Source organism: Lactuca saligna, chromosome 6 (assembly GCF_052625555.1).
Source record: "Lactuca saligna cultivar CGN05327 chromosome 6, ASM5262555v1, whole genome shotgun sequence".
Classification (NCBI taxonomy): domain Eukaryota; kingdom Viridiplantae; phylum Streptophyta; class Magnoliopsida; order Asterales; family Asteraceae; genus Lactuca; species Lactuca saligna.
In genome coordinates, this window is record NC_136422.1 from 63348871 (window position 1) to 63420959 (window position 72089).

Here is a 72089-nt window from a genome sequence, read left to right on the forward strand (position 1 = left end):
ATAGTGAATGTGAAACTAGGATTAATTAGAAAATAGGTAAATTAACATGTGAGTTGGTGTGATAAACCATCGAGAAGAGGTTAAGTGAATTATTAATTTAAATAACCATTACAAGTCTTATCCCATCCGAGTACTTACTTGACTTTACTTAACCCGAATAAATAAACTAAGAAACTTATTAGTTTAATCACTTGATCACTACTTGATTGATTCGTTTTCTAAGGATTAGTAATAGCGAACGTGAACCTAATCACCTTAATCGGTAGCCAATGAAAAGTTAATCTGATACATTTGTCATAAAATCAACCATAGGATCAAATGATTTGAACCTAAATAGAAGTCCTCTTTATTACTGAATTTAGTTGCGTTTCAATTGTTTAGCTGTTAGTTTTAGCTAAGTTTCTAGTCTTGCAAAAACTAGAGAAAAACCTTTTACTTTTATTACTTGCTTAGTTAATTCTAGTTATTAGTTTAATTTCCGTTCCTTGAGTTCGATACACTTCTTGCTAATTTATACCACCAATTGACAGGTCCACTGCCTTTTGTGTGTCCAATTCATAATTAAAAAGTAGGATAAAACTAGTTAGTCTCACACACATCAGTTAGAGATAAATGGTTGTTTATGAATATTTCTTCCGAAGACTATGCAAGGCATAACTTTATTTACAAAAGGCGTAGATCATTTAAAGCTCGTGTTGAAGTTGACCAACTATGTAGGGCGTAACAACTACACATGGCATATCAGGATTATGTGGGGCGTAAAAGCCTAATTTATAATTGTTAATGTTACCATAAATGGTCCTGTTAAATGTAATAGACATCACAAACGAGACGCTATCTCGTCAGGAGTTTGGCCAAGGCCCGATATTGGCCAAGGCAGTCTAGCAACGGGGCGGCAGTTTGTTTCCCTCCAGGAGGGATGAATATCCCCAACAATCTTCTCATTCACTCACGACCAATCAGGACATGACAGAAAGTTTAGGTGACGCCCAGAATTGACGTCACCAGGCAGTTAGTTATTGTGGGCGTGATCCTCCCAGTTAGAGGAGGCCACGTTTCATGCTCATTGGACGAGGTCCCACGATCCGTTAGAAGCAGGTATAAAAGTATCTCTTTCGCCTCAAGGAAGGGATCCATCTTCTCTCTCACAAACTTTACCCTAAAATTACATCTCTCAGAAAACTAACTTGATCGTCGGAGTGATATCCTAGGAGAATACCCGGTCGTCCTTTAATGATTCTTCTCTGTGTTGTGTACTAACGAAAACTCTCAAGGAAGATCCATCATCTGGCATCCACACCCCTGTTCATATGTCACAACATTTGGTGCCATCTGTACATATCCTCAGAGTGATACAACCAATAGATGATGCTAGTTCCCTACATAAGGGGGATCTAAGCCTAACAATATATGGGGTGGAAGTAGAAGCTCTTTTCAAAACGCACGAACCACTCCAGGTGCTAATGACATAAATCCCACCAATTACGATAAGAACAACAGAACCAGGGCTCCAAAGCAGTTTTTGGCAATTCTCATCGGATACATCACCTCAGATGGCGATATCACATCCCAATCTATTGCAGACGAATCCATATGACGACACTGAGGTATTCACTATCTTTAACTCCTGTAATAGAAACGCACCTCACCCTGCAGAAACAAGATCAAGGCACTCTAGAGAAACCTACTCAACATCAGTTTCTCAAGAAGCGATCCCATACCATCAAACTGGGATCCACAAGACCTACTCCTCATATCCGGATTCATTCGTAACACGAAGGTCCATTGAATATACATTAACAATGGTAGTTGCTCTGATATACTCTATGAGCACTGTTTCTGACAGCTACCTGACACGTCGAAGGAAGGGCTCCAATCCTCATCTAGTAGACCATTAGTAGGATTCACTGGTCATAGCTCGTGGTCGCTAGGAACTATTCGACTGCCCTTAACGTTGTTCAACCACGACAAAAGGAACCGAATCACAAGGACAGATGAATTATATGTGATCCGATACCCAGCACAACACAACATTCTGCTTGGACGATAAACAATCACTTTACTGCATCTCGTACCATCGATGATACATGGCATCATTAAATTCAGTACACGCCAGGGATCGACGGCGGTCCTCTCCACAAACACCAGAGCACAACATTTCCACCAAATCATAGTTGCTCCAGAACTCGTGCTTGTGCCAAAGATGTCTAAGGAGGGATGTTCCACCGAGCAACACCAGATAAACATGGAGTATCTAGAGCAGCTCGTGTGAATCGACGCCCACTTAACAAACAAAACCAAGGCACAACTGGTGGCGCTCCTGAGGCAATACTCCATCGTCTTCTCCTGGAAGCCAATAGATCTGACAGGTCATAGAACACAACCTCAACATCGAATTGGGGAGCAACCTTGTAAAGCAAAAAAAAAAGTGAGGACAAGCAGCAGACCGCAGTAGGGCTATTAACGCAGAAGTGGTCAATCTGGTGAGTGTTGGCATACTCAGGGAAGTAATGTTCCCAAGATGGATAGAAAACCTGGTCATGGTAAAGAGAACCAATGGGGTATGGTGAATGTGCATAGATTATTCAGTTTTCAATAACGCCTGCCCAAAGGATTGTTATCCTCTCCCGGAGATCAATCAGAAAGTCCAATCGCTTGAAGGCTTCCGATTCAAATGTTTCCTCGACGTGTTTGGGCTATCACCAGGTGAAGATGAAGCAAAACAACCTTCCATACCAAAAAGATCACCTTTTGCTATCAGAAAATGCCATTTGGGCTGAAAAAACGCAGGTGCTACTTACCAGAGGCTGATGGACAAGGTATTCGCCGACCAAATTGGACGGAATATCGAAGTCTACATCGACGATATGGTAATTAAAATCCGCAATGAAGAGATGTTTCTCCAAGACGTGGAAGAAACCTTCAAAACGCTAGTCAATTACATCTAGCTATGTGTATTATTGGAGTCGAGGAAGGGAAATTCCTTGGCTATTAGGTGACCAGGGAAAGGATCCTACCCAATCCCACCAAAATACAAGAGTTCCTTGAGTCGAAAACTCCTCACAACCTTAAAGGAGTACAGGAGATCAATGGTATGTTAGCGACTATTGGAAGGTTCATTGCCAAATCCGCGGAGAAGTCGCTTCCTCTGTACTCAACACTCAAAGGATGCTTAGACAAAAAGCAATTCAAATGGACAGAGGAAGTGGACATGGCCTTGAAAAACTTGAAAGATGCACTACAACAACTCCCGATTCTCACCTGCCCACTTCCAGGGATGATGCTATAGATGTACTTAACAATGTCTGAGGAGGCTATCTCCTCTATGTTAGCGGTGGAAAGGGAAGACAAGCAAATCCCCATTCATTTTGTCAGTAGGGCCCTGCAAGGGCCAGAAGTAAATTACCTGGACTTGGAAAAACAGTTCATTGCCCTGGTTTATGTAGTGAGACGTTTACGGAGGTATTTCCAAGCCCACAAGGTGGATGTTCTGACCAGTTACCCAATAAAACAAATGCTGCTAAGGCCGAATGTTTATGTAGTGAGAAGCAAATCCCCATTCATTTTTCTTTATAAAAATATTTTTAGAAACATATTTTCTTTAGAAAAATATTTATAGAAACTTATTTTCATTCAAAAGATTACCAATTACTTAGTTTGAGTTCAAACATACCCGAGAGTATGCCCGAATCCCTCAAACCAAGGCTCTGGTACCAACTCGTAACAACCCAAAAACAGTACTAAAAATTTTCATTTAAAAACCATTAATTTCATTCATTGATTGTATCAAAATACATTATTCATTATACTATTCCAAAACATTAGAGTATTAATACATCAAGTGAGGAAATCATATAGGGAAGATATTGTACGATCACGCTGGGACCTTCCCTTTTGAACTGGAAGTACCTAAAACCATAAATATAAACTGTAAGCATAAAGCTTAGTGAGCTTACCAAATTACCACATACAACATACATATATAATATAACAGCACGTGGCTGTGCAAGGTCCGTATCAACCCAAAATAATAGCACATAGTTGTGTCGGGTCCGAATCAACCCCCGAGTCCATAATGACTCTGAGCCCATATAACTCAATACATAAATCATATAAGTACATAAGATAGAATCATACTACAACATATAATTCTACTCATATAATACAGTGGGTCGGCCTTGGTGCCTTCGGCCCACTTAAGGTGGTAAGAAGACTCACCTCACAGATAGACGAAAAGCTAAAATGACACATTGCTCTAACACCCACATTACCGGTCACCTTTATGAATAACAGTAACCAAACATAAATTACCATTTAAATACCTAAAATACCCTTAGGTCAAACCTTAGTCAAAATCTAGGTCAAATTCAATTGAGTCAATTAGGTTGACTCAGTTAGTATGCGGGGCGTACTCTTTGTGTACACGTGGCGTTCTTCATAGTTGACCGAGGATCGGGGAGCTAACCTCGTACGCGCAACATACGCATCTGCTCACCACTCATCTCATTAAGTGCTTAATTCTTTAAGCACTTGCGTCCAAATTTCAGATCTAGGCAACAAAAGATATTCTTAACCATAAAGTTTCCAACTTTATGGTTTAGCATGGCTATTAAGACCTTAATTCCATTAACCTTAGTCTCTTAACCCATTAAGACTATCTAGCAATTGCATGGAGAGAAACTAGTGACCAAAAACCCAACTTTATGACTTAACACCACTCAAAACCTTTGAAAGGACAACTCAAATGCCTTGGAGTACCTTCTACCCACAAAGACCAAGTTTGGGATGAAAAAGGGAAATTTTTTGAGCTAACACTATATCCATAAGATTTCTACACCAAGGTTGAAGCTTTTTACCTCCACAAGGTGCACAAGGGGGACAAGATGTTGGATCCAAAGCCCTGAATGAAACACAACCTGTAACATCCCAAAAAAAAACGACCCAAATTTTTTTGTTGAATAATTACTAAAACATCATAATAAAATCATAAGGTAAACTCGTACGTCAATATCTCACAAACAAAAGTAAAGTGTTATGAGTAAACTGAAGCAAGAATATATCAGTCACATCTATGAGAATCAAAACAACTCCCAGGACAACTGAAGTTGTGGTGTGTGTGTGCGATGCCATCAACCCGAGCTCTTCCCTTTGCTTGCAGAAGTACCTGAAACCAAAACTGAAACTGTAAGCACGAAGCTTAGTGAGCTCCCCCAAACTACCACATACCATATAATACATATAATCACATACTGGGCCTTGCCCACTGCATCGGACCGAAGTCCGGAAACTGCATCGGACCAAAGTCCGGAACTAACCAGGGCCTTGCCCTCTGCATCGGATCGGGATCCGGAACTACTGAGGCCTTGCCTCCTGCATCGGACCAAAGTCCGAAACTACTGCATCGGACCGAAGTCCGGAACTGACTGCATCGGATAGAAGTCCGGAACATACTAAACTTAGCATCACATAAGCATATCAACTAACATGACTACATAGATAGCATACTACATCAGGATGTAACCCGGAACACATAACACAAAATACTGTCTGAGCCACGAAGGCATCAAACATACTAGAATCTGCATCGAACCGAAGTCCGGATACTACTGCTAGCTAAACCGGCCGGCATTGTGGCCTTAGACCCGTTCCTACTGAAAGGAAACTCACCTCGTGATCTGGTTGCTGAGTGTGTGGCTCCGGGAACTATCTGCTGCTGCTCCGGTATCTCCCCGGCTACATATCCACAATTACACTCAATCAAATTATTAATAACTGTATTGGGGTAAATGACTCCTTTACCCCTGGCTAAAGTCAACTCTCCTGGTCAAAGTCAACTTTACAGTTGACCTGACTCGCCGAGTTGGGCCGCCAACTCGCCGAGTCCCTACTCTCATTTCTCAACCCTACTCGCTGCTACTCGTCGAGTATGGCATCAACTCGACGGGTTCCCTTTCGAACCTAAAACTTCAGGCAATCTGCATCAGACTCGCCGAGCCGTATGAACAACTCGACGAGTTGTTCTTCGAGCTAAGAAGATTGCCTTGGACTCGCCGAGTTGTATGAACAACTCGCCAAGTCCTCCATTACTGAGTCTAACCACAACTCGCTGAGTCCACTCCATCACTCACTGGTCCCACTCGGCATCACTCAAAAAGGGAAAAATTGGGGACTCGCGGCTCGACTCGCCAAGTCGTTCTTCCGACTCGCCGAGTCGCTTGCATGCAGCAACTCAAAACTTGATTCTGCTTGAATCCAGTGCATAAAACTTATAGATCTGGACTCCCTTAACTCGATTAGCATGTAAAGATTCTATCTTTACGTGCCCATATGCATTCATGAAGATAAAATGGCTCAAAAAGCATAATAAAGGCTAGATCTAGGGTTTCCATGCAAAGTACCTTCATAAAGGCAATAGATCTGGGCTCTGAAACTTCTAAATGAATATATCTAAGGATATCTCGACTTATTAGGGCATCCATACAATCATAAGGCTTGGGAAAAGCATCAAATAGATCTAGGAGAGTCCTAATGGAGGTTTAAAGCATAAAACAAGAGGGAATCCGAAGAATACCTCAAAGAACTCTGATTTGCCCTTGGATCTTTGCACTACTCCTCTTCTCCTTGCTCTTTTCTTCTTCTCCTTCTTCAAGCCTTCACAAATCAAAACAAGAACACTTAGTTCACTCAAGGATGGATTAGGGTTTTCTCACAGCATTCTGAGGGTGAAGGAGGGGAGAATGGGGCTATAAGGTGGATTAAATAGTGAGCAAACCCGGAGATTTAGGGTTTCAACCTAGCAGGTTGACTCGCCGAGTCCCGAATATGGACTCGCCGAGTCGCCGATCTATACGCTGATCAACAACGCGACCATACTCGACGAGTCGGGACATAGACTCGCCGAGTTCCTCTACGAACTTCAAAAATAAATACTAAAAACCACATACCAGAGACGGGTCGTTACAACTCTCCCCCACTTGACTCAGACTTCGTCCTCGAAGTCTGCTACTGCATCTGCAAATAACCCGGGATAATGTTCTCTCATCTCATCTTCAGCCTCCCACGTCCACTCAGACCCCTTCCAGTGCTCCCACTGCACCTTTACTAGCTGAATTACCTTTTTCGTCAAGGTCTTTGCCTTCCGATCCAGAATCGCGACCGTCCTCTCAATATAATTCAAGCTGCTATCCACCTGGATATCCTTTAAAGGAACAACTGCTGACTCGTCCACCAAACACTTCCTTAACTGAGACACATGGAAAGTGTCGTGGATCTGGCTAAGCTCTGCCGGAAGATCTAACCGATAAGCAACCCGACCCACCCAGGCCAAAACCCTGAAAGGACCAATAAACCTGGGACCCAACTTGCCCCTCTTCCGGAACCTGATAACACCCTTCCAAGGTGAGACCTTCAGAAGAACCATGTCACCCACCCGGAACTCCAAGTCTGAACGCCTCCTATCGGCGTAACTCTTCTGCCGACTTTGCGCAGTCTGCAGTCTACTACGGACCTGCTGGATCAACTCGGTCGTCTTGAGAACCACCTCTGTGTTCCCAATGACTCGCTGACCCACCTCGCCCCAACAAATCGGGGTCCTGCACTTCCTCCCATAAAGCATCTCAAAGGGAGGTCAATCAATGCTCGCATGATAACTATTGTTATACGAAAATTCCGCTAACGAAAGATACGTATCTCAACTGCCACCAAAATCCAAAACGCATGCCCTAAGCATGTCCTCGAGAGTCTGAATCGTCCTCTCACTCTGCCCGTCCGTCTGAGGGTGGAAAGCAGTGCTGAAGTGGAGACGAGTACCCATCTCGTCATGGAACCGCTTCCAGAATCTGGAGGTAAAACGGACATCTCGATTTGACACCACCGATACCGGCACTCCATGGCGTGCCACAATCTCACGCACATAGATATCGGCTAACCTTTCTGCCGATATACTCTCCTGGATCGGGATAAAATGGGCACTCTTCATCAACCGATCCACTACTACCCATATCGAATCTACTCCTCGTGCGGTCCTGGGAAGCTTGGTGATAAAATCCATAGTGATGTCCTCCCATTTCCACACGGGAATGTCTAACGGCTGCATCTTGCTGTGAGGCCTCTGATGTTCTGCCTTGACCTTCCTGCAGGTCAGACACCTCTCCACATACCAAGCAACATCCCGCTTCATGCAGGGCCACCAATAATTGGGTCGAAGATCTCTATACATCTTTGTTGCCCCTGGATGGATAGAAAATCGAGACTAATGAGCCTCGTCCATCAACACCTGCCGTACTCCGCCTCCGTACGGTACCCACACTCTCCCATGAAGGGTCAACAACCCCCGACTATCATAATCGAATGCAGCTGCTCGGCCTACAATCCTCTCACATTTCTGCTTCTCTTCCTTGAGGCCCTCAACCTGAGCCTCCCTGATCCGTTCCAACAACAGAGTAATCACTGTCATTCTCAAACACAAATCTCTGATAGGGGCTGTTGACACCTTCCGACTCAAGGCATCGGCCACTACGTTGTCCTTCCCTGGATGATAAAAGATTTCACAATCATAATCCTTCAGCACATCCAACCATCTCCTCTGCCTCATGTTTAGACTCGGTTGATCCATAAGGTATCTCAAACTCTTGTGATCCGTGTAGATGGTACAACGGACCCGATAAAGATAATGTCTCCAAATCTTGAGGGCAAACACCACTGCCCCCAGCTCCAAGTCGTGCGTAGGATAGTTAGCCTCGTGAGGCTTCAACTGTCTTGAGGCGTAAGCTATCACATGCCCCCGCTGCATCAACACTGCCCCCATACCTGTGATTGAGGCATCACAGTAGACTACAAAATCCTCTATCCCCTCGGGCACGGAAAGAATCGGAGCCTCGCATAACCTTTGCCTGAGGGTCTCGAATGCCGTCTACTGCTCAGGCCCCCAACGAAACACCACCGACTTCCTAGTCAGTCGGGTGAGCGGTACTGCAATCTTGGAGAAATCCTGAATGAACCTCCGGTAATACCCTGCCAACCCCAGGAAACTCCGAATCTCGGATGGAGACCTTGGGACTTCCCACTGCATCACGACCTCTATCTTGGCCGGATCTACCAATATACCCTTCTGGTTGATGAGGTGACCAAGGAATTGCACCTCACGCAACCAAAACTCGCACTTGGAGAACTTCGCGAAAAGCCTCTCCCTTCTCAACACTTCTAGCACCTCCCTCAGGTGCTCCTCATGCTACTCCCGAGTCTTGGAGTACACCAAGATATCATCTATGAATACTATCACAGACCGATCCAACATCGGTCTGCATACGCGATTCATGAGGTCCATGAATGCGGCTAGAGCATTAGTGAGCCCAAAAGGCATCACTACAAACTTATAATGACCATATCGGGTCCTGAAAGCAGTCTTCTGCACATCTTCGCCTCTAACTCGCATCTGGTGATATCTGGAGCGTAAATCGATCTTGGAGAACCAAGACGCTCCTTGAAGCTGATCAAACAAATCATCTATCCTCGGGAGGGGGTAACGGTTCTTCACCGTTACCTTATTCAGCTCCCGGTAGTCGATGCACATACGGTGCGACCCATCCTTCTTCTTCACAAATAAGATTGGTGCCCCCAGGGTGAACTACTCGGCCGTATAAAACCCTTGTCTAGCAACTTCTGCAACTGCGTAGACAACTCCTGCATCTCAGGGGGAGCTAACCGATACGGTGCCTTGGCTATCGAAGCCGCACCAGGAATTAGGTCGATCCCAAACTCGACCTGTCTCTCGGGAGGTATTCCTGGTAAATCCTCCGGGAATACATCCGGAAAGTCTCGAACTACTGGAACATCATCCACTGTCGACTTGCCCTCCTCCCGGGCATCCATAACGTAGGCTACATAGCCTGCGCAACCCTGCTGAAAATAGCGTCTCGCCCTCGCGGCTGAACAAAGAACTGGTCCACGCTGTGGCCTCTCGCCCTGAATCACTAACTCTCCTCCACTGGGAGTGCGAACCCTCACTAGCTGTAACTCGCAATCAATCACGGCCCCGTTGGGACTCAACCAATCCATGCCCACTATAACCTTATTTCCTCGCAGGGGAATAGGGACCAAATCCACCAAAAACTGCTCGTCGAACAACTGAAGAGAACATCCTCGATGTACTCTGGCGACCCTCACGGTCCTATCATATGCTATCTCGACCTCTAGTGGACAATCCAGCTCCCCAGGAGCTCTACTAAATCTCTTGCTAAGCGCTAGCGGTACAAACGATCGGGTAGCCCCCGAATCAAATAATACTGTAGCAGAGATGCCGTTCACAGAGAACGACCCTATACAAAACATAACCATAAGCAATACTCAATAATAATAACAATAATATAAAGATGAAGGGAAAAATACATACCCGTCACCACATCAGGAGTCGCTCGCGCCTCCTCTGCTGTCATCTGAAAAGCTCGGCTCCTAGCCACTGGTGTCTCTGCTCGGCCCTGACGGCCATCTGTAATCCTCAAAGTAGCAGGGGCAGGTGCAACCACCTTCCCTGCTGCAGCTAAACTTGGACACTGGGACTTTTTATGTCCCCTCTGATTGCACTGAAAGCAAATCAGATCTGATGCTGCAACAGCAGTAGCAGGGGCCGTACAATCCCTGCTTAAATGCCCAGTCCGACCGCACTTGTAGCAGCCGGAACTCCCTGCCTTGCACGTCCCCTCGTGCAATCTCCCACACTTGCCACATCGACCGTGGCTCTGCTGACTCCTGGACCTGTGATCAGATACCTTGGGCTTTTTGCCCGAACCTCCTGAACCCGAAACCGCCTCCGGTTTCCTCTTCTTCTCCATCTCTAGATCAATCTCCCTCTCCCGAGCTCTAGCAATCATGTCATCCAGCGTTTTACAGCTGGACCGGCTCACAAACATGCGGATATCACTCCGTAACATCTCATGATAACGGGCCTTCTTCATCTCCTCATCGGCTGCATACTGAGGAACAAGAAGAGCCCTCTCCCTGAACTTGGCGGTGATCTCCGCCACGGTCTCTGTAGTCTGGGTGAGGTCCTGAAACTCTCGGGCTAACTGTTGTACCTCAATAACTGGTGCAAACTCTGCCCTGAACCTAGTAGAGAAATCAGCCCAGGTCATGGCATCTAACGCTGCATCATCTCCAATGGTATGACCGACCTCCTCCCACCAATCCCGTGCCCTGTCCTTCAGAAGACAAGACGTCAATCTAACCTTGTCCCCCTCGGGACACCTGCTAGTGCGGAATGCGTTGGCCACATCCACCAACCATCTTGTGCTCGCTATGGGGTCCCGCACCCCATGGTAGTCTGGAGCTCCACATGCCCTGAAATCCCTGAACGTAAGTGTGCGCGACCCCATCATGGCCGCCATCTCGGCTCGAAAAGTGCCCAATCTCTCATCCATCAGCTCTAGAATACCCTCCTTGATCGAACCGAAGATCACAGGAGTCTGCTCCAGTATGATGCGGGTAACCTCAGAAGAAAGAAACTCTCTGGTCTGCTCATCCATCTACCCGGCCTCCGGGCCAGATCCTGGTCCTGATCCCCCTCGGGCATCTGAACTGCCGACTGCTGGTCTCGAACGCAAAACTACCATTCTGAAACATATCATAACAACATCAGAAAACTGAAATATCTCAAGGGATCATGATACTACTACTAGCTTCCTGGTCTTGTCTCGGCCTTCCTTGATTCGAGTACGGATCCTCTGCTTTCAGTAGTACGGGCCCATACTACCTTCCACATCTATCCATACTTTCCTCAAGAACTGCCTTGACTCCACCAAGTCACTTCTACTACTGCTGATCTCTGCTACTCTCATCCTAGGCTTGCCCTAGGGAAATCTTGACTCTGCTCAAAACAATCCTCAGCTGCTGAAGGCCTCCTTGTAATGCTAATTAGCCATCACCTGAATACCATCACATGTGATGAGGCTCGGATAATCCTTCGAGTAAAAGGCTCGTCCCTACAACGGTTAGACTCAAACGAGAGCTGCGCAATAGGGCCAAATCCAACACTCTGAGATTATTCAACCCTGATCACTTGTGACGTGACGTATTCACCTAATGGCTAACTCTCATTACTAAGAGTTCTACAAAGCACGAAGCAAGCAGCATTCGGACACTGGAAATTACCCAAGCAATCCTACTCTCATAACGAGAAACCGATCTAGCATACAATGCTAAGCTCGCGCTACCAGACATAGGCATAACCTAAACAGGCTATCCTACTGCTGTCTACTCGTTACTAGCATGCAATTCTCATAAAGCTAAACACATATAGCAGGTACATAAGGCATCCTCCTAGATCCTTAGTCCTATACTAGCATGCTGTTCTACTGAAACTGGAACAATTATTCATAATTATAAAAGTTGTATGGGTAATTTGGGAGTACTTACTTGAGCTCGGCTGATCGCATGCACCACACCCTTATCTTGTTTAAAATTCTTTTCTTTCTAAGTGCCTTTTCAAAATTTCATTCGAAAACATTTTTTTCTTTTTGAAAATATTTTTATCTTTCCCTTAGTTTGAGTTCAGATACACCCGAGGGTGTATCCGAATCCCTCAAACCAAGGCTCTGATACCAACTTGTAACATCCCAAAAAAAACGACCCAAAATTTTTTGTTGAATAATTACTAAAACATCATAATAAAATCATAAGGTAAACTCGTACGTCAATATCTCACAAACAAAAGTAAAGTGTTATGAGTAAACTGAATCAAGAATATATCAGTCACATCTATGAGAATCAAAACAACTCCCAGGACAACTGAAGTTGTGGTGTGTATGTGCGATGCCATCAACCCGAGCTCTTCCCTTTGCTTGCGGAAGTACCTGAAACAAAAACTGACACTGTAAGCACGAAGCTTAGTGAGCTCCCCTAAACTACCACATACCATATAATACATATAATCACATACTGGGCCTTGCCCACTGCATCGGACCGAAGTCCGGAAATTGCATCGGACCAAAGTCCGGAACTAACCAGGGCCTTGCCCTCTGCATCGGATCGGGATCCGGAACTACTGAGGCCTTGCCTCCTGCATCGGACCAAAGTCCGGAACTACTGCATCGGACCGAAGTCCGGAACTGACTGCATCGGACAGAAGTCCGGAACATACTAAACATAGCATCACATAAGCATATCAACTAACATGAGTACATAGATAGCATACTACATCGGGATGTAACCCGGAACACATAACACAAAATACTGTCTGAGCCACGAAGGCATCAAACATACTAGAATCTGCATCGAACCGAAGTCCGGATACTACTGCTAGCTAAACGGGACGGCATTGTGGCCTTAGACCCGTTCCTACTGAAAGGAAACTCACCTCGTGATCTGGCTGCTGAGTGTGTGGCTCCGGGAACTATCTGCTGCTGCTCCAGTATCTCCCCGGCTACAAATCCACAATTACACTCAATCAAATTATTAATAACTATATTGGGGTAAATGACTCCTTTACCCCTGGCTAAAGTCAACTCTCCTGGTCAAAGTCAACTTTACAGTTGACCTGACTCGCCGAGTTGGGCCGCCAACTCGCCGAGTCCCTACTTTCATTTCTCAACCCTACTTGCTGCTACTTGTCGAGTATGGCATCAACTCGACGGGTTCCCTTTCGAACCTAAAACTTCAGGCAATCTGCATCAGACTCGTCGAGCCGTATGAACAACTCGACGAGTTGTTCTTCGAGCTAAGAAGATTGCCTTGGACTCGCCGAGTTGTATGAACAACTCGCCGAGTCCCTCCATTACTGAGTCTAACCATAACTCGCTGAGTCCACTCCATCACTCACTGGTCCCACTCGGCATCACTCAAAAATGGAAAAATCGGGGACTCGCGGCTCGACTCGCCGAGTCGCTTGCATGCAGCAACTCAAAACTTGATTCTGCTTGAATCCAGTGCATAAAACTTATAGATCTGGACTCCCTTAACTTGATTAGCACGTAAAGATTCTATCTTTACGTGCCCATATGCATTCATGAAGATAAAATGGCTCAAAAAGCATAATAAAGGCTAGATCTAGGGTTTCCATGCAAAGTATCTTCATAAAGGCAATAGATCTGGGCTCTGAAACTTCTAAATGAATAGATCTAAGGATATCTCGACTTATTAGGGCATCCATACAATCATAAGGCTTGGGAAAAGCATCAACTAGATCTAGGAGAGTCCTAATGGAGGTTTAAAGCATAAAACAAGAGGGAATCCGAAGAATACCTCAAAGAACTCTGATTTGCCCTTGGATCTTTGCACTACTCCTCTTCTCCCTGCTCCTTTCTTCTTCTCCTTCTTCAAGCCTTCACAAATCAACACAAGAACACTTAGTTCACTCAAGGATGGATTAGGGTTTTCTCATAGCGTTCTGAGGGTGAAGGAGGCGAGAATGGGGCTATAAGGTGGATTAAATAGTGAGCAAACCCGGAGATTTAGGGTTTCAACCTGGCAGGCCGACTCGCCGAGTCCCGAATATGGACTCGCCGAGTCACCGATCTATACGCTGATCAACAACGCGACCCTACTCGACGAGTCGGGACATAGACTCGCCGAGTTCCTCTACGAACTTCAAAAATAAATACTAAAAACCACATACCAGAGACGGGTCGTTACACCACCATCTCAATGCTCTTCCTTCTACTCCAAAAGCTCCAAATAGGACCAAAAATGGCTCAACAAGCTTCACAATGCACAAACACTCTTTAGGGTTTCGAAATGGAGAAAGAGGCTGAAGATAAGAAGGTATATGTGGCTATAAATGTGTTTAAATAGGGTCCAAATTCTAAAATTTAGGGTTTACACCCTGGTTGCGTACGCCCAACGTATCAGCGTACGCACAACATACTAATGCAATCTGGTATACGCCCTGCATACGAAGGTATACTCCCTGCGTACTCCAACTAACTCCAAAAATTACAAAATTGCCACCGGGGATAAACTTGAACAATAAAGCCACAACTCATGGATTAAAACGAATACTTGAATAATAGGTGTTAAATGTTTTAAGTAGATATGTAGTTAATCCGAGAAAGCAACATTGGGAAGCAGTCAAGTGGATACTTTGATACCCGAAGGCTAGTTCAAAACTATGTTTATGCTACGGGAGAGAAAAAACAATTGTGAAAGGTTATGCAGATGCTAAGATGACACGAGATCTTGATAATAGGAAATCTACAATTCTACATCAAGTTACTTTTTCACTTTGGCAAGGGGAGCTATCTCGTGGCAATCCAAGTTACAAAAGTATGTAGCGCTGTCAACAACAGAAGCTGAGTACATTGATGTCGTTGAAGCTTGGATGGAGTTTATATGGATAAAATGATTTCTTCAAGAATTAGGTTTTCCACAAGATGAGTACATCATTCATTGCAATAGTTAGAGTGTTATGGACTTGATCAAGAACTCAATGTACCATTCTTGCACAAAACACATTGATATCTGTTATTACCGGCTCAGAGAAGCAATCGACGGACAAGAATTGAAATTGTTAAAGATTAACACCAATGACAAACCTGTAGATATGTTGACCAAGGTAGTGACACAAGAGAAACATTGTTGGATGGAGACTGGAGGGGGGATTTGTTGACTTTGTGCCTCCATCTAGAAGCCTACCATTTTTATGAAATCATTTTCTTCCTAGGATGGCAAAATTTTCTTCATACTCTATGATGAACACATTACATGGATAATAGGGAAATGGTGGTTGTCACAAGTATAAATAAAGGTTTCATGTTCAGTTGTAAAGCATCCCAAAACTCATAGAGTTGAAGTATAACATTTAGAGTGTGAGTGTTAGTGAAAGTGGATTGGTTATTTGTAATAGTTAAGTGTGAGGGTTGCTCATTCTATTGTAATTCTATTTTTGTGTTTAATAGAAAAGTTTTCCAACCCCAACAAAAAATATTTAAAATTGTAAACTTATTTAAAATAATTATTACATTTAAAATATAAACAAATAACAAAAATAAATTAATTATGCATAAACTCAAACTTTTTTCAGAACAAAACAGAAACTCAAATTAAAAAACCACACGTAACATAACTTTAACATCAAATTTGGTGTCAGACAAATAATGTAACACCAAGTTAGGTGTTATATTATTTATAATACTGAATTTGATAGCAGAAAATTGTGTTGAGTTAGAGTTACATCACAAGAAAGTTTATTCTAAAAAAGGTATTAACGTAAAAAAATATGATCTTGGGTTAGATATGTCTTTATATGAGCTCGTTTATCAGGAAATGAGAAACATATTTGCGTATTCACTAGCTTTTTTCACAATTATAATGGTTGTTTTGTGATAAAAATTGACTATCTAGGTATATCGGCCCCAAATATGACCACTTTAATAGATAGCTATAATATTTAAATACTAAACAACATATAAAGTGTAAAATGTGACAAGAGTTTAAAAAAGAAAGGACAAGAAGTAAAAAAGCATAATAGCATAAATGTTGATTTCGCCTCCTAAAATGGGAAAATATTGAAACTTTCTGTAAAAAAATAAACAGCACCATATTCGGAATATAGTTTAAAAGTTTGCACATTTTTTGTGAAAACTCCCTAAAGACCAAACCCCCGCTTCTCATGCCAGTTTTCCAATTCAGTTGTGCATCCCTCTCATTTCGTTGATCCACAAATTCTGCAAACACCTTCCTATTTCCTACTCTTGACAATTCCCCAACTTCCATTTGCTCTTGAATTCACATAAATTCATCACCACACTCTTCATCCGATCAATTGATCGGAATACTGTTCTTCATCGGAGACAAAAATGGAATACATCACCACTGCTCAGACCCAACCAGAAGTAGGTTGGAAGAGGCCCAGAACGAAGATCGTCTGCACTTTGGGACCCGCTTCAAGGTCGATTCCAATGGTTGAAAAGCTTCTCAAGGCAGGTATGAATGTCGCTCGCTTCAATTTCTCTCATGGATCTTACGAGTACCATCAGGAAACCCTCGAGAATCTCCGTAAGGCCATGGAGAACACCGGTATTCAATGTGCAGTCATGCTCGATACCAAAGTACGTTTCCTTCTTCACTACCTATCAATATCATCGCTCTTTCTATCTCTATACATGAATGTGATGCAGATCACGTATATATGTTATCTGTTTTGATCAATTAACATTTTCGTTTTGTTAACGTCATACGAGACGGAAGAAATGAATCGTATCCATTTTGATTGAATTTTGGTATAACTAAGCATAGAAACTGTTGATTTTGTTTCCGATGGATAAATTAGGGTCCAGAAATTCGAACCGGGTTTCTGAAAGATGGGAAGCCGATCCAAGTGACGCAAGGTCAAGAGATCACAATCTCCACCGATTACTCGATTGTAGGTGACGAGAATATGATATGCATGAGTTACAAAAAGTTGGCTCATGATTTGAAACCAGGAGGCACGATTCTCTGTTCAGATGGCACCATTACGTTTACTGTTCTTTCCTGTGATACTGAAAAGGGATTGGTTCGTTGTCGCTGTGAGAACACCTGGACTCTTGGTGAGAGAAAGAATGTTAATCTTCCAGGTGTCATTGTTGATCTCCCAACTTTGACAGAAAAAGACAAGGAAGATCTTCTCAAATGGGGTGTTCCTAATAACATTAATCTGATTGCTTTATCTTTCGTCCGCAAAGGCTCAGATCTTGTTGAGGTTCGCAAAGTGCTTGGTGAACATGCTAAAAACATCGTCCTTATGTCAAAGGTACGTTTTCTTTATTCCATCTCTCACTAATTTCATATCATATATCTGATTTACATTTGTTCATAATCATGAAAACTATGATTTATATTTTTTAGGTTGAGAATCAAGAAGGCGTTTCCAATTTCGATGAAATCCTAGCCAACACCGATGCATTCATGGTGGCTCGTGGTGACCTCGGAATGGAGATCCCAATCGAGAAAATATTCTTGGCACAAAAAACCATGATTTACAAATGCAACGTAAAAGGAAAGCCTGTGGTAACCGCGACTCAAATGCTCGAGTCCATGATCAAATCCCCAAGGCCGACTCGAGCAGAGGCCACAGACGTGGCCAACGCGGTCCTCGACGGCACAGACTGTGTCATGCTGAGCGGTGAAACCGCCGCCGGGGCCTACCCCGACATAGCGGTTGCCACCATGGCTAAGATTTGCATGGAAGCTGAAAACACAATCGATTACCCGCTCCTTTTCAAAAAGATCACTGCAACCGCACCCGTACCTATGAGCCCGCTTGAAAGCCTGGCATCCTCCGCGGTTCAAACCGCCAACGCATCACATGCTAGAATGATTTTGGTGTTGACTAGAGGCGGCACCACCGCGAAGCTGGTGTCCAAGTACCGGCCTCAGATTCCTATTCTATCGGTGGTGGTTCCAGAGGGGAAGTCTGATTCAGGTGGTGGAGTGTCGCCTAGCGATGAAGCTCCAGTGAGACATAGTTTTATTTTCCGGGGTTTGGTTCCGGTTTTGTGTCCCCCGGGGTCCGCTAAAGCTTCTAATATGGAATCAACTGAAGAAGCATTGGAGTTTGGATTGCAACATGCTAAGAGTAAAGGCCTTTGCAAGGAGGGAGATGCGGTTGTTGCTTTACACCGAGTTGGAACTGCATCCGTCATCAAGATTATCTATGTCAAGTGAAAGTGAAAGTGATTCCTCTCACGCGCATCTCCATCGTTATTTCCAAATCGTTTTCTTCAAGTAATAAATCATTTCGTGCTTGTTTTTCACCGAGTCAACTCGGTTCAATCATGTTTTGTTGCTAATTGCTATGTGCTTAGTATAATCAAAACTAATTTTTGCATTAAATTTGTGTTGATATATAATGGAATAATGAATGGTTCATTCTATTACTTTGCTTTTTTTTTTTTTTTGATATCTATCTATGGCACATGATTGAAATGTATTTTAAGAAGCTAAGCTCCAGAGGTAATGTTGGAAAAAAATTTTGAAGAAGGCGTGAACAATCCTTCATAATTAGGTTTACATAAAAGAAGACAGAAACACGATATACTCCTCTGTCAATATTAAACAATATAATATCCGATCTCTGTACACGTTTCTGTAACGACGGCGTATACACAACATGAAGGAAAACTTACAGCTGAGCTGCGGGTTCATTGATTATCATCATCCCTCCGACCACCTCCGCTCTCCGGCGGACCCGACCCTGAGTCCGACGACCCTGTGTCCATTATCAAACGAGGGTTTGTGATTTGAGTGCCTGAAGTTGATGTTGATGAGAAAAGGCTGTTGAAAGGCCAAGGGAGAGTTACAGAAAGTCGCCGGGAGGAACCGGAACCGTCTTCTCCGGCGATCTCAGATTCTCCGGCGATCACGTTGGTGTTGACAGTGATAGCACGGGAAGCTTCCCGGTCTCGTTCGAGTTTGGATTCATCGGAAGGTAACTGATACCTGCAAACTGGACATGAACTGTGAAGGTCTAGCCATGGCAGGATACAGTCGCCGTGAAACCTGTGTTTACATGGCATCTCTTTTGCTTCATCTCCGATCTGGAAATCTTCCAAACAAACTGAACATTGAACGGAATCTTCCTGGATTTTCACTATCGGCATGGCCTCCACTGCTTCTTTTTTGGCCGGTGGTGTTCCGTACCGGTTTGGATCATTCTCCGCGAGATGCTGGAGGAGTAATTCCAGTCCGGGGCCCACAAAGTAATCGCCTAGGGATCCGATTGGGTGGTTCTGTGGGCCGCCGACGCCGGAGGAGTCAAATGAATTTGCACCACCGCCACCACCCTGGACAATGATTGTGTTACTAAACGGATTAATCAAAATAACACGATCTCGATCTCTGTTACTTTCTCCGCCCTCCCTATCAGCGCTATTCTCCGATTGCGTTATCATTCCGGCGCGAATCCCTTGAAGGAGTTGAACGATAGCGGCGGAGCTTCGCCGCCGCCTTCTCATAATAGACTCCAACTCCCTGTCCAATTCCGACTCTCCGCCTTCACGGTGGTAACGACGGTAGCGTTCTTCGGACTCGTTATGATCTTCATTCTCATCGTTTTCCTCGTTGTTATCAATTTGTCTGAACCTGCGTCGCCGGCGAGGGTTACTCATCATTCCAAGCAAAATTGGAGCCCACAATGACATAGCACGGTCAGATTCCGAATCTCCGGCGAGTTGGTGTTGGTGGTTGTGATCATCAGCCCTTACGCTATCATGTTCCTCCACGAATCCGCCGTTACATGACGAACATTTGATCGTCTCAGCCTCCCTGAACGTTTCAACCAGTCTGTTGCATACATGACACCAGTATCTCGTTGACTCACTTCCTTCTTCCATCTAAAAAAATATAAAAACTCAATTAGAACAAATCATATACAGATCTAACAAGATCATTAAACCCTATTCATCTCCATCATAGTCCTACTCAATGCCTAAATCACATAGATTCCAACTCTTCGAAATCAAATGACGATCATAACAAGAACAAAAACACGAAAATAAAAGAAAATTTAGTCAAACCTTAAATAACAAGATTAGTAGAGATCAAAATTTTCGTCAACAAGATGAAATTGGCGAACGCAAAAGCATTTTTCGATCGTAGATTCTTAAAATAAATTTCATCCTTCCTGGAATTCATTTGAAACGAAATTTAGTTGTTGAAAGAAGGAAAAACCCCAGAAACGGGTTTTAAAAAAATGAGAAGAATCTGCAAACAAATTAACCTGGAATCCTCCCAAGAACCGAAGTGGGGAATTGAAAAAATAAAGTGGAGAATTTGTAAAATTATTTGTGGGGTTGTTCTTGGGATGTCCTTTTCTCAAACAAAATTTCCCCTCTTTCTCTTTTGTGAAATTGAGGGGTTTGTGTTTGGTGGAAGGAAGTGGGAATTGGAATTTTGTAGCTCCGATGGGGGGTTTTCTCTGATGGAGTAAAAATGATTTGAAAATGGGTGGGGGAGAAAAGTAGAAATCTCACCATCGATATCGATTTATTTCTGGAATCACATGTTCATGTTATGTCAACACCAAAATATTTGTGACACATCAATTAAAACAATATTTAATTTATACAAAAATTATATATATATATATATATATATATATATATATATATATATATATATATATATATATATATATATATATATATATATATATATACTCTTATAATAAAACAGTACTAAAAACACCACCTGGCAGTCCCTTAACCACTCCACCTTACCTTTCCCGCTCATATATTATAAGTGAAGTTCTCACTTTGCTCTTCTATTTGAAAAAATATTGTAAAACAGCAAACGTGAATCATGAATAACTAAGTACGTAAATATGTAAATCAGGAAGTAAATCAGGAAATTTTAGATTTATTTCTGTCGAAAATTCTATATAGTATGAATCCCAAAAAATCAGCTAATCAATTTAAATTCCATTATCAGCTAATCAATTTAAATTTCATATAGTATTAATCCCTAAAAATCAGGCAATCAGTTTACGCATAAATGATATATTTAAATACAAATTAAGAAGTCAATACGATTCTAGTTAACGTGATTTATTCAATACGATTTCAGAGGTCACATATTCATCGTTAATTCACATTTCAGAGTTCACATATTCATCATCAGGTCAGCAAAACTACACTCTTCTTTACCTTTTAGATGTTCTTTTTTCATCCACATTCTTATTCGCTTTCAACCTACTTTTCATTCTTCATTTGTGATTTATTATCATGTTAACCATTTCAAATTCAACCCACTTTAGATTCTTGATTTATGATTTATTATCATGTTAACTATTTCGATGAACATCAACCAACTTTCACTACTTTTCCCTCTATTTTTTTAAATGTTATGTATAACATCACTTTTAACTCTATTTTTGATCTCTTATGTATAACAGTCTTATACATTGGTATTTTTGCACCGAAAAGATAAAAATTGCAAAATCATATTCACAAGTAAAAAAACATCGATTCTTTAAAGTAAAAAAAAGGAAACACATGTTATATTTTATAAAAAAAAAATGAATCTTAATATTATGTTAACATCATGTGAAAAGAAGAGGTCAGCAGTCTTCTCTGCAAGTTTTAAGATAAGTAAAACGATTTTTCTGTTTAAAAATACTCTTTTCCTTATTTTTTCTGTAAATATTTTTATGTGCTTATACTTCATTACTTTTCTGTTTCATCATTTTTATCTTTCGTCTTTTCCCTGTTATGTATAACAGAAAAGTTTTTGATACATATGTTTACAAGTAAAATAATTAGTTAGATATATAAATCAATATACGCTTTACATAACAAGTGTATATTTGTGCTAATTGATTCCATTTATTTACCTGTTTATGTGCTTATATTAAAAACGATTTTTTTGTTTAAAAATACTTTTTTCCTTATTTTTTCTATAAATATGTTTATGTGCTTATACTTCACTACTTTTCTATTTCATCAGTTCTATCTTTTGTTTTTTCCTTATTATCTATAAGAGAAAAGTTTTTGATAAATATGTCTACAAGTAAAACAATTAGTTAAATATATAAATCAATATGTGCTTTACATAACAGTTTTTTATTTGTGCTAATTGATTCCATTTATTTACCTGTTAATGTGCTTATACTAAAAACGATTTTACTATTTAAAAATACTATTTTCCTTATTTTTTCTATAAATATGTTTATATGCTTATACTTCAGTTTATCTTTTATTTTTTCCCTGCTATGTATATTTGAAAAGTTTTTAACACATATGTTTACAAGTAAAACAATTAACTAGATCAATCAATTGGTGCTTTATGATTTTCCTTTTTATATTTGTAACTTTTTGTTAAATTATACAATTTTTTTTAATTTGCAAGGTACAATGGAACATATAACTCCTGTAAAGGAAATTGGCTCAATCAAGGACGATTTCACAATTAAAGTTCGGATCATACGTCTTTGAACTCAAAAGTCAAAATTTAATGCAAACGACACATACTCCATAGAAATGATTCTAATGGATGAGGAGGTATAAGATGCATATATTCAATTATTATTTTTGTAAAATAATATTAATATTCATAAGCCATTATATTTAGATGTTTGTTATTTGTTTATTTTTTAGGGAAGCAAAATTCATGCATCTTGTGTGAAGAAATGGTTTTCAAAATTCCAAAGCTATCTTAAAGAAGATAGTTCAATATATGTTAAGAAACCTAACGTAGCACCAAATACTTCAAAATTTAAGTTTGTTCATCCGGAAAGTAAACTTACCTTTAACCACAATACAACTGTAAAAGATTGTGACAACTTTTCTGGATCTGCACACGGCTTTGATTTTGTTGACTTCAATACTATCATTTCGAACAATATCCTGGAGGCAAAGTCTTTTGGTCAGTTCATTTAATATGAACTTTTATTATATAACATCCTACTTTCTTTCTTTGGACTACAAATTTATCATTTTTATTAACTTAATCCTATACTTTCTTGCTCTTGTAGATATTATTGGACACATTTTTGAATATGGTCGTATGGATACCTCTAAACAAGATAAATCACAACACAAAATGTTGTTGCATCTTCAAGATATAGAGTATTCAACATTATTACAAACAAATAGCACAAATTATTTTATATTTTCTACAATATTCTTTATTGTTTCAGGGATACTAAGCTTAAAGTAACTATTTGGGGTCAGAATGCATACTACATGTCTGATTTTCTTGCTAACAATAATAGCCTTGCTCCAGTTGTTGTTATTGTTCAGTTTACCAGAATGAAGTTTATTAATGGTTTGTAATTACTTTCATCAACCATTTACTAAAATTCTATATATAATTTAATAATAAATTTTATTTTTGCAGGTCGTCCTTTTTCATCCACCTACTTTGATGTTAGTAGGTTGTTCATAAACAATGATATCAATAAAATTAAAAGCTACAAAAGAAGTATTTTTTTTAAGCTTCCCTTTGTATTTTCTAATTTTTTTTCATACTATAATAAATAAAATTCCTGTATTTGTTATAAATGAATAGATTGGTTTCTGAAAACAATCAACAACTTTCATCATGTGGAATCAAGATGATTGCATCAAAACAAGACAGAGAACACGATGACTTTCTGAAAAATCATTTGTTTTCAAACATTGATGATGTTATTGAACCTTTAGAGGTACTTCACATTATTTTTATAGTTGTTACATTAATACACTTTTATTTTTAGTTTTCAAAATTGTAACAAAAAAATAGTATATTGTTAGAACGAAACTAACATACACTTTCACAATATAACATTTATTAACATTGAACAATATTTAAATTTCCAGGAAAAAATGGTGATTATTGTTGGTACTGTTAAGGGAATACGTCAAAACATACGTTGGTATTACCTTGCTTGTAGCAACTGCAAAAAGTCAGCAAGAGAAAAATCGACTTCTACCGATAAGGTTGATGGTTCTCATGAAGTGGCTGAAATCGTTACTTATGAATGTACTAATCCTATATGCAAAAATATCAAATTTTCGGTTATTCCAAGGTATTACATATTTATTACACATAATAACGATTTATGTTTATCATATTTGTGTAATGTAATATAATTTTATATTTTATTTAGATTTAAAATCTCACTTCGGGTTCAAGACAACACAGGAACCTTGACTTTAACCTTATTTGATCAAGAAGCAAAGAAGTTATTCAAATACACAGCTAAAGAGTTGTATGATAAAAACAAGAAGGTATTATTTCATAGTTGTTAATTACTTATTAATTTTATACATTATATATTTTACATACAAATTTTCTAAGATGATTTATTTATATTTTAGCTTGGCAACAATTTGGATTTGTATCCAATAAAGTTGAAAGTTGCGGTGGACAAAAAGTTGGCAATTATAATTGTTATCACAAGTTACAATGTGGATAATAAAAGTAACATTATGGGATAACAAGATTAACTGAGAATGCAGAAATAATTGATGAACTGGAAAAAAAGAATCTTATTCCACAGGTTTTTTTCAACACTTATATTTATTTCTTACCACATTCACCCAACTATATCTTAATCTATAACATTTTGTTTTGATATTATGGAGCCTGCCAATTCTGATTCATTCATTATTGGTACTTCGGATATTACCTCCCAAGACACCAAAGTTCTTAAGGTTGTACTTTTAAAATTATAATGTGTAAAATATTTCGTTTTAATGTGTAACAACTAACTAAAAAATACAATAGGATTCTTTTTCGCAGACAGGTGAAAATTTAACACCATCTGCTATAGACAAGTCAACTGCAACAAGTCATATAAAGCTGATTTCCACACCAAATGAGTTGAAAAGAAACCTTGCTACATCCATAGATCTTGATGAAATGGAGAATTTTTCTACTTCTAAAAGTGCTCGATTGTCACCACCAGATGAACAACCAACGCCTCTTTTGGTACCCAAGAAAGAAAAGTAAATGGATCTTACTTCTACAAACAATCTTTGTTCGTTTTCATTTTGGTTTCCGCATCATAGACTCCTAAGTCGTTTACATTTTTGAAAAAAATTGTTTTTGAATGTTTTTTTACTTGTCATTTGATGGTTTTCATATATGTTTCTTTAAAGTACATTGGGTTTTTTTTTTATAAGTCCTATATTATCGTTTGCTGTTTTATTTTGTTTATAGTATTTGAACAACTTTTTTTTAGAATACATTGCCTTATTCTTACAACTTATTGAAAAATTACATTCTTATTTATTATTAAGCTGTTACTTATATGTTTACTTTTACATATAAATTTCTTTGACATACCACTTTATTTTGATAGTTGATTATAAGTTACACAAAAGGCATCGCTTGCTACATAATATGGATTATATGAAAGGATAAAATGTTATATTCAATTGTTACTTAGAAAATTAAATTATTAATTGCTTAAATTAAATTCTTAATTACTTACGTTATTTGAAATTTATGCATGAATTTCATTAAAACCAAATGAAATTATACCTTTTCAAAAATAGCTCCAAGTATACCAACAACTAATCTCTCATCATTTGGAAGAGCAAATAGCTTTGATTCATCATCCAATTCATTAAACGGTTTTGCACTGAAAAGATAAAAATGAAACACATGTTATATTTTATAAAAAAAAAAGAATCTTAATGTTATGTTAACATCATGTGAAAAGTAAAGGTCAGCAGTCTTCTCTACAAGTTTTAACATAGTAGAAAGGTCGGACTGTTTCTTTATCTCACAGATTTAGATTATATAATATTAAATAAACAGTAAAGATAACAACAAACAAACAGAATATAAAATTATAAGAGAAGTTCATGACATAATTGCATTATGTATAAGTTTGTTTTAGTTAAAAAAAAATAAAAGAAATACTGATTTGGGCTTGTCCTTTCAACACCAAAATATATATATATATATATATATATATATATATATATATATATATATATATATATATATATATATATTAAACTAGTTATTTTTTTGTTGAACCGACCCGACTAAACCTAATTTTCTTTTCAATTGACATGATTGAACTCGGTTACGAAACTACGTGATTTTTTATTCTAGACTCGCTACTGTTTATGTTGATCATATTATCTTTTATTTTGCTCTAACGTGTTAATTTAACACAATAATCGTACGTTGTACACATGATTCGATGCATTTTACATATTGTATACAATTTTTTTTGTTCGATATTGTTTTTATTTTTTGTATAAGATTTAAAAGATTATACAAAGATGAAACTAAGATCTATAACATAATGTAATACTTATTTATTTATGAAAGAAAAACTTTATTAACTACTACTTTTCTTTTATTTTTTTGGTTGGATAATTTGTTTGATGAGACCGTATACTCTCTTGTTTAGGCCGGTTGACCACACCGACGTTTTTTATTAAAAAAAAACAACGTTAATGGAAAGTGGTGGTGGCAACAGGAAGTAACGCACATGCCTTTAACATCTAATAACGGTGAAGGGAGGCTATGTTCTTGGGTATTATTAGACGTTATTAGCCCCAATAACAGAAGTGAGCGTTGTCCACTCCTAGTAGTTTTAATAAAGAAAATTTATTGCATTATATAAGAAGTAAAATCAAATCATTTTAAAAAAAAATAATCACAATTATATATATATATATATATATATATATATATATATATATATATATATATATATATATATATATATTGTTATGAATTCAACGTGATTAAGATATGTTAAAAAATAAACTAAAATAACATACGTAAAGAAACTTGATGGAGAAGAAGATTTAGAAAGATATCAGATATTTTATCTTTTGTGAAATTGTTGCACCTTATTCTTACAAGAGCATGTTATATATATACAACAAAACTACCTATCATACGTAATATAAATAGTATGACATGATATCTTTTACCAATTCACCAATTATTGGTGTCATTCAATAATTTACAACACTCCCCCTTGGATGACACCATTTTTAATTTAGAGTTCAGTTTTGAAGTACTTCCTCATTAAAAACCTTGCTAAAGAAAACCCAGTGGGAAAAAACTTTAGCGAAGGGAAAAAGAGTGCAGTGTATAGTTGACTCCCCCTTATTTATACATCTGTTGCATTATATTCTATGCACATGTCGCATTCCAATGCCATGTACATGTTTCCTGAAGGTTGTAGTAGGAAGTGCCTTCGTAAAAAGGTCTGCTACATTGTTGCTGGATTGAACATATTTGATTTCAACTTGATGATTCTTTATAAGCTCTTGAGTGTACTCAAAAAACTTTGGAGGTATATGTTTTGTCCTGTTGCTCTTGATATATCCTTCTTTCATTTGAGTGACACATGCTGAGTTATCTTCATATATCAAAGTTGGACCTATATCTTTTTCAAGTCCACATGAAGTTAAAACTAGTTGTGTCATCGATCTCAACCATGTACATTCTCTACTTGCTTCATTTAGTGCAATCACTTCAGCATGATTTGAGGATGTGGCAACAAGTGTTTGCTTTTGAGAACGCTAGGAAATTGCAGTACCTCCATTCATGAATACGTATCCAGTTTAAGATCTAGCTTTATGAGGATTAGACAAATAACCTGCATCTACATAACCAATTAAACCTTGTTTTGAATTGTTAGGATAAAATAATCCTAAATCACTAGTTCCTCGAAGGTATCGAAAAATATGTTTGATTCCATTCCAATGTCTTTTTGTTGGGGCTGAACTAAATCTTGCTAGCAAGTTTACAGCAAAAGAAATGTTAGGTCTAGTACAATTGGTAAGATACATAAGAGCTCCAATTGCATTAAGGTATGGTACCTCTGGACCAAGGATTTCTTCATTTTCTTCGCATGGACGAAATGGATCCTTGTCAATATTTAATGATCTAACAACCATTGGAGTGCTTAAAGGATTAGCATTGTCCATATTAAAACGTCTCAATACTCGTTCTGTGTAATTTGATTGATGTAAAAGTATTTCGTTAGGCATATGCTCAATCTGTAAACCAAGACAATATTTGGTTTTTCCAAGATCTTTCATTTCAAACTCTTTCTTTAAAAGTTCAATCACTTCAAGGATTTCTTTATTCGTTCCAATGATGTTTAGATCATCAACATAGACAGCTATGATCACATACCCAGATGTTGTTTTCTTAATAAATACACATGGACAAATAATGTTATTTTTATAACCTTTACTTGTCAAGTAATCTCTCAAACAATTGTACCACATGCATCCAGATTGCTTCAACCCATACAAAGATCTTTGTAATTTTATAGAATACATTTCTTTGGGTTTTGCACTTAATGCTTCGGGCATTTTAAATCCTTCAGGGATTTTCATATAGATATCACTATCAAGTGATCCATACAAGTAAGCTGTAACAACATCCATAAGACGCATCTCTAAATTTTTAGAGACTGCTAAGCTAATTAAATATCTAAAGGTGGTTGCATCCATTACCGGTGAATAAGTTTCCTCATAATCAATTCCAGGTCTTTAAGAGAAACCTTGAGCAACAAGTCTAGCCTTGTATCTTACAATTTCATCTTTCTCATTTCTTTTTCGTACGAAGATCCATCTATACCCTAATGGTTTCACAACTCCAGGTGTGAGGATAATGGTCCCAAAAACCTTTCTCTTGTTAAGAGAATTTAACTCAACTTGCATAACTTCCTTCCATTTAGCCCAATCACTTCTTCTTTGACATTCAATGACAGATTGTGGTTCGGGATCATCATTCATAATATCACATGCAACTGAATAAGTAAATATTGTACTTATATTTTCAGTTTCATTTTGGTCACATATTCTATTTGTTTGACCATAATTTTGTGCATCATCCTCCTTTCCTGGGGGAATTTGAATAATTCGTGACTCTCCATGAACACTTTCCTCATGATCCAGTGCAGTTTCTGATCCTCTTCTTTTTCGTGGGTTCTTATCCTTAGAACCAAATGGTCTTCCACGCTTCAGGCGTGTTTTAGAATCTTGAGTGACTTTATCATCAGATTGTCCATGTGGAATTTCAATTCGAGCTGGAACATTGACAGCCGGTATATATGATTTAGTCACTCTTTTTGTGTCAGTAAATGCATCAGGCAATTGATTTGCCATTTCTTGGAAATGCATTATCCTTTGAATTTCCATATCACATTGCTTTGTGCGAGGGTCAAGATATGATAAAGAAGGCTCATGCCATGGCACATCTTTTTCCATAATCTTCTTTTCTCCCCCTAATGATGGGAAATTTGCCTCATCAAATTGGCAATCTGCTAGGCGTGCTGTAAAAACATCACCTGTTAACGGTTGAAGATATCTTATAATAGATACTGACTCAAAACCAACATATATCCCTAACCTTCTTTGAGGACCCATTTTGGTCTGTTGAGGTGGTGCAATAGGGACATATACTACACACCTAAAAATTCTCAAATGGGATATATTTGGTTCTTGACCAAAAGCAAGTGTAGTGGAGAATATACATGATATGAACTTGGTCTCATGCGTATCAATGATCCAGCATGTAAGATTGCATGGCCCCAAACAGATACAGGAAGTTTGGTCCTCATTATCAATGGTCTAGCTACCAGTTGGAGACGTTTAATCAGTGATTCAGCTAAACCATTTTGTGTATGTACATGAGCAACTGGATGCTCAACAACAATCCCTACAGACATACAATAGTCATTAAATGCTTGTGAAGTAAATTCACCAGCATTATCAAGTCTCACTCTTTTGATAGTATAACCAGGGAAATGTGCCCTTAATTTAATAATTTGGGCAAGAAATTTTGCAAATGCCATATTACGAGTTGATAATAGGCAAACATGAGACCATTTGTTGAATGCATCTATTAAGACCATAAAGTATCTAAATGGTCCAGATGGTGGGTGAATCGGTCCACATATATCACCTTGAACTCTTTCTAAAAATCTAGGTGACTCCCTTTCAACTTTCATTGGAGAATGCTTTATAATTAACTTTTCAAGGGAACAAGATGCATATGGTTTTATGTTGTTGGATTGAGGGAACTTTTGGTCCTTCAATGGATGCCCATTCGTATTTTCAATTATCCTTCGCATCATTGTTAATCCTGGGTGGCCCAACCTATCATGCCATAAACTGAATGTCCCGGGATCACAATTTTTTTCTTTAATTATCATATTTGATTCATTCATATGTATATATGTATAATGAAGACCAGAATCAAGCGTTGGTAGTTTTTCAAGCACATGATTTTTGTCTATAATATACATGTATTTCTTATTTTCAATGGTCACAGTTTTTGTATCATATCCTTTGAAATATATGTCATTGAAACTGAGTAAGTTTCTATTAGACTTTGGAGAAAATAAGGCATTTTCTATACAAAAACTTATACCATTTGGTAATATAAAATGAGCTTTCCCGGTTCCCTCTATCATGTCTGCAGGACCTGATATTGTATGTATGATTGTTTTTGTTGGTACTAATTTTGAAAAATATTTCTTTGATTTCAGAATAGTATGTGTACTACCACTATCTGCTATACAAAGATCTCCAATATTTTCTTGGTGTTGCGCTCCAGTTGGACTCATATTAAACTTCACATATGAAAGGAATAATAAGTGAATAAACATAATAATAATTATTATTAAAAAAGAAAGTTCATTTATTAAAGGAAAGGCATTACATAAAAAAACAAACGAAGGAAAAACAGTTTTACTAGAACAATAATAGATTTTTTTTTAGTTTATGTCTTCCATGTCATTGCAAAAATCAGCAACATTTAGCGGAGTGAATTCAACATTATCAATGAGGTTTGCTTCTTTTCCTTTTCCTTTAATGGACTCTTGATAAAGTTGACAAAGATGTGCAGGTGTGCGACAGGTCCTTGACCAATGGCCTGTGCTACCACATCTATAACATGAACCATCTGATTTTTGGGACGTCCCAGCATCATGCTTTGACACTTTGGTCTTATCTTGTGTATGGACATTGCTTCTTTGTGAAGATTGGTAATTATGTCCTTTCTGGCCACGATCACGATTATTACCTTGTCCACGACCAAAATTATGGTTCTGATAATGGCTTTGGTTTCGATTAAAATAGCCACGGCCTCGTCCTCGGCCACGACCATGCCCTCGTCCACGTGTATTGTTTCGATTACCATCAGTATTTGTAGCATTTGCTTCAGGAAGTGCTACTGATCCTGTTGGACGAGATTCATGGTTTTTCATCAAGATCTCATTGTTTTGCTCTGCAACAAGCAGGCATGGATTTAGTTCAGAATATCTTGTGAACTTTTGCATTCGATATTGTTCCATCAAGGTAATGTTTGTCGCATGAAATGTGGAGTAAGTTTTCTCCAACATATCTTCATCAGTAACTTCTTGTCCACAATACTTGAGTTATGAACATATTCTGAACAAAGCTGAGTTGTATTCATTCACTTTCTTGAAGTCTTGAAACCTCAGTGTTCTCCATTCATCTCTAGCATTTGGAAGTATAACTTCCTTTTGATGATCAAATCTTTCTTTCAAAGGATTCCAGAGAATACTTGGATCAGTAACATCAAGATATTCAAATCTCAACATTTCATCAATATGCTTACGAAGGAAAACTTGTGCTTTTGCTTTGTCTTGTGCCAAGAAATTATTAAATTCGTATATAGCATTTGAGATTCCCATGGACTCAAGATGCATTTTTACATCTATCATCCATGGCACATAGTTTTTCCCACTAACTTCAAGTGCTGCAAACTCGAGCTTTGCAATGTTGGACATAATGTAACTATAAATTTTAAACAAAATAAAAAAAATTAAAATTAAAATCCATTTATTTCAATAAATATTACACAAAAAGAAGCGGTAAAGCTAACATTGTATACAAGCCTAAAAGTAGATGAAATTCCATATTATCTTCGATGTTAAGAATTGGGATGAGAAGTAACATGACTATTATAGTCATGATTATCACAAAAGGGTGAATCATCTTGAAGCTTGATTTCTTGAAATTGATTTGTTTGATAGAAAAGAGAAAATATTTGTTGTGGGTAAAATAAACAGGGTAAAGATGTTTATTTATAGTAAAAAAAATATAGCTGTTGTTTTTGCTGTTTATAACCGTTACATATATATATATATATATATATATATATATATATATATATATATATATATATATATATATATATATATATTTGTTGTGTGTATATGTATTCTATAAATCATCTAATAACACTTATAACCAATACATAACCTTACTTGGCATAATTTTAATAATTAGAAACATAAATAAATATTAGTAAATGTTTAAATAAAATTAAGAAGAGTATCTAAAATATAAATAAACATTGACTTGTATAAATAAATATAATTTAAATGTTAGTATGCATAAATAAAAGTTAGTTGCATAATGTAAATGTTAGTTTGCATAAATAAAAATTAGTTGCATAATGTAAATATTAGTATGCATAAAAATTAGAATACATAAAGAAATGTTAGTATAAGAAATAAAAAAATTGTTAGTAGTCCATAATGTATAATTTTATTAATTCATTAGTATTATTGTTATTTTAATATGATGGAGGTTTTTATAATTAATATTGTTTTACTAAGTAATACATACCTTGATTAAGATATATGATTTCCACTTGTTTAATAACCTTGATAAGAGATTTTGTGTTGATAACGTGTTATGAATTCAACGTGATTAAGATATGTTAAAAAATAAACTAAAATAACATACGTAAAGACACTTGATGGAGAAGAAAATTTAGAAAGATACCAGATATTTTATCTTTTGTGAAATTGTTGCACCTTATTCTTACAAGAGCATGTTATATATATACAACAAAACTACCTATCATACGTAATATAAACAGTATGACATGATATCTTTTACCAATTCACCAATTATTGGTGTCATTCAATAATTTACAACATATATATATATATATATATATATATATATATATATATATATATATATATATATATATATATATATATATATGGGTTGAATTTTATCTTTATATCTTTTTGTTCATTTGTCTTTGCATCAATAAGCTTAATTTTCATAGGCTTTCTATAAAAAAAAATTATCTTTATATCGTTTTGTTCATTTGTCATTTGCTTGAAACTGAAAAATTATTTTATGCTTGTCTTCTAAAATCATATTACCCCCCCCGTCTCAAATTAATTGTCCACTTTTGACTGATGAAGTCTTTTATCTTCAACTTTGACCTTAAATATTTTTATTTGTGCTATACATTATTTGATAAGACTTATAACAATGAAATGACATTTAAAATATAATTCATTCATATATTTTGCATCAAGTATCATCTATTAAAAACAAAATATTTAATGTCAAATTTACAGAATAAAGACTTCAAAAGTCAAATGTAGACAATTAATTTGGGACAAATGTAGTATGCAAAATGATACAGACATACATAATATGAGTGAGCTTTTCCACCATTCGAGGACGTGTCAGAAGGTTGTAGTATGCACCAACACTTCTTGAGGACACCAAATGCTTGTTCAACATCCTTCCTATCCTTTTTTTGGAATGTTTTATACTTTATGCATTTTGGATCACATGGACATGTTAGCATTTTCACAAACACAACAAATTCATGATATATAGCATCAGCAAGACCCATAAATCGTACGTCGCTCCATTAACATGAAATGGACAGTTGGGTGCAGACCCATCACAAAACCCATTGAATATGGGCGACATGTCTAAAACATTAATATCTTTGTTTGAGCCGGGAGCACCAAAAAATACATGTCAAATCCAGATCATGTAACACAACAGCTTCTAATATGGCTGTGGAGTGACCATTATCAACCCGTGCAAATTCCCCTTGACATGCGTTAGGACAACTACCCCAAGCCCAATGAAGACAATCCAAACTTCCAAGCATACCAGGAAATTCATGAACACTAAATGATGAGCATATAATGATTGAACGTTAGTAAAAGTGGGTTTACAAAAATACCATGGACCGTAAATACTGACAACACATATGCAAAACTCATCTAAACTGTCCCTAGCTATCTGCTTAGCCATTCGAAAATATTTGTCCCATGAATTAGAAACAGAACCGTAAGGTAATTGACGAACCACAATTGCATATTTTTGTATCTCCAAAAATCCACCTCGCACCTTTTGCATCTCGACGTTCTCTAATATATTCAAAAATGTTAGTAACCTCACCTACTATATGGAGAAATAACTGTTTCGCCATTCGCAATTGACCTTGAAACTGGTGTTCCCCATAAACATACTTTTCATTGAAGTAGTGTGCCATTAGACAGGTGTTTGCATCCCAACGATCGATGAGAAGCATCTTCTGCGTCCTAGGTTCGACTTGTTCTTCTTCTTCTTCTTGTACTGTATCTATTATCACTTCCCATGATTTCATAATAGTCTGGCTAACGGTTAGCAACAACTTACAATTTTCTAATGAATTTGTTATTTTTATGAGAAGATTTTCAAAAATATATGAAAGAAATATAAAGATGGATATACATTTATAAAAGTGAATATGTTTTGATTTGTAGGTTTGTATTTATAGTGGTAAATGAAAAATGAATAATAATAATAATAATAATAATAATAATAATAATAATAATAATTAAATAATTTGGTAGCTTCAACGACCAAGTAACATTCCAATTTTTGAAATTTTAGCACCGGTGCAAACATACCAATGATACTTTACCATTGGTGAAAAAAGGGGAGAGGGGCGGTGTTCACCGTTGTAACGACCCAAAATTTATAAGTAAAAATTTCATTTTTCAGTTCATCAATCCAAACATCACACATCACGAAATCATCCAAAATACATAATATTAGAGTAAGAAAGATCATAAAATGCGGAAATCATAAGGGGGAAAATGTTGTGCCATAATGCCAGACCCTTCCCTTTTAAACCAGAGGTACCTAAAACCAAAAACATATTTGTAAGCATAAAGCTTAGTGAGCTTCCCCAAAATACCACATACATCATACACATAATATAACCGCACATGGCTATGTCAGGTTCGTATCAACCCCAAATAACAAAAACTAGTTGTGTCGGGTCCGTATCGACCCTGAGTCCATAATGAATCTGAGCCCAGATTGCTTCCATGCATATATCATATAATTACATTAGTAATAGTTAAACAATAGTGTAACATATCAAAATCACAATAAATTTTAAACTTTCTAAAACTGCCCTTTTACTAATAACAGTGTTTATAAAACCATTGTTTCCAAAATATTATTTAAAATTAGAGTCTCACAAGATCAACAATATAAAAATCCAGGATGTGTACGGTCACGCCTTCTCCTTCCACGATCATCAGAAGTACCTGAAACAATAAACTAAACCGTAAGATAAAGCTTATTGAGTTCCCCCAAAGTACCACCACACAAAACATATCAAACAACAACATGCATACATGAGCCTTCATCCTGACTAGACCGCCTCGCAGGGCCTACAGTCTATTTGGATCGCTCCCGAGCCTTTGGCATGACCGGACCGCCTCATAGGGCCTAAAACCTATCCGGACCTCCCTGGGTATCTTGGCCTTCAGCACAAAGCAGGACTGCCTCAACCCAACCAACCATAACATGCCAACATACACATAATAGACAACATATAACCATGCAACAGACAAACAGTCGGCTCTACATGTTACTACCACATGCTAACATCCTATATACCAGGATACCGATTTAACAGATCTATATATCATAACAAAATACTATCATATAACAGGATATCCAATCCAATGGGTTGGCCTTAGTGCCTTTGACCCACAAGTACATTAAGGAAAACTCACCTCTCAATCTGAACAATAGATGATGAGGTCCCGACTCCAAATCTCAACTCCGAACAACACTTATCCATCCAAATAACCAATTATCAAACACAATCAAAATACCCAAAATACCCTTAAGACAAGCTGGGTTACCCTTGGTCAAAGTCAAAGTCAAATTGGTCAAAATCAACAAGTTAACTTAGTTAACCCAGCCGGGTCAACTTAAGGCACGTACGCAGGGCGTACTCGAGCATTGACCACCATCAGGGAGGTTGACCTTATACGTGCTGCATACTCAGGTTACGTAGGCCGTACACCCAATCTTCCCAAAAACACATTAAGAGCTATATGTGTTAAGTGTTGGGTTTTGAGCATTCTAACACTCCTAAGTGTACATGGAACCCTAAATACCTTGGATCTAAGTTTTCACTATTATACATGCAAATATGAACTTTCCAAGGTATTACCCTATCTAGCATACAATACTTGATACTTGGGTAGTCAAATAGATAGAATACATACCTTTGTTAGATGTAGCTTGTCTTCATGAAGCTTGAGTGCCTAGTACCCCAAGTGTGACACCTCAAATGGATCACACAATACCAAATACACATTGAATGACTTGAGAGAAATTGGAACACTTCATAAATCGGCTAGCCCTTTCTATTATCTCATAGTCGACCGATTTTCCCAAGAGTATGATCTTTATATAGTGTTACAATTAGGGTAAACCCTAATCATCATGACTTTCCATTTCCTTGGATCCATGGGTTCAAATACACCATGGAGCATCTTATGGTTTTAGCCCAACTTGATAATCCATGGAGCATTAGCCCACTATACAAGTATGGATGATTTACACAATCAACCCATATATTTAATTAGTCTTCTTTTGATCACTTAATTAATCCTAGATTAATTCTTGATCAATACTAATTAAATAATCCTTATTAATATATTAGTACTTATAATATATTAACAAACCTTAAGTGTTATTTCTCTCATTATAGTCTATCCAAATGCATGATGTCATGCAACCCAAATGGACCATGTCGGTTCAGGTCAAGTCTCACCAATTATAGTTATGGATTTAGACATTAATCCAACATTAAGTTCTCATGTCACCTTCCAGATCTAAGGCTAAAATACCACAGAGAGTCATAAAGTTTCCAAATTAATGACTTTACATATCCCTTAAGTGCCTAATACTCCAAAGTGCAACATATTAATGCATTAAGACCCTCCAAAGATGTGACAATCGTCAAATTCTGGTCAAGTCAAAGTCAAATAAAGTTAACAAGTCAAACCGGTCAACTCAATTAACCCGAGTACATTAGGGTTTATGTTATGTAATCACTGTACAATTCACTATTCTAATGAGAAAACATCATTTGGAAAATTTGTATGTTTGAATTTCCTTAGCCTTAATAGTGCTAAACAATGAACCAAAGCGATAAAACACTATTTCACACTCATCGGGAGTGTGTAGAACACTAAAACATGGCTTAACGGGGTTTATGGACCTTGCGTTGTGAAGCCGAACACTCAAAAATATCACAAGTGAAACCTCTCTCAATCGTTTTCACTCTATCTCTCTCTCTCTCTATTTGAAATCTCTCCCAAATCTCTCTAAAAAGTTCCTGTAACTTTTTGAAATCATTCGGGTCATTCTGAACCTTAACCGGGTCAAAAACGGCTTGAAACAGGGTAAAAATGAGTAAAATAGGCTTAAGGACCCGAAACCCCTCTTAAAGGGGAGAACCTTCTTAGGGCCGAAGGTCCTCTTAAGGACAGAGACTGTTGAGAACCTAAGCTCTAAGCCCGAACCCGAAGCCTTAGGAGCCGAACTCGAAGCCTCAGGACCGAACCCGAAGCCTCAGGACCGAACCCGAAGCCTCAGGAACCGAACCTCAGCCAGGACCGAGAGGCCTCGCTGGAAGCACAAAACTTCTCGGTTTTCGACTACGACTTCATTTTAAGCCCGTTTTTCATCATTTTAACGCGATATTTTCACCCAAAAATTTATTTTAACATATAAGGCCCCATATTTATTAATTAACCATGTTTTTTGGGATAAATTTTATCCAAGAAGAGTGGGTGAAGTACAAGTGGTGGAGTGTTGACTTTTCTTTAGTTTAAGACACAAACAACCACCCATACCCACTCCATGACCAACCCACACCCTCCCCACCATCCCTATTCATCTCAATGTCCTTTATCATCATTTCCAACAATTTCCCACGTTCTTAGAGCTAGAACATCCATCCTCTCTCCTCACACTTCATTCATTCTCTCATTTTTCTCCAAGAATCACACTCCAAATTCTCTCATCTTTCTCTCTAAATTTCGAGAACATCAAGGCATTATCTGTAACGACCCAATTTTCATGTCCGAAAATTTCATTTTAAAATATTACTTTAGAAAACATTACTAAATAAAAACATTGTTTGATCACACCATAACACATCGCAAACCATGTTTTAAAAAGTCAAACCATACATCCCATCAAAATATCAGAGTACAATCCCAGTGAATCTCGTAAATGCGGAAACCAGAGTGTGTGCATGATGTGCCGCTACCGCGCCGGCTCCTTCCCCTTCGGTGAAGAGGTACCTGAAAACAAAACTGTAAACGTAAGCACAAAGCTTAGTGAGTTCCCCTAACGTACCACATACCATACAAACACATAACATACGTACTGCCAGGCTATTCTGGGGTGCCTGACTACCCGGTACGACCATTCTGGGGTGCCGACCTACCCATACGGCCATTCTGGGGTGCCGTCTTACCCGTGTCAAGCCATTCTGGGGTGCTGACTACCCATGTCAAGCCATTCTGGGGTGCTGACTACCCATCGGTCCTAACAACCGATCCTCGGGGACTGGTCCCCTTCCGCTACCTCTATCGCATAACATAACAGACCAACATACAAGCATACCATCACATACAGTCAGATAATTCTGGGGTGTCTGACTACCCAGCGGTCCTAACAACCGAACTCTACTTCTATTGCATATAACGTATCATGATAGCATATAACATAACAGGTAATAGCAAACCTAGATGATTTCACAAAGACAATCATCTATCATACGTCTCCTACTGGTGGGCCGGCATTGTGGCCTTAGACCCACCGCTACTAGAAGGTAACTCACCTGAGACTGCTGAACCCTACTGATAAATCTCTGGCTGCTACTCGACAATCCCCTGATCCGCTGCTCCTCCAGCTCTCCGAGCTATCAATATACATATAACACTTAGTCTGACAGTCAACTAAGTCAACTCTGGTCAAAGTCAACCTTCCAGGTCAACCCTACTCACCGAGTCTTCCTAAAGACTCGCCGAGTTCATAAACTCAGGGTCTTTCTTATTCGCGACCCGACTCGCCGAGTCAGTCCATGACTCGCCGAGTCCTAGACAATCTTCAACCAACTCGCCGAGTTGCTCATCCAACTCGCCGAGTCCATGCCTAACTTCATCCGACTCGACGAGTTGTTCATCCTACTCGTCGAGTTCCTCCTCATCTTCAAGCTACTCGCCGAGTCCACTCGAAGGACTCGCCGAGTCCAGTCGGTTCTACATACATGCAGAGGACCTTTGAGTCATGCATGGACTCCAAACTGTAGATCCACTCTTTTAAGGTCTATTCCTTACGTAAAGTTGCAAACTTTACGTGTAGAGAATGAGATCTAGGCCAGATACGCCATTAACTAGGGTGTAAGGCCAAGGGACTTCAAAATCAACACAATGACTGATACTTTATGCTTCTCTAGGCCCTAAAACACTTGAATCTGAAGTAGCAACTCCAGATCCGGCTTCTAACCCAAAATAATAACATTATGGCGAAAGAGCCCCAACAACCACACATAGATCTAGGTGCAAAAAGGGTCCAGGAACTAGTTTATTACCTCCAAGTGCTCAAAATGAACTCACAATCCCAGATCTATAGCTCCTTCTTGCTCCTCCAAGTTCCTTCTTCCTTTTTCCAAGCTTTAAAGCACCTTCCAAGGCTCAACTAGGAGATATGACGGCTAGGGTTTGATATCCAGGGCTAAAGAGGCAGTAAGGAACCCTGGGAAGAAGATTAAGACATTTATATAGGCCCCAAGTCCTGAATTTAGGGTTTTCCACGCACAGACCAGACTCGCCGAGTCCCCCTGGTCGGCTCGCCGAGTCGGTTACTTACTCCCTGACCCGGATCCCGCTCGGACTCGCCGAGTCCCTCCTTAGACTCGCCGAGTCGACCCCTAAACTTAGGGTTTTCTTTCCTTTCTTGGTCTTCGAAACTTTGGGTGTTACAACTCTCCCCCACTTAAACTAAACTTCGTCCTCGAAGTCTGCTATGGCCCACTGCCTGCGAGCTGCCTCTAAACCCAACCAACTATTCCAACACCAGCTGCCTACCCTTGCTGGCTTTTGCTCGATCCTTCCGACTAACCTTAATCCCTGCAGACAACACCTCGGGTCAACCCTGACCCTGAACATCCTGGAGACCCAACTTACTCAACTGGCAATCCTTTTGGTACTCACCGAGTGCTGAACTGAACCTATAGGGGTTCACCCCTTCCTGTCCTTGCGCAAATCCCTTGCCTTCCCAAGGCAAGGTTCTATAACCAACTATTTCTCTGTAACTGTGAAGGTCCTATACTTCACCAACTCCATCACCCCCGCCAATTTCAGTACGGGTCAATACCGCCAACAACCACCGACGCCCCTATCTGACATAACTTGGTGCCGAGCACCCCCGGTCCTTACTGACGTCTCCATATTTGGGTTACCGAACCCTACCGGTTACTACACCCCTTCGCAATCTCCTAGTCGCTTCCAGCGACTCCTGAAAATACTTCGACTATCTAACTGTTCTATCCATTCTTCCGCTCATACTGAAACGATGCTGCTGGGAATAGCTTGCTTATATCCCATCTGATTACTCAACTCCTACTAACTCGAGTCTTTCATCCCGAAGAAAAGCTACTTGCCTAGCTATCTTTACATGTCACTTATACTCGGCCGAAGGCTCAACTGATCCTGCTGAGAGAGACTTGTCATTTCCACATCAACCAACTATACCGTCAACACTAGTATTCCAACTCAAATACAATACTGACCCAAACTCCGAAACCTTTCAAACACTGAATTGTCTGCAATACCGAACCTGCCTGAAACATTAAACTGCCTGAAACGCTGATCTGGCTGAATCACTGAGCTGCCTGAGACACTGAGTTGGCCGAAACACTGAGCTGCCTGAAACATTAAACTGGCTGGAACACTGAGCTGCCTGAAACACTAAACTCAAGTCCAACTGTGGAGTCAAGGGACTCCTCCCTTAGTCGCTTCCACGACTTCTGAATGAAATCTCCCTCAAGGACTAGTTTCCACTAATTATCCTGTCACTGAGGCTCTAACAACCTTCCGATCCAACCGATCGGGTCCATACTTCACATCCTGACATCATCCATTCTATGACTAACAACATGATGGCTCCCAGACTGACGGTAGCCCTTAACATACCCGAACCTCAACGGTCCACTGCTACTCTGATCTCATAACTGATGTGACGATCTATAGCCAAGATTCGCTGACTTTGCCATAACTGAACCATTTGGGAAATCCGAATCTAATCCATGGATTCCCATATTCCCACCGCTGCACCCGAACGGGTGGGAATTACTACATTCCCGCGTTCAGCCACGCGCTCATGCTGCTACCAATCTGATAAAAGCCACGGCTACACCCTCGGATTCACAAGTCTCAAATACTATCTGGCTGCTAATGAACGCTACGGCTACCCCCACAGGCTTACAACACTCCACTACTATCTGACTGCTAGTGAATGCTACGGCTACCCCCGCAGGCTTACAACACTACTACTACCATATGACTGCTAGTGAATGCTACGGCTACCCCCGCAGGCTTACAACACTACTACTACCATCTGACTGCTAGTGAATGCTACGGCTACCCCCGCAGGCTTACGACACTACTACTACCATCTGACTGCTAGTGATTCTTCATCCCGATTTCTCAAACCAGCCCTCAGTCTTTGAATTCTGCATCATCCTCGACATCTTTTATCCTTGATATACTTAGTGCTTCGTCGAGGAATTCTCCGGCTTGGTTCCCAACCCAACTGTCTACTAATCTGAATACAAGAAGCTATTGTTGGGAAGTTTCCAACCTCCCAACTCCTGAATCTACGCAATCTGCATGCTGCCTCAGACACTGGCTACCAATGCTAAAACATCTCCTGCTACCCGTTCTCAGGGTCTTCATTCCGACTCTCATGCGTCCGACAGGTGACCCTCAATCTTGGATTCCCAACCAACTTCTAACCATCTCGATTACATGAACTAACTGCTGGGAAAAATTCTCGAACTCCTAATTCTGAACTTCTCAATCCATCCATCACTGAGCTACTACCATTTCTTCTTAGAGGCCGCGCACTCATTCTGAGTCTACGAGACTCTTATCCAAATATACCCGAAGGGTTCTCCCCCACTTCGATCCTGCTTAACCCTTGCGGCTTCACACTCAAAAGAGATCCCGATCCTTTACTACCATTCCAAAACTTCTACTAGGGAACCCGAGCCTGCCAGGTAGGAATTTGACCACTCCATCCAACCCACTATCCACTCCGAACTAGCGAAACGATCCAGATCTCTCCCTACTATGCTACAGTTACTGCATCCTCCGAAACTTCTCCATATGAGCACATCCCCTAACTACCAACCAATTATCCGAGGTATGAAAATGGCATATGACGTAATCACAAGAAAGCCACTCCATAACACAACACTTATACCACCATTGATGCAAAAACCATAACAATATAATCATAACATAAGCTGATAAACACAAAGTTACATACCTCCATTACTCAGTGCTGCTCGAATCCCTGCTGAAATCTACCGGAGAAACTCGGCTCCGAGCCGTAGGCACCCTTGCCCGGCCTTGACAACCACTGACGGTACTTGAAGTTCCAAGGGCAGGAGCTGGCGCCTGCCCTGCTGAATACAAACTCGGACAGTGGGCCTTCTTGTGGCCCCTCAAACTGCAATGGAAACACAACGGATCAAGTCCCTGGGCGATGGTAACAACACAGTCTCTGCTAAAATGACCAATCTGGCCGCACTTGAAACACCCAGCATCGCCACCACTTCTACACCTACACACACCCATGTACGTCCTTCCGCACTTCCCGCATCGACTGCGGCTCTGATAGTTCCTCGTCCTCAAATCTGAACCCTTGGGCCTCTTACTCGAACCTGTGGCAACCTGAGTCTCATCCATTTTCCTCTTCCCTTCCGGCTCCCTGCCCGACTCTCGCTCTTGTGTTACCCCAACGGTAACGTCTGCTGACTGAACAACAGATGTCTGATCCTGAAGCCTCGCTATCAATCTATCAGTGATCCTCACGACCATGTCTGGCAGACCCTCGCGAATGGCTCGCGAAACTTCCTCAACTATCCAATCATGCAATGGTTTCTCTTGGAGACAGAATGCCCCACACACCCCTGCCCCCTGATAGCAGAAACTAGAAATGGGATCTCCCTCCCTGATGGATCCCTGAACTCCATAGGATTCGGGACCTAGACGAGCCCCAATCTGTCCTGAAACTAATCCGGCCCTAAAGGCCTCAAGATGACTGTCCATGAGCTCCACAATAGCCTCTCTAACTGAACCGAAAATCACTGGAGTCTGATCGATGATGTTGCGCATAATCTCTGCGGAAATGAAATCCCTCATCTGATCATCAAGCTGCCCGGCTCTAAAGCCCGAGCCAGAACCCTCCCCTGCACCTGAACTGCCAACTGATATCTCGCGCAACGTCACCATGCTGAAAAATATAACAATCCCTGATCAATTACATACTACTGCTGAGGGATCTCTCACATACTCTACTAGTTCCCTGGTTTCGCCTCGGCCCCTCTTGAATCGAGTACGGATCCTCTGCTTTCAGTAGTATGGGCCCCTACTACCTTCCACATCTATCCGTACTTTCCTCAAGAGTTACCTCAACTCCACCAAGTCCCCTTTACTCTTCTACTGATCTCTGCTACTCTCATCCTAGGCTTGCCCTAGGGAACCTCTAACTCTACCCAAACAGTCCTCAGCTGCCGAAGGCCTCCTTGTAATGCCAATTAGTCACCACCTGAATACCATCACATGTGACGAGGCTCAGATAATCCTTCAAGTAAAGGACTCGTCCCTACAACGGTTGGACTCAAACAAGAGCTGCGCAGTAGGGCCAAATCCAGTACTCTGAGATTATTCAACCCTGATCACATGTAATGTGACGTATTCACCTAATGGCTAACTCTCATCACTCAGAGTTCTATAAAGCACGAAGCAAGCAACATTCAGATAAGGGAAACATACTCAGGCAAAACTATTCTCATAACAAGAAACTGCACTAGCATACAATGCTAAGCTCATACTATCAGGCATAACCTACCCAGGCTATCCTACTACTGTCTACTCATTACTAACATGCAATTCTCATCAAGCTGGAACACATAAAGCAGGCACATAAGGCATCATCCTAGATCCTTAGTCCTATTCTAGCATGCTGTTCTACTGAAGCTGGAACTGAAACTGAACTGAAACTGATACTGAAACTGATATCGAAAATAATAACATAACTTGTATGGGTAAATTGGGAGTACTTACTTGAGCTCGGCCGGTCGCGCACATCACACACACTTTTGTTCTATCTTAAACTCTTTTCTCGTTGTTCGAAATCATTTTCAAAAAAGTTCTTTAAATCCCTAGATTTGAGTTCAGACACCCCCGAAGGTGAGTCCGAATCCCTCAAACCAGGGCTCTGATACCAATTTGTAACGATCCAATTTTCATGTCCGAAAATTTCATTTTAAAATATTACTTTAGAAAACATTAATAGATAACAACATTGTTTGATCACACCATAACACATCGCAAACCATGTTTTAAAAAGTCAAACCATACATCCCATCAAAATATCAGAGTACAATCCCAGTGAATCTCGTAAATGCGGAAACCAGAGTGTGTGCATGATGTGCCGCTACCGCGCCGGCTCCTTCCCCTTCGGTGAACAGGTACTTGAAAACAAAACTGTAAACGTAAGCACAAAGCTTAGTGAGTTCCCCTAACGTACCACATACCATACAAACACATAACATAGGTACTGCCAGGCTATTCTGGGGTGCCTGACTACCCGGTACGGCCATTCTGGGGTGCCGACCTACCCATACGGCCATTCTGGGGTGCCGTCTTACCCGTGTCAAGCCGTTCTGGGGTGCTGACTACCCATGTCAAGCCATTCTGGGGTGCTGACTACCCATCGGTCCTAACAACCGATCCTCGGGGACTGGTCCCCTTCCGCTACCTCTATCGCATAACATAACAGACCAACATACAAACATACCATCAGATACAGTCAGATAATTCTGGGGTGTCTGACTACCCAGCGGTCCTAACAACCGAACTCTACTTCTATTGCATATAACGTATCATGATAGCATATAACATAACAGGTAATAGCAAACCTAGATGATTTCACAAAGACAATCATCTATCATACGTCTCCTACTGGTGGGCCGGCATTGTGGCCTTAGACCCACCGCTACTAGAAGGTAACTCACCACCTGAGACTGCTGAACCCTACTGATAAATCTCTGGCTGCTACTCGACAATCCCCTGATCCGCTGCTCCTCCAGCTCTCCGAGCTATCAATATACATATAACACTTAGTCTGACAGTCAACTAAGTCAACTCTGGTCAAAGTCAACCTTCCAGGTCAACCCTACTCGCCGAGTCTTCCTAAAGACTCGCCGAGTTCATAAACTCAGGGTCTTTCTTATTCGCGACCCGACTCGCCGAGTCAGTCCATGACTCGCCGAGTCCTAGACAATCTTCAACCAACTCGCCGAGTTGCTCATCCAACTCGCCGAGTCCATGCCTAACTTCATCCGACTCGACGAGTTGTTCATCCTACTCGTCGAGTTCCTCCTCATCTTCAAGCTACTCGCCGAGTCCACTCGAAGGACTCGCCGAGTCCAGTCGGTTCTACATACATGCAGAGGACCTTTGAGTCATGCATGGACTCCAAACTGTAGATCCACTCTTTTAAGGTCTATTCCTTACGTAAAGTTGCAAACTTTACGTGTAGAGAATGAGATCTAGGCAAGATACGCCATTAACTAGGGTGTAAGGCCAAGGGACTTCAAAATCAACACAATGACTGATACTTCATGCTTCTCCAAGCCCTAAAACACTTGAATCTGAAGTAGCAACTCCAGATCCGGCTTCTAACCCAAAATAATAACATTATGGCAAAAGAGCCCCAACAACCACACATAGATCTAGGTGCAAAAAGGGTCCAGGAACTAGTTTATTACCTCCAAGTGCTCAAAATGAACTCACAATCCCAGATCTATAGCTCCTTCTTGCTCCTCCAAGTTCCTTCTTCCTTTTTCCAAGCTTTAAAGCACCTTCCAAGGCTCAACTAGGAGATATGACGGCTAGGGTTTGATATCCAGGGCTAAAGAGGCAGTAAGGAACCCTGGGAAGAAGATTAAGACATTTATATAGGCCCCAAGTCCCGAATTTAGGGTTTTCCACGCACAGACCAGACTCACCGAGTCCCCCTGGTCGGCTCGCCGAGTCGGTCACTTACTCCCCGACCCGGATCCCGCTCGGACTCGCCGAGTCCCTCCTTAGACTCGCCGAGTCGACCCCTAAACTTAGGGTTTTCTTTCCTTTCTTGGTCTTCGAAACTTTGGGTGTTACATTATCGAAGGCTTCCCTCCTTCATTTGGTAAGTATCGTTTTCTTTCTTATGATTATTACACTTCATTCTACTCCAATCCTAGATTGCTTACACAAATTCCATCACATTGGTGTTAGAATCTCGAATCTTCAAGGCAATCTTCTTAGTGTTCTTGAGCTGGACACTCCTTTTCATGAATATCCATCCATAGAAATCACACAAGGTGAGTTCATAATCCTATCTTTTCATGTTTTCTTAAGTTTTAAGTGGGGGGGGGGGGGGGGGAATAAAAGTTAAAATACCAAGAACACAACTAAAATTTTCCAACAGCTTTCATCGGAAAGTTTGAACTCCAATCACGGACTGTTTTGGACAACTTAAACATTTTAGTTTTCAAAACTGTATTAGGTGCAAGTAGTTCAGGTTCTTAGCTTTAAAATTTCTAATTGCACATCTCCATACGATTTTTCTACAATTTATGGTGAGTTTTACAAAACTGCCTATCATTTCAAGAAAACATCCAGACCAGTCTGTGATTATGGATTGTTTCACCTAAGTTGGAGGTTACCAAAAATCATGATAAAATTTATGAACAAATTAGATTCATTTTCCAAACTTTCAGAATTTACGGATTCTGATTTGGACCTTTAATGATTTTTCTACGAATTTTCTAAGAACAAAATAGAAATGGTAATACTAAAAAAAATGCTTTCAATTTCATTTACACCTTGTAACTTGTTGAGCAACGTGTGTAACCTTCATGTGATGATATGTTACTACCATATATGTCATTTTGTCTTCTTATATAGACACACATCAGTTAACAAATGGATTTTTGCTATATTAAGCATAGTAAATGATAAATTGTTATAAACAAATTCACATCCATTACATACAAACATTTGGTAAGCTAAGACAAATATAGTTTATGAATACTACAAACTACCCTTATTTTGATAAAATATAATAGATATAGTTTATGATTCATTTACATAATAAACACATTACTAAACGTATTGCATATACAAAAAGGGTTATTACTGCTACAAATAACTATGATAAACTATAATAAGTATAGTTAAGTCTATTACACCCCCACAAGTAAGTACGCTAATTATAATCGGTATAATTAGGTTGCATATACATTACAAACAATATGATAAACTATAATAGGTATAGTTTATGTTTCATCTACACTACGAACTTATTACAAGAAGGGATTTCACTATCACCACCACTTTTGATAAGCTATAATATGCATAGTTCATGTTCACTACCACTATCGCTATTTGATGAACTGTGATATGTATAGTTTATGTTCACCATCACCATCACATTTGATAAACTATATTATGCATAGTTCATGTTCACTACCACTATCACTATTTGATGAACTATGATATGTATAGTTTATGTTCACAGCCACTACTACTATTTCATACACTACACTAGGATTTGGTTTCGGTCTTTGGTTTTAAGACTACATTCTATCTAGAATTGTTAGTTTTCAGCTATAATTTCTAAGTGTATATGCTAGAGTTATATAGAATTTAGTCGTGATCGACTTAGAATTGGTGGGTCCGCTTTATTTCCTGTTCCTTGTTTGGTTGTGGACCTAGGGCATACCCATTACATTTGACGGTTTATTTAACTTTGATTTTATATAACTTATATACACTTGGAGATTATGGAAGGAAATTATTGGGAATTCTAGGAGGCACAATTTCATAACACGGAAACTTACAACTCACTTTTCAAGGAAAATATTGGATTTTCTGGAATCCCTTTTACCGCTTTTACAAGGAAAACAGTTTATTTCTCAATTAAAAATCTTATGAACTCACCAACCTTTATGTTGACACTTTTTCAAACAACTTGTATTCTCAGGAAATCACTAAACAGGTATTCAACGACTTTCGAGGACGGGATGCTAAGGCGTTAAATTCAAAACTTATTTTGTCATCATGATGTAATTGATTTTGAAACATGTAAACTTACTCTATGATGTAACTCTTTCAATTATATTGATGATGGTTGTGTTTGCTTTTTTCACTATTATACTCGTTGTTATGATACTATACTTGAAGTCATCCACCCCCGAACGTTTCTGCCGTTCTGGTTTGGTGGTGTGACAAAAGAATGCATGGAACAAAACTAACTAATAAAACTACATTTTATGACTCAAGACCCTCCCTAAGGTCTGAAAGGACGACTTACTGGGTCAAGAACGTGCCATGCTCAAGAATTACTACTTTTGGACCAAAAGTTTCTTAAAAGAGCAAAAGTCTATATCTACAAGATGGAGTGATCAAGATGCTAACTTTTTACCTTCTGGAAGTTGCTATCAAGGAAGAAATCACAGATCCAAGGTGCTTCCCAATTCCAAGCTCTTCACACCACACTATTCTCCTTCAAAAACACTTCTAAACACTCAAATAGGCTTCAAATAGGCACTCCTTCACTTAGGGTTTTGCTTGGGGCCGTTCTCATAAAGGAAAGCTAAAGAAGGAAGGAGACATGAGGTTATAATGGAATTTATATAGGTCCAAAACCCAAAAAATTAGGGTTTGGACATCCTATGTCTATGTCCTATGTACGAGGTGTACGCCCTAGTATGCTCAGAGTACGCTTCATACACCATACCAACCTAAAGCCTTAATTACGATAATGCCACTAAGGGCCATTCATGCAATCTTTTACGATTCCAAGGGCTAAGAATACAAACACTATTCAAACTTAGGGTCGAGATTAAAATTACCTTGACATCAGGATGTTACAAATAGCATAAATTCTACACATATAAGACAGTGGGTTGGTCTTGGTGCCTTCAACCCACTAATTGTGTAAGAAGACTCACCTCTAACTGAATATAACTGAATTGCACACTCAAGTTGTTGCTAACATGCCTCCTCACGCTAATCATAACCTAATTACAACCCTAATTAATAATAAATATTGATCCATAAACGAAGGTCTAATTCATCCTTTATCTATCTAAGGGCAAAAAACCATTTTTCCCTTCCCATTCATTGTAACGCCCGGGTTTCAGGGCTAAGCATTTTTGTCAATGTAATAGTCTAGGTCAACTATTGTAACTCTTTTTGAAGTAATAAATATGAAATATTTGAGTATTATGTGAATTATATGTGTTTATGTGTTTATTATTTAATTATAAATGTATAATTAATAAAGAATAAAAATGAGCGTCAAAATTAAAGTGTGAGATAATCCCGATATATCTATATAAAGTTGTAGAATATGTCTCAAGGTTTCCGCACATATAAAGAATGCCGTAATCTGAGCTATAACGAAGAAGTTATGGCCCGCCGAAGTTTTACGGCAAAACCGGCACGACACCGGGAGACGTAAATAGTGAATTTACGATAGAAGAGTTTTTAGCCTTAGAAATCTAAATAAAAGTCGTAGAATATGTTAAACTAAGAACATCGATAAAAAGAACGCCCAAATCTGACTTCGTATGAAGAAGTTATGATTTTTCTAAGATTCGGCTTAGCAGTGCACGACCCGAAACTCGAATTTTAGTTTGAGCGGTTTTTGGCTTACGCGTTGAAGATCTCATTAATAGGAACTCAATGGTAAAAAGACAGACGAAAACGGAGTCCGTATGAAGGAGTTATGAACTCTTCGCGGTCATGTAACAGTCTAAACTCCTCCTACTGTTAAATTTGAGATCGGTCGAGAATTAGCCAACGGAGTCAAAACGAAAGTTGTAGATCTTATTATTACCTACGCGTGGATATAAAGAACGTCAAAAACGGAGGTCGTATGTGAAAGTTACGGATTTTAGAAGTCGGAAGTGTGCTGTGCGAAAATGGGTGATGTGGCACAATCTTGGCCATTGCTTTCTCCCCAAGGCTTGCCACCAGATGGTGACATGTGGCACCAAGTTCAGCCACATGTACTCCATCCCCCACATGTTTTCCTATTAGGACATTTATTGCTGAGGAATCCCCTTAGCAGTAGTGTCCGTCCCAATGATGATCCTTAGGCTAGGTCCCTTGTGATAGGTGTTTAGGGACGTAAAGTGAGGATAACGGGAACGGGTAATCGGGTTATTGTTGATTGATGAAATTAATAAACTTATTTATTGTGGGTTGAAAACCCTATGTGCTCACCAGGCTCCCAAGCCTGACCCACTCAGTTTTTATGTATTACAGGTAGTGGCGCATGAGCATAGGTGTGATGTTTTGGACGAGGGATTACGGATATAGGCCTGTAGATATTAAATAATGTAGTAAGGCTTATAGTGTACTATTTATACTTTTGATCTGTACAAACATGACATCCCGAGTCTTTTAATGAAACACATTTCTATGGAAATGCTTTTGATAAATCTTTATCATATTATTGTTTTGGGACAAATTCCGCAACCCTTTTATTAAAAGATAACTCTGATTTTGAAATAAAGTATAAACAAAACCGGTCTTTTCTGGCCGTGATTTTGGGGATGTCACAGTTGGTATCAGAGCATTAGTTTAAGCGAACTAGGAATTTATAGGATTTCTAGACTTAAACTTAGAATGCTAAGCGATGATTGTGAGGTGTGAGCACTAGCTTATTTTAGGAATTGTGCCTAAAATGCTTTTATGTGCTAAATGCTTTATGCATGTTATGCTGTTATTTTGTCCGGATCTATGGTCAGTTGCCGACCGGATCTGGAAACCTTATGTGTTTAGGATTCTAAACGTACGACTACGCTATTAGAACTAGCATGTAAATGTTTCGGAGTGATAAGGACGATTTAAAACGTCTCTCCTAAATAAAGATCTAAATTCACCTAATTCGGTGTATAGATCAAGATGGCAAGGACCCGTAGTGGAAACGTAAACGCAAATGGGAACAGACACCAACCCCCCGTGATCGAGCAAATACCAGTTGTGGAAGCCGCTGCCGGACCAATAACGATGGCCGGAGTGCAAGCGATGATCCAGGCAATGTTGGATCGTCAAATGGAGGAAACCAAGCGTTTACTCCAGCAAAATCGAGAGGAAGCGACTATTCAAATCGAACAGCCCGAGTTGAACGAAGGGCAGACTGAGGAAGGAGACTACAGTGGAACCGTTGGTCAAGCCAACCCACCAATAGTTCAACAAAACAACCAAGGTGACGAAGTCGAGAGGAATGGATGCAAGTACAAGGATTTTCTGACTTGCAAGCCATCGACTTTCACGGGAAAAGAAGATCCAATCGGGGTCATGGATTGGATCTCGGAGATGGAGTTAGCTTTCATGACGTGCGGTTGCAGAGGAAAGCTACAGAACACGTTTGCAGTACGTCAGTTTCGAGGAGGCGCTGTACGTTGGTGGAATACCTTGGGGAAGACTTTAAGCCCCAACAAGCCCCTGCAACTGACATGGGCAGAATTTCTGGTGCAATTCAAACGAAAATACTGCTCGGCTCAAAACCTGCTAGAGTTAGAGAACCAGTTTCTAACCCTGAAGAAGGGAAGCATGTCAATCGATGAATACACGAACAACTTCACAGAAAAGATGGAGTTTGCCTTGCATCTTGTTCCGGATGAGCTGACGAAAATTGATAAGTACGCAAAGGGACTTCCATGGGAGTACGCGGTGCCAGTACGTCAGACACCTACTTTGGAGGCAGCTATCTGGGCTGCCAAGTCTGTGGAGGACATGATTAAGGGAAGAGCTGCCAGCAAAATCGAGGTTGGTGAGAAGAGGAAATTTGAAGGGTCTGCTAAACCCAACAAAAAGAAGAGCAAGTTCGGTTCAAAAAAATTCGGGGGAGGAAACGAATTTAAATGGTGCGAGAAGTGCAAGAAGAAGCACTCGGGAAAATGTGGCGATGAAGTAACCTGCTACAAGTGTGGGAAAACAGGGCACTATGCCAATGAGTGCACCACCAACAAGAAGGTGTGCTACGAGTGTCGTGAAGAAGGGCATATTGCTAAGGATTGCCCAAGGAAGAAAGATGCGGGAAGGCCCAACATACCACCAAAGCCAAAGGCGAGAGCCTTTCAGATGACGGTCGAGGCTGCAAAGGAGGCAGCAGACGTCGCTTCAGGTACCTTTCTTGTAAATGGTTTGCCTGCAAATATACTATTTGATTCCGGAGCCAATTACTCCTTTGTGTCGCATAAATTTGGTGGAAGATTAGCATTGCCTGTAGAAAAACTAGATAATGCCCTAATTATAGAAGTTGCCAGTGGCAAATTCGTACCTGTTAGTAATCATATTAGGAACATCGTCATTGACCTAAACGGAAACGAATTCCATGAGGAACTATTACCCATAGAGTTAAACGGTTTCGACATTGTTTTGGGTATGGATTGGCTTAGCGCCAACGATGCCGAGATATTATGCCGAAAGAAGATATAGTTAGGATAAACCCACCCGGAACGGAATCATTTATGGTGTACGGGGACAAACGCAGAGTAACTTCTGGAATCATCTCCCTGATGAAAGCCAAGAAATGTTTGTCCAAAGGATGTGCATCATACTTGGCATTCGTAATCGATGCTAAGAAAGAAAAGAAAGAGGTGCAGAATATACCGGTTGTGTGCGATTATCCGGAAGTCTTTCCCGAAGATCTTCCCGGATTACCACCTGATAGACAAGTGGAGTTTCGTATAGACTTGTTACCAGGAACAACACCGATAGCAAAGCCACCTTACCGATTAGCACCGACGGAGATGAAGGAGCTCATGACACAACTTCAGAAGTTGTTGGACAGCGGATTCATTCGACCTAGTTCATCACCCTGGGGGAGCTCCGGTGTTATTCGTGAAGAAGAAGGACGGAAGCATGAGGATGTGCATAGACTACTGAGAGCTGAATAAGGCAACAGTGAAGAGAAAGTATCCATTGCTGAGGATTGATGACCTATTCGATCAGCTGCAAGGTTCGAGCTACTTCTCAAAGATCGATCTTAGGTCAGGATATCATCAGCTGAAGGTGAGAGAGCAGGATATTGAGAAGACTGCATTCAGAACAAGATATGAACACTACGAGTTCTTGGTTATGTCATTCGGACTAACCAATGCTCCCGCAGCATTCATGGATTTGATGAATAAGGTTTGTAAACCATTCCTCGATAAATTTGTGATAGTGTTCATCGACGAGATTCTCATCTACTCGAAAAGCTAGGAGGAGCATGGCAAGCATCTACGAGAAGTGTTGGAGGTGTTAAAGAGGGAGAAGCTTTTTGCAAAGTTCTCCAAATGCGACTTTTGGATATGGGAAGTCCAATTCTTGGGTCATGTTGTTAACCAAGAAGGAATAATGGTTGACCCCGCCAAGATCGAGGCTGTAATGAAGTGGGAACGTCCGAAGAGTCCCACGGAGGTTCGAAGCTTTCTAGGATTAGCCGGATATTACCGACAATTTATCCAAGGCTTTTCTTCGATAGCTGCTCCATTAACAACTTTGACCCATAAAGGAGCTACGTATACATGGAGTGAGAAACACGATGAGGCGTTCGAGAAGCTAAAGAAGAAGTTATGTGAAGCACCGATACTTTCTCTACCCGATGGAGTTGAAGATTTCGCGGTTTATAGTGATGCATCTGGAGTCGGGTTGGGTTGTGTTCTGCCCCAAAGAGAAAAGGTGATAGCATACGCATCTCGACAATTGAAAGAGCACGAAAAGAACTACCCCACTCATGATCTGGAGTTGGCAGCGGTAGTATTTGCCTTAAAGATATGGAGGCATTACCTCTATGGCACGAAGTGCAAGCTCTTCACTGATCATAAGAGTCTCCAGTATCTCTTTAATCAGAAGGAGTTGAACATGAGGCAATGACGCTGGCTAGAGCTTCTCAAGGACTACGACTGTGAGATACTTTACCACCCAGGTAAAGCAAATATTGTTGCTGATGCTCTCAGTCGGAAAGTCAATCTTGAAAGAAAAAGGCCAAGAGCGTTAAGAATTGAAGTCGTCTCGACGATTGTGGAAAGTAGCAGGAAAGCTCAAGAAGAAGCCTTAGAAAAGAATGACTGAAAGGAAGAACGTTTGGGAAAAACGTTAGTGTTCGGTACAAACAGTCAAGGACTGAAGGTATTCCAAGATCGAATCTGGGTACCTAAGACGGGAGGAATAAGAGATCTTCTAATGGAAGAAGCACACAAGACCATGTACTCGATTCATCCCGGTAGCACTAAAATGTATAGGGACCTAAAACCCTACTACTGGTGGCCGACGATGAAGCTCGATGTTGCGAAGTATGTGGCTGAGTGCGTAACATGTGCGAGGGTTAAGGCACAACATCAGAAACCGTATGGGAGTTTAGAACCTTTACCTGTACCCATGGGTAAATGGGAAGACATCACCATGGATTTTGTGACTAAACTACCCAGAACGAAGAACGGACACGACATGATTTGGGTAGTCGTGGATTGTTTCACCAAGAGTGCACACTTCATAGCCGCCAACGAGAAGTGGTCTATGGATAAGCTCGCAAACGCTTACGTGAAGGAAATTGTAAGACTTCACGGTGTCCCTCTTACGATTGTGTCAGATCGTGATAGTCGTTTCACGTCAAGGTTTTGGAGGAGTCTACAAGAGGAGTTGGGTACAAAGTTGTGTTTGAGTACTGCTTACCATCCGCAAACTGATGGTCAGAGTGAAAGAACAATTCAGACGTTGGAAGATATGCTGAGAGCATGTACCCTCGAATTCCAAGGGAATTGGGACGAGCACTTACCTCTAGTAGAATTTTCCTACAACAATAGTTTTCACTCGAGCATCAAGATGGTACCTTATCAGGCCTTGTATGGACAGAAGTGTCGTACGCCGTCTTGTTAGCTTGAAGCCGGAGAGAAGCAGTTTATGGGCCTCGAGATAGTCCATGAGACTGCTGAGAAATTGAAGGTGATTAGGGAAAGAATGTTAGCAGCTCAGGATCGTCAAAAGAGCTATGCTGACAAGAAAAGACGACCGATAACCTTCGAAGTTGGGGATTCCGTTGTACTTAAAGTCTCACCGTGGAAGGGACCTATACGATTTTTGGAAACGAGGAAAGTTGAGTCCAAGGTTTATTGGACCATTCAAAGTTCTTCAGAAGATTGGGAACCAAGCTTACAAGCTGGAATTGCCCGAAGAACTCAATGGTATTCATAACACCTTCCATGTGTGTTATTTGAGGAAATTCATGGGAGATGTTCCCGACATAATTCCAATTTCAGAGTTAAGGATGAATGAGAATAAACGGCTGATCGAAGAGCCCGAGGCAATTGTTGACCGTAAGACTAAGAAGTTACGACGCAAGATGGTCGACTTAGTTCTAGTCCGATGGAAACATTCGAATGGGCCAAATCTCACTTGGGAAGCAGAGGATGACATGATGAGTCGCTATCCACATCTGTTTGCTGATGCATGATTCCGGGACGGAATCATCCTAAGGGGGAGAGAATTGTAACGCCCGGGTTTCAGGGCTAAGCATTTTTGTCAATGTAATAGTCTAGGTCAACTATTGTAACTCTTTTTGAAGTAATAAATATGAAATATTTGAGTATTATGTGAATTATGTGTGTTTATGTGTTTATTATTTAATTATAAATGTATAATTAATAAAGAATAAAAATGAGCGTCAAAATTAAAGTGTGAGATAATCCCGATATCTCTACATAAAGTTGTAGAATATGTCTCAAGGTTTCCGTACATATAAAGAATGCCGAAATCCGAGCTATAACGAAGAAGTTATGGCCCGCCGAAGTTTTACGGCAAAACCGGTACGACACCGGGAGACATAAATAGTGAATTTACGATAGAAGACTTTTTAGCCTTAGCAATCTAAACAAAAGTAGTAGAATATGTTAAACTAAGAACATCGATAAAAAGAACGCCCAAATCTGACTTCGTATGAAGAAGTTATGATTTTTCTAAGATTCGGCTTAGCAGTGCACGACCCGAAACTCGAATTTTAGTTCGAGCGGTTTTTGGCTTACGCGACCTAAATGAGAGTTGAAGATCTCATTAATAGGAAATCAACAGTAAAAAGACAGATGAAAACGGAGTCCGTATGAAGGAGTTATGAACTCTTCGCGGTCATTTAACAGTCTAAACTCCTCCTACTGTTAAATTTGAGATCGGTCGAGAATTAGCCAACGGAGTCAAAATGAAAGTTGTAGATCTTATTATTACCTATGCGTGGATATAAAGAACGTCAAAAACGGAGGTCGTATGTGAAAGTTACGGATTTTAGAAGTCGGAAGTGTGCTGTGCGAAAATGGGTGATGTGGCACAATCTTGGCCATTGCTTTCTCCCCAAGGCTTGCCACCAGATGGTGACATGTGGCACCAAGTTCAGCCACATTTCACCCTATAAATACCACCTCTCCCACCCTCATTTTCTTCACACCTTTCCCATTCTTTCTTCTCTTTACTATCTCTCTCTCTCTAGAACCTCTCTAGCCCCGAAATCCCCCGAAAAGCCTAGGGAACCTCCCTAACACGAGGCGGAAGCCCCGGAGTGCTCGAAGGCTCCGAGAAGAAGAGCTTTTTGACTCGGAAACGCTGCTCCAAGAAAATCCTGGTTTTCTATAAAACCCGCTGTAAGTGAGCTACGCATATGCTATTTTTAATATAACTTTTATTTAATTATAGTAACGTTATTAGGAACTTATAATAAATACTTGGGCTATTATTATGGGTTATATAAGTATTTTTTGACGCTTATATAATAATAATAATAATAGCTAGACTATTAATTAGTCTCGACGAATAATAAACTAAACTCTAGTGGTAATAATACTAGGTTTCGTCGAAGAAAATTCTTTGTAAGAAGCGAAGCGCTGTCTGAGTTCGGAATCACCACCTTTTCTGGTGAGTGCATAGTTACTTTCAACTTACACATAGATATGAAGTATTTAATATAAATTACGTGCTATGTGTGCATATTATCTGAATACTTGCTATCTATGATGGATGAACGTTTTATACATGTTTTCAAAGATTTAAACTGTATATGTATTTTATATCTACAAAATGTGTTGGGTAAAACATGGGTAGATGTAATAGTTGCTGTGTGACAAAATAAAATAATGAGAGGCCTCGTTATAGATGTTATTGATGATCCAGCCATCTAGCGGAGTATAGATGACGACCACGGACTATTGTAGACAGTCCAGTGGAACACTAGCAGGCTCGCAACCTGTAGGTGTTTATTTGAACTGTGTGTTTATTTGAACTGTGTGCTCACCAGATGTACTCCATCCCCCACATGTTTTCCTATTAGGACATTTATTGCTGAGGAATCCCCTTAGCAGTAGTGTCCGTCCCAATGATGATCCTTAGGCTCGGTCCCTTGTGATAGGTGTTTAGGGACGTAAAGTGAGGATAACGGGAACGGGTAATCGGGTTATTGTTGATTGATGAAATTAATAAACTTATTTATTGTGGGTTGAAAACCCTATGTGCTCACAGGCTCCCAAGCCTGACCCACTCAGTTTTTATGTATTACAGGTAGTGGCGCATGAGCATAGGTGTGATGTTTTGGACGAGGGATTACGAATATAGGCCTGTAGATATTAAATAATGTAGTAAGGCTTATAGTGTACTGTTTATACTTTTGATCTGTACGAACATGACATCCCGAGTCTTTTAATGAAACACATTTCTATGGAAATGCTTTTGATAAATCTTTATCATATTATTGTTTTCGGACAAATTTCGCAACCCTTTTATTAAAAGATAACTCTGATTTTGAAATAAAGTATAAACAAAACCGGTCTTTTCTGGCCGTGATTTTGGGGATGTCACATTCATGACCCAACTTGTCAAGGCCCCAAAACCCATAGGGCCCATGGTCCAAAATGGCCCAAAAGGGTTTTCTAAGAGTACGCATGACGTACTCCCTCCTATACCCCACATACAACTCGATTCACGAACGGCATCAGCCCAATATGCCCAATGTATAGAAGCATTATGCCCAACGTAATACTCTAAAGTCCAAACCTAACTAATGGTCTTAATGCATTAAGACTTCACATTCAAACTTCAGATCCAAGCCTAATAAAACGTTTAAATCTATAACGTTGCAACCTTTATGCATTTGCATGGCTACAAGGATCCCAACACCAAAACCCTAACTCATTCAACCATATAAATATCCATAACTCGTGCATGGAAGAATACCAAGGTCCAAGGTTGCATTTTTATGACACTAAACACTCATGCATGAAAGGACAACCCAAAAGCTCTAGAATATTCTATATACACATAGATCAAGGTTTTGGGATGAAAAGAACATAAACCTAAGATTAAACAAGATCTATCAAAACAATCATCAAGACTTCAACTTTATACCTCCTGAAGATGCACAAAGATGAGAAGAATCTGGATCCACAAGCTTGAGAGCAATACCACTACTTCAAAAGCTTTCCTTCACCACCAAGAATACAAAAATATCACTAAAAAGTTTCAAATCTTTCACACAAGGATTAGGGTTTCGAGATGGAGGTTGAGAGGGATGAAGTCTGGGGGGTAGGAAGTGGTTTAAGACCATAATGATCTTTAAATAAGGTCTAAAGCCCAAAAATTAGGGTTTTACCCTTAGATGAGTATGCCCAGCGTACCACAACATACGTCCAAAGTACATGTCTAATATCGTGACCAAAAATAAATGAGTTACACGAGGCATAGTTCCAATTGCACCATGCATAGGGAATACAAATTTTATAATTCTCGGTTTTAAGCTATAATTTGAATTGTACCTATAACATAATGTTACAAATCTCCTCCACTTGAATCGGATATCGTCCTTGAATCCACCGCAAAAACAAATTTGGGATAGTGCTCCCTTATCTCATCCTCGTGATCTCAAGTCTATTTGGAGCCTTTCCGGTGTTTCCATTGCAATTTCACCAAGTTCATTGTCACACCCCCAAAACCAGATGGTGGAAACATCCGGGGGCTTGTGCATGACTTCATCTTGAAATATCATTACAATGAATACAAATGAAACATAACATCATCATTACCATGCATATAATAATACAAATGCCATTGTTTACATCAAGTACAATTTTTTCAAATTACATGACTAAAACATACAAGGTATAGTGTTTAACAGTACACAAAAAAATTCACAATCTTGTTGTTTCTTCCGCTTATCGATTTCCTGAGAATGCAAGTTATTTTAAAAACGTCAACATTTATAATGTTGGTGAGTTCATAAGCGTAATTGAATAAGAAGTTTTGTAAAAGTTTGTATAACACCAGAAAATCAGATATTTTTTGTAAATTAGATTGGAAACGATGTATGAAATCAAGTATTAATGCATGTGTGTTTGCTGTTGTTAAACTGTGTAGATAACAAAATGTAATCTAGATAAGAATCCTGTGTTTTCTGTGTGAGTAGAAGGTAATGTATAATTGTATTTATCCAAGAAAATTCAATATTTTTTTCTTATATAAGTATTGAAGTCATAAATGTGACATCCCCATTTTCACAGCTAGAAAGGACTGATTTGTTTATGATTTATTTTAAAACCAGAGTAATCTTTTAAAGAAAACAGTTGCGGAATTTGTTCCCAAAAAAAATATGATAAAACTTTATCAAAACATTTCTTAAAGAGAATGTACTTTTCATTAAATAATAAAACCTCGGGATGTCATGTTTTGATATAGACCAAAAAGCATAAAGAGTACAATTTAACCTTACATCAATTATTTACAACTACTGGTCTATAATCCAAAATCTCTCGTCAAGTCAACCAACTTATACTCTTGTATCATTACATGTAATGCAAAGAAAACTGAGTAGATCAGGCTTGGAAGCCTGGTGAGCATATAAGCTTTTCGACCCACAATAATATGATTATTATATTAATAATTAATCAATCAATCAATCCAAATTACCCATCCCCATTATCTCCTCTATTTCTTAAGGATTTACCCTAAGAATCAACTATCCTTTATATTATGTGAATAATAAATTAAATAGTTGATTTATTAATGTGCTATGAAACTAATATATTAATTAGAAGTCATATTATTTAATTAATAATTAATCAGAAATTAATTTGAATTAATTTTGGGATTATTTGGATTATTAAAAGTAGAGGGAATAGTTAGGAAATGAAGGCTCTAGAACCCCTTGGAAGAGGTGGACGAAAATCTCTAGGGATACCCTAGGAGATTTCGTCCAAGACCCCTTAGACAAGGGGTTGTGGGCTGCTTGGTCACCAAGCAAAAGATTTAAGGGATTTCCCTTTCACCCTAGCTCTGGCACAAAGTTTCCTCAACTATATAAGGAGGTCCCTAGCCCATATTTTAGACCATGCCTTCCCTCTACAATCCTTGGACGAAATCTAGTCTCGCTTCTCCTTTCTCTATAGTTTTCCTCTTGCTAGTTTGGGTGTGATTCCATTAGAGGCACAATACTTGTGGTGCTTGATTCCAAGAGATCAATAAAGGAGAATTCTCGTTGTTTTGTATAACAACTAAAAGGCATGTAACCCTAAACCTTTTCTTTAGTAATTTGAAAATTACCTAGGATTCTTAGGGTTTTCTTTTTGATGTTCTTAGTTATAGGTTCAATAGAGAAAGCATTGATACTTATTAGGGTTGCATGTACACTTAAGAGTTTAAGCTTATTTGTTTTGCATAAAACCCATCAGTGGTATCCGAGCTTAGGGTTTGTTTTATGTTAAATAACTATAATTAAAGAATATATCAATTAGGTTTATACAAATTAAACACTAAATGACATAAATTTTGACTAGGCTTAAGGTTTGTCAAACCCCTAGCCTCCTTCCTTTGGAATTTGAAATTTGTGCTATGTTTTGGAAACCCTAGCCTTCCTCCCTTATATTTGAAAATATGGCTAGATTTTGGGGTTTCCAATTTTTGGTAATTGTTATTTCTCATGCCTAATATGAAATAATTATAATTGGAATAAATCATATACCCTATTTTCGAAAATTAGAGGGTAAGGATTAGGATTAAATTATTTGATTAATCTAATTAAATAATCCTTAATTGATTTAACTTATTCAATTAATTGTTAATTAAAAGATAATAATTAAATCATTTTTGATTTATTTTAAATTTAATTGATTCGATATTCATTTCGAAATTTAAAATATAAATCCTAGTATTTTAAAAAGTTTAAAATACACCTTATACTATATGTAAAATTAAAAGCTTAATTATTACTATATGTATAAGATTAAAGTCAGTCAAATCGCTAGTATGCCTCATTCACGAAGTAATACTATAAGGGGAGTTTAAGGAAGTGGCTTATAAAATGACTATCATTGGGTATCCATTCTTACCCACCGCTCTCTTGTATGGTGGAGGGTCGTTTGCCGAATGGATTTTGATAGGACACTAACTATCAATAAAAGTATAATGCTATTAAAAAGTACAAGAACCTCTTAAATTTTAAATCTAGTTACTTTAGGAAAAATGTGAAAATTATGCTAATCCATGAAAACACAGATAATGCTTTATATGTCGTTAGTGGAGCGTGTGTGGTTAACCGACACACAAACAGGGACTATAAAGAGATAATATGGACATCTTGAAAATTATCATTGTTGATGGAGCGTGTGTGGTTAACCGACACATCAATGTGAGATGGCAAATGATATCAAGGTTGTGAAGCAGGTTTGAATGGTTATTCACATCTCGTTTGTGATACTCGGCATCCCAGTCACAAAAGTGAGAGCATAATCCGAGATTAAACATGGTATTGATAAGAATCAATGAGTCTCAAAAGATCAAGGAATTTCATAAGATTGAAATTGGTACAAGTTTTACCTACTTAAAATAGATTCGAATTTGATTACGACATCCCTTAAAAGTTTTAATTGAAAATATGAGTCCTAGCCTTAATTTAAATTTTTTAGGTTAATAATTAAGGATTAATGTAACGCCGATAGATCCGGGCTATTCAATTTAGAGATAATAGGGGTCGAAAACGAATTTTCGACAAAATATTATTTAGAATAAATAATCTTAACCAAGTTGTAGAATATTTCTAAAGGTTTCCATACATATAAAGAGCGCCGAAATTCGAGTTATAACGAAGAAGTTATGACACGTCGAAGTTTCGCGACGGAACCAACACGACACTAAGAAGACGTAAATAGTGAATTTATGATAGAGAGACTTTTAGCCTTAGTAATCTAAATGAAATTCGTAGAATATGTTAACCTGAGAGCGTCCATAAAAAGAACGCCCAAATCTGACTTCGTATGAGGAAGTTATGATTTTTCGAAGTTTCAGCTTAGTAGTATACGACCCGAAACTCGAATTTTAGTTCGAGCGGTTTTTGGCATACGCGACCTAAATGAGAGTCGAAGATATCATTAATAGGAACTCAACGGTAAAAAGACAGACGAAAACGGAGTCCGTGTGAAGGAGATACGAATTTTTCGCGGTCATTTAACAACATAAACCCCTCCTACGATTAAATTTAAGATTGGTCAAGCATTAGTTGACGGAGTCTAAATGAAAGTTGTAGATCTTGTTTTTACCTACGCGTGGATATAAAAAACATTGAAAATGGAGTTCTTATGCGAGTCTTATGAATTTTTGAAAATCGCTTGATTGGACCCTTTGTGTGATGCCACATGTCAGCACCAGGTTGTGGCTGGCTATAGCCAGCTTGGCTCACGACGTGAATATCAAAAATTTACGACATGAACCTTCCTCCAGCCTCCTATAAATAGAAGCTCCCCTCTCCTTCATTCCTCACACCTTAACCCTTCATTCATCTCTCTATACTCTCTCTCTCTAAGCCCTAACCCCCCCCACCCCCCCCCCCCCCCCCCCCCGAAAAGTTTAGGGAACCTCCCTAGCACGAGACGAAAGCCCAGGAGTGCCCAACGACTCCGAGAAAAAGAGTATTTTGGCTCGGAAATGCTGCTCCAGTGGCGCCCGATTTTGAGAAAAACTCATTGTTTTGTCAAAGGAAAATTATGTTAAGAGTAACGAAGCGTTGTCTGAGTTCGGAATCACCACCTTAACAAGTGAGTGCATAGCCTCTTTCATCTTACACATAGATATGAAGTATTTTAGTATAACTTACGTGCTAAGTGTGCATATTGTCTAAATACTTGTTGTCTATGCTGGGTGAAAGATTTTTATACATGTTTTAAATGATTTAAACTGTATATGTATTTTATATCTACAAAATGTGTTGGGTAAAACATGGGTAGATGAAATAGTTGTTGTGTGATAAAACGATGAAAGAAATCAATGTTGACAGTGATCCAATCATCTAGTGGAGTATAAATGACGACCACATACTCTACTAGACAGTCCAGTGGAACGCTAGCAGACTCGTAACCTACAGGTGTTTTTTTTTGAACTAGGTGCTCATTAGGTATTTTTGAACTGAGTGTGTTCACTAGGTATTTTTGAACTGAGTGTGTTTACTAGGTATTTTGAATTGAATGTGTTAACTAGGTATTTTTGAACTAAGTGTGTTCACTATTTATTTTTGAACTAAGTGTTTACTAGATGTTTTGGACTACGTGTTCACCAGATGTAATCTATAAACCTTGGTAATGATGGACTTCGTGTCAATTCCTTAGGATGATCCTTAAGAATAAATGAACGATGAATAGTTGATTCTTAGGGTAGATCCTTAAAAGTAAAGAAGATAATGGGATGACTAATTGGGTTAATTGTTTGATGATTAAACATAATAATTATATTGTTGTGGGTTGAAAACCCTATGTACTCACCAGGTTTTCCAATGTGACCCACTCAGTTTATTTATATCACAGGTGTTGATATGAAGTCACATTACACTAAGAGATTAAGGAGATATAAATCATTAGTGCTAATGAATATAAGTTCTATTTATGCTTATGTTTCCGTATTGACGATGACATCCCAAATGTTTTAAAATGAATAAAAATACTTTTTTTCGGAAATGCTTTGATAACGTATTTATCATGTTTTACTGGGAACAAATTCCGCAACATTTTTGTTAAAAGAGGTACTCTGATTTTTTTTTTAAAAAAAGCATAAACAAAATCGGTCTTTTCTAGCCGTGAAAATGGGGATGTCACAATTAAAATCAACTAGCTTGAATTCTCTTTTTCTCCTAGTTTTAGATGTCTTATGAAGATAGAAATGGCCTTCCTCGTTCTTTTGGAAATGGTTTTCCTCTTCCTTCTCAAGATGATCTTCCACATTCTAATCAAGGTGATAAGTTTTTCTCTTCTTCGGAAAATGGTGGAACCGGACATCATGCTTCTTCAACTCTTCCACCACCTCCTCCAGTGACTCTCCCAACGTTGTGTTTTACTCAAGTTGAATGATACGAAATTACTCAATCCCTATTGGCATGTAAACATCAACGTGGAAATTTTGTGTGTTCCATGTTCTAGAAATAAAATTGTACATTGAGAAATTGGATAGAATAGGTATTGTTTTCCCAAGGGATGCAAGCCATTAATTTGGTTCTTCTTTTGCTTCCTAAGTCATATGATCAGTTCATTGAGAACTTTCATATGAGGAATATCAACATGACCCTATTGATCTAAAATATATGTTGAATGTTGCTGAAGCATAAATGCTTAAGAGCACAAGTGAAGCAAAGGTACTTGAAAGGTCGAATTCCAAAGTTTCCATGGATATTAACAATGGTGACAATGGTTGTCCAGAAAATATTTCTCTTCCCAATGGAAAGGGGTTGGCCAAGGTCAAACAGTTTGATCAAATGGTAAAGAGAAAGGCCAATTCTAACATAGTTCCATGTGTTATCCCCAAAGAGTCCATTTGTTTCTACTTCCCATTGAAGGGACATTGGTTGCGAAGTTGCCAAAGTATGTGAAAGATCTCAAAGATAGTGAAGTCAAGATGTGTGACTCTACTTCAGGTACATCCATTATCTAAATCCATTATTCCTATTCATAGACTCTTAATACCTGATGTGACGATCACGTTTTGATGTTATTACCGAATCTAAGAGAAAGAATGAAGCTTAAGCAAGGTGAGCTAAATCTGATCATGAAAGATTGGGCTTCGGTCGCATGGTTCGATGATTGGAATTTGGAGCTACTACTTAGGAGTTAGGATAATTTAATAGATTTCTATTACTATAGGAGATGTCCAGAAACATAATTTTCATTTTTGCATTGTAAGCAGAAGTTCAAAAATTTTCGTTTATGTAACAATGTGAATTTTCAAAACAATTTTTCATTTTTCAAACAACATAAACCATCATTTAATATTCTGAAAGCACATGTATAACAAATGTCATTGTAACAAAATACATCCCAAGATCATAAAACAGTTCTTTCGTCAGTGTGTACAGATCACGCCGGTGCCTTCCCACCGTCCTCGCTAGTACCTAAAACACATAACACAACAACTGTAAGCATAAATGCTTAGTGAGTTCCCCAAAATACTACTTACGCACATATGCCTTTCCAGGCCCTGACCTTCCGGTCCATGTGTCTCAGGGGACTTCCGTCCCGACTCGGTAAACCTTCCGGTCCTACCCACATCAACTTACGGTTATATGCCTTCTGGCCCATAACATAATGCCTTCCGGCCTATATCAAGCATAGCATACATAGCACATACGAACGATTACTTATCATATACAATGCATACAACTCATAACATATCCGACATTCCGGTCACACAATAAAACCCTTCCGGGTACAGTATAGTGAGAAAACTCACCCCGTGGAAAGTCTAAAATCTCACACGCTCGCTATCTCCTAATCTCGAATGAAGACTCAACCTCGCCTAATCATAACGAATATCATTTTAATTAATATAGACTTCCACAACTAGACTTTACCCTTATTAACATTCCTCGGAGGGGTAAAAGACCATTTTACCCTTCCTTGACTCAAAGTCCTCATGTTGACCAAAACCCTAAAAGTCAATAAAAGTCAACATCCTTTAGTACGCGGGGCGTACAGTCTTATGTACGTGGGGCGTACATCGCCAACCCACAATCGGGGTCTCCACCCAGTACGCTGCGCGTACTGGGAGTTATGCCCAACGTAACATTCAGATCCAGCCACTCTTAATTTCTGGTCTTAATTGGTTAAGTCACTACTTCAACTTCTAGATCTGGATTTCTTTAAGCCTCCTTACCCATAAAGTCGAAACCTTTAAGCCTTGTCATGGTTGTAAAGGCTCCTACACTCCTTAACACCTTTCCATTTCAACTCAAAAGATCTAGATCTCATGCATGGCTAATCATTCACATCCAAGATTACATTTTTATGAATCTACAACTCAAATGGACCAGAAATATGATGGATCTAAGCTAATGGAGACTACTTGCTCATAAAGTCTCCACCTTTGGGACCAAAACCCTAGAAAATGGTCCATAAAGCATACCACAAGAACTACAAGTCAAGATCCGAACTTTTTACCTTAGAAAGAAGCTCCAACCTTTGCTAAACAAGGATCTACACTTGAACACCAACTTCTAGCCTCCACAATGGACTCCTCTTTTCCTTTGCTACCTTGAAATGACACCACCAAGCTTAGAACACTCACAAAGGAGCTAGGAGTGAAGGAACAACTCTCTTAGGGTTTCTTTCTGAGGGATGATGGCTGAGGAACCAAGCCATTGTTGGATTAGTGTCTAAGTTCATAACTATTTTGGTATGTACTTGACCTGATGGTGCATGGTCCTTTTGGGTTGCCTTCACCAAAGCAACTTGATATGATGAATTATGGAGAGAAAGGATTAAATATGGTTTATTAATATATTATGAGAATAATATATTAAAGGAGAAATCATATTGTTTAATTAATATTAGTCAAGAATTAATTGGTAATTAGTTTTGTGACTAAAAGAGATTAATTAAACTTAAGGGACTGGAATTGTAATTATAAGATAATTGCAATCTGGGCTATGGATTGTCTTAAATTAAGGAGTGGATGAATTCTATGGGGAAACCCATGAGAAATCGCCCAAGGCCTTAAGGAAAAGGAGTCCATGGGTTGCTTAGGGCTTAAGCATCCAAATTAGGGTTTCCTTGTTAGATAACCCTAATAGCCTCACTATATATATAGACCCCTTAAGGACAAAAAACGTGACTAAGCTTTGTTCTTGGGTTTCACACGTTTTTGGGCAGCCTCCATCCACTCTCCTCTTCATCCTCTTGCTTATGGTGTTTGTGAACCATTAGAGGAGTGACATTTGTGACTCTAAGCTTTCTAAAGTCAATACAAGGAGGAATTGGGATTGTTATTGCTACATAACAATCAATGTAATATCTTAAACCTAATTAAATGTTAATATCGATTTCAATATGCTAGAATTAGGGTTTATAGTGTTGGATAACTTGCATGTACAATAGAGAAACCTAGATCCAAGCATTAGGGTTTGTATGAGCACATAGGATGTTCTTATGACCAAAACTCATCAGTGGTATCAGAGCCTAGATTGGTTTGTATTGTATTGATGCATTATATGTTTAAAAAATTCATTTTTTGTGTTTCTGGGGGCTGGACTCACCGAGTCCATAGCTGAATTCGCCGAGTCCATGCTGACTCGACGAGTCCATGCTTGACTCGACGAGTCAACTCGTCAGATGGAGCAAATTTTGGGATTTCTTGCTGTTTTTGCTTAAGGATAGTTTTCTTATCATATTAGATCAATATAAATCCGATTTTATGATATATTTGACTATATTCTTGATCTAATTAAAGATATTTATCAATTAATAAAATAATTGTTTCCGTATGTGATAATTGATTAATTATTTTGATTAAATTGGTAAATTGTTTTGCAAGAAATAATTAAATAAATCAAATATGGATAATTATGTGATTAAATGTTAATTTAGATTATTTGTTAGTTGATCCTTGTTGTTATGAAAAGTTTCATATTTTCCCCTTTAGGTTTTATAGTTTACATTTGAACCCAAAAGTTTTGTTGTTTTGAAATTTAAATAGTTGAAACCCTAATGTTTTGAAATGTTTCAAAACTTGCCCTCAAGTTTTGGAATTTAAATTTTGATTAAAAGTTTAATTTTGATGTATATTTAAATTCTAAACCCTAATTTTTTTGAAATGTTTCAAAACTTGCCCTAAAGTTTTGGAATTTAAAAGTTGATTAAAAGTTTAATTAGGAATGTTAAATTCTAAAACCCTAGTAAGGTTTGAAAAGTTCAATTCACACCCTTATGGTTTTATTAATTAATGAAGGTGTATAATTAAAAGAGGTTTAATAAATCCATAAAAGTTTTGGTTTGGAATTTAATTGAATGAAAAGTATAATTATTAAATTTGACCACCTAGTATTTTAAAAGTGTAAAATACACCCTATACTATATATATATAACATTAAAAGTCTAATATTATATATATATATATATATATATATATATATATATATATATATATATATATATATATATATATATATATGTATGAGTAAAAGTCAATCTTACCGTTAGTAGGCCTCATTCACGAAGCTGGTCTATAAGGGGTGTTTAAGGAAATTGCCTATAAAATGGCGATTGAATGGATATCCACTCTTATCCACCGTACTCTTGACTAGTGGAGGGTCGTTAGCCGAACGGGTAGGATAGGACGAAATCTTCCATTATAAGTATAATGAAATACAAAGTAACTAAATGTTTTTCAAATTCCCAATCTTAGTTACTTAGGCAAAAGTGAATTGATGCAATTCCATGAAATTACACTTTGTGCCCTTGCGAAGACGTTAGTAGAGCGTGTGTGGTTTACCGGCACACTAAATGGTTCTATGAAAAGGTAGCAAAGGGTGACTCAATGTTTTTCATAGTTCGATGGAGCGTGTGTGGTTTACCGGCACATCGAATAGGTGACTATAACATGTGAGGGCACCATGTAAGTTTGCATGGTTATTCACACCCGCTTTGTGATCCTCGACATCCTAGTCACAAACAAGAGGGGCATATCGAGATTTAAACATGCCATCGAAATGTTCAATGAATCTCAAAGCATCTAGGAGTTTTCATAGATTTAAAACTTAAATTTCTTTTTGTTTTTCTTGGTGGAAATTAGTGAATCGTCATTCACTTACCATCAAATATTCTGCAACTAGATTACGACATCCCTTTTTTAGGTTGTAGCGTATTGTGTTTTGTCCTAGCCTTGGAATTTCATTTGGGTGATTTACCAAGGACTCAATCAATCAACTAACTTGAATTTAATTCTTCCGTTTTGTAGATGTCAAAGTTCGACAATTATGGTCTTCCCAAATCCCGTGGAACAAGCATTCCACATGAAGATGGTATTCCACGATTCGATCGAGGAACAAGAAATGATGGTTCACTTCCTCCACCTCCTCCAATTGTTCTCCCTAACCCACAAGATCGAAGAATTAAAAGGTTCAATATCACTAAAGCCCTATTGGAAATGAAACATGAAGATGGTAAACCCGTGTGTACCCACATTCTAGGAATGAAATCACACATTGATAGGTTGATAATGTTGGGTGTGTCATTCCCAGATGAGTTGGTTGTGAATTGGGTTTTGTAGTCACTTCCTGAATCATATAATGAGTTCAAAAGAAAGTATTATATGATGGATCATGACGACAACCTCATTGACCTAACTTACATGCTCATTGCTGCTGAATCAGAAATGATTTGGCGAAGCAATGGAGCGTATTTGTTGGGAAATTCAACCGACCATGCTTCCGAGGACGTTCTAGGAGAACCGAGCTGCGTTTGCTGCCAAAAGAAAGGGCGTTGGATACAAGTCAGCCCAAAGAACCTGAAGAGTCCAGAAGATGGGAGAGTCATAGAGTATGGTTGCACTTCTAGTAAAATCCACTATCTAACTCCGTTAAGTTCCTACTCATTGATTCTTAATACATGATGTGATAAGATTGCATTTGAATGTTTTGCAGGATCGGTGAAAAGAAAAAAAGCTTGGTGAAAGAGCAAGATGAATCTAATCACAAGGAATGGATCTCGATCGCATGGACTTGAAGATTAGATTTTGAGCTTAGATAGGTATGATAGAGTTGTTAGAAATTTTCCTTTTGAAATACATAGTTTTCAATGGATTTTGCATTGTAAGGACAAATGTTTTCCGTTGCTTCTATAAATAAAATAAATTTTGGTTTGACTCATTTATTTATTTGTTTACTTCCTTGCAATGAAATTGTTATGAAAATTGATGTTTGAATATTTCTACAACAAATGGATATGATTCTTATTTATGGTGTTTATGGAAAAAGTCGAGAATTTACCAAATAGGGAGAGTTTCTCATCGCCCAAGTTTCAATTGGACAGAAATTTGGAATCACGCAACTTGGTTGCATGATGAATGAGAAATTTCATATTTGGAAATTAGACTAATTCGTTGACAAAGTGTCGAGTGAAGGACTAGGAGATCGAGTACACAAAGTTGTGTGATGGTCAAAGTCCACCATAATAGTAACAAGACATTCATCATGATTTACTAAAGGTTTAGTAAATATGATTATACTTATAAGATTAAGTGTAACTCTAATTGATTGAAAAGGTTTAAATCTATGGCAGAACAAATAAGAAGAATCAAGTAGGCAGAAAGATAAAAGGTTCTCCATTCTAAGAAGAAGGGAGAGTACCGTTTATGCTTTATGATAGGTCTTAATGATTAAGAAACATATCTCAAATGATCCTCTAAGTGAGTCTTAGTACAATTGAATGTTCTAAGAAGAGGAATCAAGAATTGAAGAAATGGTTAAATCAAAAGGTCAATCATACTTCGTTCCAATAACAAGTCTTAAAGTTAAGATTGTGGCAATAAGTGACAAGTATTAAGAAGGTTTATGACATTCATCAAATGTGGAAAGTTGTGATGTCTTGGATAAGACAAAGACCAACTAGTACCATTTTATGAAGTGTTATCATAAAAACTACACTAACTCTTGAATATTTGTTTGTCAAGAAATGTTTATTGACAAGAGAATCTTATATGTCAAGGAGTCAGTGGGAGTCTTAATGGTCTTGAAAAGTTTCAAGAACAAATCAAATAAACCTTATCGATCATCACTAGCACACGAGTTGAGGTTTACAACTTATCGTGTTGACATTATTTTGTATGAAGTTGTGATGTCTTGGATGAGACAAAGACCAACTAAGACCAATTGTGTTGACATTAAGTTGTGGTGTCTTGGATGAGACAAAGACCAACTAAGACCAATTGT

The 72089-nt window shown here is 38.8% G+C and overlaps 4 protein-coding genes across 6 annotated transcripts; 2 read left to right on the top strand and 2 right to left on the bottom strand.

The window, feature by feature from the left end:
• The first annotated feature begins 16512 nt into the window (after positions 1-16512).
• On the top strand, positions 16513-18840 carry LOC145000024 (pyruvate kinase, cytosolic isozyme-like). Its single transcript, XM_078959170.1, has 3 exons — positions 16513-17036; positions 17258-17719; positions 17815-18840. The coding sequence occupies exons 1-3, from the start codon at positions 16785-16787 to the stop codon at positions 18631-18633; spliced, it is 1533 nt and encodes a 510-aa protein (XP_078815296.1). The 5' UTR covers positions 16513-16784; the 3' UTR covers positions 18634-18840.
• An 85-nt stretch (positions 18841-18925) lies between these two features.
• LOC145000025 (E3 ubiquitin-protein ligase SIRP1-like) lies at positions 18926-21004 on the bottom strand. 3 transcript variants are annotated; one of them, XM_078959172.1, is made up of 3 exons: positions 20687-20933; positions 20484-20590; positions 18926-20300 (listed from the first exon to the last, which is right to left on the bottom strand). In XM_078959172.1, the coding sequence occupies exon 3, from the start codon at positions 20298-20300 to the stop codon at positions 19110-19112; it is 1191 nt and encodes a 396-aa protein (XP_078815298.1). In that variant the 5' UTR covers positions 20484-20590; positions 20687-20933; the 3' UTR covers positions 18926-19109. The 3 variants fall into 3 exon arrangements, with proteins under 3 accessions (XP_078815298.1, XP_078815297.1, XP_078815299.1); XM_078959171.1 differs by lacking the exons at positions 20484-20590; positions 20687-20933 and adding an exon at positions 20940-21004; XM_078959173.1 differs by lacking the exon at positions 20484-20590.
• A 1939-nt stretch (positions 21005-22943) lies between these two features.
• LOC145002653 (uncharacterized) lies at positions 22944-25398 on the top strand. The gene is made up of 12 exons (XM_078961881.1): positions 22944-22964; positions 23061-23328; positions 23438-23531; positions 23603-23730; positions 23803-23839; positions 23974-24109; positions 24264-24472; positions 24554-24674; positions 24765-24820; positions 24889-24946; positions 25032-25100; positions 25174-25398. Exons 1-12 carry the CDS (start codon positions 22944-22946, stop codon positions 25396-25398), a joined length of 1422 nt encoding a protein of 473 aa, XP_078818007.1.
• A 5761-nt stretch (positions 25399-31159) lies between these two features.
• LOC145002654 (uncharacterized) lies at positions 31160-32381 on the bottom strand. The gene is made up of 3 exons (XM_078961882.1): positions 32302-32381; positions 31865-32204; positions 31160-31816 (listed from the first exon to the last, which is right to left on the bottom strand). Exons 1-3 carry the CDS (start codon positions 32379-32381, stop codon positions 31160-31162), a joined length of 1077 nt encoding a protein of 358 aa, XP_078818008.1.
• Positions 32382-72089: the final 39708 nt, after the last annotated feature.

What these genes read in the sequence shown, in the direction of transcription:
- LOC145000024 (XM_078959170.1), top strand. Translation starts at nt 16,785, where the DNA reads ATGGAATACATCACCACTGCTCAGACCCAACCAGAAGTAGGTTGGAAG. An exon ending in CAGTCATGCTCGATACCAAA is followed by an intron (nt 17,037 to 17,257) that starts GTACGTTTCCTT and finishes TGGATAAATTAG; the next exon opens with GGTCCAGAAATTCGAACCGG. An exon ending in ACATCGTCCTTATGTCAAAG is followed by an intron (nt 17,720 to 17,814) that starts GTACGTTTTCTT and finishes TATATTTTTTAG; the next exon opens with GTTGAGAATCAAGAAGGCGT.
- LOC145002653 (XM_078961881.1), top strand. Translation starts at nt 22,944, where the DNA reads ATGATTCTAATGGATGAGGAG. An exon ending in TGATTCTAATGGATGAGGAG is followed by an intron (nt 22,965 to 23,060) that starts GTATAAGATGCA and finishes TTTATTTTTTAG; the next exon opens with GGAAGCAAAATTCATGCATC. An exon ending in AAATTTTCGGTTATTCCAAG is followed by an intron (nt 24,473 to 24,553) that starts GTATTACATATT and finishes TATTTTATTTAG; the next exon opens with ATTTAAAATCTCACTTCGGG.
- LOC145002654 (XM_078961882.1), bottom strand. Translation starts at nt 32,381, where the DNA reads ATGACTATAATAGTCATGTTACTTCTCATCCCAATTCTTAACATCGAA. An exon ending in TTTCATCTACTTTTAGGCTT is followed by an intron (nt 32,205 to 32,301) that starts GTATACAATGTT and finishes TAAAATTTATAG; the next exon opens with TTACATTATGTCCAACATTG. An exon ending in GGTTTCAAGACTTCAAGAAA is followed by an intron (nt 31,817 to 31,864) that starts GTGAATGAATAC and finishes TCATAACTCAAG; the next exon opens with TATTGTGGACAAGAAGTTAC.